At 45.7% G+C, this 72,089-nt stretch overlaps 3 protein-coding genes across 3 annotated transcripts in view; 1 reads left to right on the plus strand and 2 right to left on the minus strand.

Moving 5' to 3' along the window:
* LOC142432372 (N-formyl peptide receptor 2-like) overlaps window positions 1–505 on the minus strand; it is a 1,050-nt gene extending 545 nt beyond the window's left edge. Inside the window, exon 1 of the mRNA XM_075537536.1 lies at window positions 1–505. This exon is cut by the window's left edge and continues 545 nt beyond it. Within this exon, the coding sequence (XP_075393651.1) occupies window positions 1–505 (505 nt within the window).
* A 16,487-nt stretch (window positions 506–16,992) lies between these two features.
* Window positions 16,993–18,842, minus strand: LOC142432373 (N-formyl peptide receptor 2-like). Its single transcript, XM_075537537.1, has one exon. It carries the CDS (start codon window positions 18,840–18,842, stop codon window positions 17,802–17,804), a length of 1,041 nt encoding a protein of 346 aa, XP_075393652.1. The 3' UTR covers window positions 16,993–17,801.
* Window positions 18,843–37,677: 18,835 nt separating this feature from the next.
* On the plus strand, window positions 37,678–38,724 carry LOC142432631 (fMet-Leu-Phe receptor-like). Its single transcript, XM_075537853.1, has one exon. It carries the CDS (start codon window positions 37,678–37,680, stop codon window positions 38,722–38,724), a length of 1,047 nt encoding a protein of 348 aa, XP_075393968.1.
* The last annotated feature ends 33,365 nt before the right edge of the window (window positions 38,725–72,089 follow it).

Below are 72,089 nucleotides of genomic sequence, written 5' to 3' on the forward strand. Positions count from 1 at the left end.
GCTTATCATTCACTGACGTCATGAATATACCTGGCAATGTAAAGACTAAGGCAAGAATCCACAGTCCAATGATCACTCTCTTGGCCAGACCTACAGTGCGGTGGTTCCGGGCCCAGATGGGATGCAGAACACAAATACAGCGGTCCAGAGCGATAGCAGTGATCAGAAAGATACTTCCATACAGATTTATACTCGACACAATGTGAACTAACTTGAATAGAAGCCAACCAAAAGGCCACTGCTTCTTGATCATCCAGACAATTTGGAATGGCAGGGTGGCGGTGAAAGAGAAGTCGGCCAGGGCCAGGTTCAGGTAGGAGATGGTGGTGACTGTGCGTGCCATCCGGAAGCCGGCCACCCAGATCACAAGGCCGTTTCCCAGCATGCCGAGGACAAAGGTGATCCCAAGCATCAGCAATGAGAGTGTATACAGAATGGTGTGATTGTGTAACACAAAGTATATATCTTGATAGTCATCCTGAGCAATGGAGAAGTTGGTTTTCATCTTTCCCATACCTGAAATATTTGGCCAATGGTTATTTCGCAGCCATGAAATAACCTTCTAGCATCTCTATCCATAGCACCCTTCAGCTTCCTCTCTAGTTCTTACTCCAGCCAGGATGCTCACTTTACCTAACTTTGTGGTTGTTCATGGGAGAAAGACAAGGCTTTCTACTCCCATAAAGAGTTACCTGCCCTATAGGGCCACTATGGGTTGGAATTGACTCAATGGAAGTGAGGGTTTTTTTTGAGTAGCAATTCATACTGTACAATCAGAAACCTCTTGGACATACCTTTGGGGACGGATGGTCTCTGTGTTCCCATAACTCTCAGTATGCATGCCACCTGATGACTGAGAGAGGAAATATTGAGCCAAGGACGTAAGTACAGACAACAGAACAGATGGGAGGCAACTGCAGTAGTGTGAGGGAAGCACAGGATGGTGAATCAAGCAGATGCAGTTTCGGATCTGCTTTCCCATCTTCTGACTATCTTTATGAGTCTCTTCCACTGGGGTCTTCTTTGGGACTTCTCTGAACAGAGTGCAGGTTTTTCAGCGAAAGACACAGGGGTATTCTTTGTGAGGCGGGTTGACTAGCAGCACCCCTGGCCTCTATTCACTAAGTGTAAATAACACTCCCTCATAATTGTGGTCCCCCCCCAACATCTATAGACATTGCCAAGTGTTTGGGGCGCGGGGGAGGGACACAATCACTCTTGGTTGAGGATCACTCTTAAAGTGGGAAGAGTGTTGGGCTGTAGATTCACTCGACTCTGTGTTCCCATGCCACTTTGGACACCTACCCACGGTCTGTTCTTGCACGGCGATAGTTCTTCAGCCCCTGCTTTCCATCTCTGGGGACAACTGTGTGAAGACTCGTTTCAGGTCAGGATAAGATGCAAACAGACAGGAGATAATTCTAGAATGGACCCAGTGAGTCTTCAGTCAAAGGGGAAGCCTTCGTCTTCACCAGGCTCTGCGCTTAGCGCTTGTACCACAAGCCCACACTCTGCTTTGTCGAGCTATGGGAAACAGAAAGATTTCTCCCAAGTTGTCTCCCCCAAATATATCCCAAACTTAGCTGCTTGCTACACATGGTGAATGACTATACACTGGGAGGTCAACAGAAATAGGTCAGGGGTTATTCTCCCTAAGGGTTATCAGCCATCCAGAGCAAGCAGTCACTACTGTTTATCCCACAACAAGTAGGGCCCACTCTTCTGAGAAGGATGGTAGTAGATTGTTTCCCTGAAGGAGAGCCCAGGAAGGTCAAGCCCACTCAAGGGTGACCAAGGTTAGGCCGCCATCATGAATCTAGGGTCCGCCCTTCTTGTCACATGTACACCCCTAGCTCATCTCCTTCCTGTTGTGCCTATGCCTATTGTACAGCCCCTTCCTGTGACATGTGGTTACCTGGAATTACACCCCCTAAAGAGATCTAAGCCTTTGCGAATGATGATGGCAACAAATGTACATATGTTCTTGACACAATGGATATATGTATGGACTGTGATAAGAATTGTATGAGCTCCCAATAAAATGATTTAAAAAAAAGAGATATAAGCCTTTGTTAGCAATAAACAGGGGTCTCTGCCCCACCTTACCTGGACCCATGCTGTGCAAGGACCTGGTTGATAAGATCATGACCTCCCAGGAGGTGCGCTCCCTAACATGAAATGTGTCTGAGAGGGAGGGAGTGGGGAAAAAGGAAAACGAGGAGCTGATTCCAGGAACCCAAGCAGAAAGCAAGTTTTGAGAATGATGAGGACAATGAATGTATGTGCTTTACACAATTGATGTATGTGTGGATTGTGATAAGAGTTGTATGAGCCCCAATAAAATGATTTTAAGTATATATATATAAATGAAGAAAATGTTCTAAAATTGATTGTGGTTATGATTTTGCAACTCTTTGTAATATATTCAAACCATTAAATTGCATGTGAATTGTATGTGAAAACAAACAAAAACAAATATACAAATGTTCTTGGCACCATGTATGTATCTATTGTGATAAGAGCTGTATGAGCCCCCAATAAAATTATTAAAAATAAATTTTAAAAATAAAGCAAAAGGTTTTAAATAATAAAAAAAGAAATAAATGAGTCTGATTTCTTTATTTTACTCTCTCTCCTATCTCTCTCATTCTCTATGACTTTATTATAATCTTTATATTTTTCAACCATAAAATTGCGCCTATCGAACCCGCGATTAGTTGTGGGGGACTGGCCCCCTTCCCTCACAGTTGAGCTAAAAAACGGTTCAATTGCCTGGTTCAATTGCTCCAGGGCAAGATTCCAATATTTGTGGTCAACAAAGCCAAGAGCAAATAGCAAAAACAAACAAACAAACAAACAAAAATCGTATCCTTCCCTGAAAGGAGCCTTCACCACACAATTGTCCCCATTCTGCAGGGAAGGAAGAGGGGACTTGACGAGCTGTCACAGGTCAAACAGCCAAACCAAACCAAAAGTCCGACCCCATTACCGTTGCACTGGTTTCCACTCATACTGACCTTCTAGAACAGCGTAGAACGGCTGCACAGGGCTTCCCAGGCTCTGACTCTTCGCAGACGTCGATCACCACCTCTTTCTCCTGTGGAGGAGCCAACAGGCTTGAACCACTGACCTTTGGCCACATACCCGAGCGTTCAAACACTGAGCCACTAGAGCTCCTGCTCAGCAGACAGAAGCCAAACGAGTGTGAGAAGACACAAATCAGATCATGACATTTGATAAACCATTTTAATCCTCCTGGCAACTAGATTGACGAGCCTGGCATTGGGCTGACCTGCCCAACTGGTTTGCTTCTAGATGTCACTTAGACATCTTCCTGGGGTCACCTTCAAGGCAAACAATAGTTCTGTAAACAGCCAAGACCCATTTTGCTTACGCATTGGGCTCTTTAGGAGAATCACATACAGCCAGTGATGAGAAACAGAGACCCCAGGGTCTGACAGGAAGTTGTGCTTTACGATACATGTTGTAGTCAAGTCAGTTATGACTCAGGACTAATTTGGGGAGTCCTGATTGTGAACTATTTTGGCTACAGCGTTATGTGCCTTGAGCTTCCTTTAAAATGGTCAGTTCCATCTCCTTTCTCCCTCTTGACCAAGGTGCTTTCTGTGAGGTCAACTGGAGAAACCTGAACAGCCACTACATTAATTCTTTACCCAAGAAACCCTGATCTTTGTCTTTATTTTTTTTTGATTGTTTGTTTCTCAAAGTGGAAAACTTGGACCCAAAGACTGCATTGTTTTAAAGAAAGGCAGCAATTAAAAATCTTAGTTCCATTCAAAACAGAGTTTTGAGTTCGATCTGAAGCCTTGCCAGGCAGACATAGTAGCACCTTGATTCCCTTGATACTTAGGACACAACAAGCACATTAGTTTGCTCAACACCTTCCAGTGGCTTCCAAGTCCCTAACCTGGGATCAGCAAGCCCCCTCCTCTCATAGCCCTGCCTGTCCTTAGGCTTCACACATCCACTCTCCTCTCAAATGACACACATTAGCTTCTTTGGATCCCTTGAGCAGGTCAAACTCAATGCTATACCATGAAGTTGGCATTCTTCATTTTGGTCTACTACACTCCTCCTCCTTTCTGGCTCTCCAAGCCTGGCATTTCTGAACATTCAGATCTCAGCTTACATACCTCAGAGAGGTCTTCTCTGACCCTCAATCCAAAGCAGTTGCCCCAGGTGCAGCCTGTTTCATCAGATATCCTCCTGGCTTCGTTGGCTAGTCATTTACGTTCTACTGCAAACACCCTCCATACTGGTGTACAAGCTCTGCAAGACTAGCAAACTCACTCAGTGCTCTGTCTGTCCAGTGCTGCCGCCCGATGGAAGCACAATGGAAAACTCTAACTGGGAGTCACACAGATACCTTAAAAAATCTCCTGTAACAGGAACCCAGGTGGGTTACAAGTTGGGCTGCTAACCACAAGGTCGGCAATTCAAAACCACCAGCCGCTCCGAGAGAAAAAGAGGAGGTTTTCTACTCTCTTAAAGAGTTACAGTCTCCAAAACCCACAGGGGGCAGTTCTGCCCTATTCCACCAGAGTCGACTTGATGGCTGTGAGTTTGGTTTTTCGGAGTAGCATTTAACTCACTATACCAAAATGTGTGTAATTTCAACAAGTAAGCAATAGAAAAATTATGGACATATATTTTATAGTCTCTGTCTCATATTAAGTCACTGAACCTACTAAGTGCATATTACATCTACCACAAATCTTAGATTGGACCGGCCACATGTGAGGAACCCAAGAACCACATGTGATGAGCAGATGGCATTTAAGATTAAAAAAATGTTATACCATATATACTTGAGTATAAGCCAACCCGAATATCAGCCAAGACACCTAATTTTTTTTTTTTTTTAACCACAGAAACTGCATTTAAAATGTGCTGGAAAAACTCAGCTTTCCACGAATATATATGGTGTTTCTGTGAATGTGCTATGGATGGTGGTCTGAGGAAAGGAATGCTTCCCATCTGGTGTTATAAAACAACCCTGAATGGAGGATGGAGATGAATATGGCTTATTAGAAACTCACCATAACACTTCAGATGATTTGTCTGGATATGCCACAAGAGAAACTAAGATTTTTTTTTCCCCCAGGAACACAAAACCCAAATGGCAGGCTGTTCATTTCCATACAGTGGTCCCGTCCTGTGAGTGGAGTGGTGTGGGGTAGGGGGAAACACTAAGCCCTACGCTGAACATTTGAAAGCCCTAATTTGCATTTGAAAGCCCTGTGCACCACCTAGAGCTGCAGGACAGCCTGGGGCTTTGCATCTGAAGGCTCAAAAGAGAAAGAGGCCTCTCTTATTGGTCCAGATGGAGAGCAAGTGGTTTGCTGTCTGGGTTCTTGCTTGTGGCCAGGGGCCTGGGCAACGAGAAATACAACCCACATTCCAAACTCACCGAGGAACATAACATTGTGAAAATGACAGAGGTGCTTCCTGATAGGAAATGCCGGAAGGAGCCCTTTCCAACGTGGGAAGTTAGTGGAGGCCAGCCAGCACGCCTCAAACAGGTGTGGATGTTTGAGGTGAGCCCTGGCTACCCATGAGGAGTGGAAGAGGTGCAGCAATCAAGAGGTACGCTGAGTTTGGATGAATTCTGGCCCCACCCATTGACTTCATCCTAGTCCGAATGGCAGGAAGTTGAGTGGAGAAGCATACTTATGGTTGGTCCTCAATTCTGGGCAGCTAATGATGAGATGATCTGGCCATGAGCAAATTCAGGGAGGAGGGTGGAGGTTCGAGAGGGAGAGAGACAGAGAGAGGTCTTGGCTACCACAAAGTTGTCATAGACAGCAGAATTCTCTGCAATTTGGTGGTTTGTCCCATATCGGTCTTTGTTTATGAAGGCAGATGCTCAGAATTGTAACAGGAACAGAAGAGTCTTCAGATGGAGGCACATGCTTGGTTCCTTACAGTACTGGTTTGATAGGGTTGGGCGATTTAAACTCTGTCTAGAACAGAGGGGAAGATGCTCGCCACAAGATCATCAAGGGACCTAGGTGTGAGGGGAGACCACTGTCTGGATCCCACACCTATGGCAAGACACTGAAAAGGGAGAAAATAAACAGTACCCTGGAGCAGACGGAAAACAAGCCTCCTCCTAAAGCCGGCACCCTGAATTTGAATTTCCATCTTCCAAAACAATGACAAAGTAATTTTCTCTTCATTAAAGCACCCCATTTGTGGTATTTCTCTTAGAGAAGCACTAAATAAAGGTGGAATTTAGATAGCCCAGCGCTGGGGCTTAGGAAGTATATGCTACGTAGTAAGTGTTCTACCAATAATTGTAGGTTCTCTGATCCCCCAACTCACCACAAGCTGAGGTCTAGGTCCTGTGTACAGATCCTGTGTTCCTGCGGTGCATCCTGTACCCCAAAGACTTGGGCAGAGGCTTTATGGAAGGGACAGGGGGAGGGACAATGGAGCCAGAACCAATTGGGAGATGGAACCCAGTTCTACTCATAATTTCCAGAAGGCACTGCAGCTGTGTTGTCACTGGGCCGCTGCAGAAACTCGGATGTCAGAATGTTCCCAGCTCCTCGAATTCTCTTCAGGAGTTCCAACCTTGCAACACTTCTGTGTCGAGAAATCTTTGTCTTTGGGCCCCTTATCTTTTAGAGATTCAGGAGAATGAGTGAAGCAGTTCTTGAGGTGAGAAGGTTTATGTTTGGGCCGGGTCTGCACTAGGCAGCTCCCATCTCCTCTCTGGCTCCTCAGGAAGATAAAACTTTTACCCCAACATTCCAAGGAGCTTATCTCTGCAGACCAAGGTTGTGCAGCCCCTTCCCCAGTACCCCAGGAAGCAACTTATCTTCCCAGGCCTTTGTGCAGCCCCTGTCCCAATACTCTGGGGTGTAGGTTGGAAAACAGCAAAGGCATTTACCACAGGTTGCATCCTGACTCAAGGTCCTGCAGTTGCAAGCAAAAAAAAAAAAATCCCTTCCTGTTGTCAATGTATACTTCCTTAGCTTGAGACCTGTATATCTCCGACCACCTTACTGACAAGCTGCAATTTCCCTGACCTAACTCACTGGGTCTCAGAACCCGCCCAGGAGCTCAAGATGCTACTGTCCCTTTCTCTGCTCTCCCTTCCCTTCCGGAAGCTCTTTCCCAACCCTAGTAAAGCCGCTCTTAACCTCACATTCTTTGTCTCAATTCTATCTCCATTCCATGTCTCAGGGTTGACCGCTCAGTTTAGAGAACAGAAAACAAACAAACAAACAAAACAGTAGAGGATTGTACTAAAGGAATTGGAAACCGGAAATTAGAGAGAGCGGTGAGGGATGAGTGTGAGAGAAAACTCCCAACCTATCATTATCACGGAGATGAATGCGCCAACCTTCTCCTAAAGAAGCTGATTGTGGGCTGCAGACAAGAAGAGATGGGTCCTTTCTGCATTTCTAAGTGCCAGCAGGACACACCAGAGCATGATCATTAAATCCAAGAGGCGAAAGGCAGAAAGACAGATACAGAGCTCATGTACCAATAGAGTGTGTCAGAAAGACGTTAGAGTAAACCCAGCTGAGTTACCACATCCTGAGGAAAGTAGGATTTTAGTCAAAATAAGAATTGTGTTTAATTTGATCTGTCCTCTCCGCCACCCCCTCTCCCCCACCCCCATCTGTTTATTTCCAGGGCTTCTTGACATATGACCCCAAGATGGTTGCCCCAGTTACAGACATCACATCTGCATCATCTCCTTCGATGTGGTGAGTTACTTCCTAAGGCCCTTCTAGCTATAGCTTTTGTCACTCTCACCAAAGAGCTGGGCAAACCAAATGGAAAAAACCAAACCCATTGCCATGGCGTCAATTCCAATGGTATCGCTATGAAAGCAGACAGTTTCACTTTTCCGGCAGAACGGCTGGTTGGTTTAAGCCACCGACCTGGTGGGTAGCAATCCAACCCTTAAATGTGAGGCGCTCACGAAAGGATTGCATAACATAAAATAAGTAATGTACCTTGGATAATTTGAATAATGCAAATAAGTGGCATAGGGCCGTGTGGGGTAAGATCATGCAAATAAGGTATATGGTATCCGAACACAGTAATTGATCAGCTTTGCCACTGTGCTATACTTAAAATGAGTCCTTCTAGAGGTATTCAAGGTGATTTCACTGTCATCAAGAAACGAGAGGTAGGATTGGAGTGTGTCTTTCAAACCTCAGATTCCTGCGCTGAACCCCCGTCCTCCCAGATACCAAGAGCTGTGATACCAGAGAAGGCAAGGAGCAGTGGCAGATAAATAGTTGCACAGAAAAGGCCACAGCAGCAGCAGTAGAACCAGGACACTGGTAGGTGACAGAGTGGGGGGCTTCCCAGCCCACACAGAGGGAAAGTTGAGTGTTTGGGGGCAGTAGGCTTGCAGGTAGAGTAGTTTGCCTGGGGCATTTTATCAAGGGGATAGGGCGTTTGGTTTGCCAACCAAGGGAGCTTGGAGCCTTCAGGCTGACACTTACTGGTGGAGTGGTATGCCCTTGGACACATAGTTGGCAAAACTCAAAGAGCTCAGTCACACTTGCCTGAGTAAGGCAGAGGCCGACTATTGAGTTCTGTTTCTTTGGGATGAGTGCATATTTGAATCTCTTCCAGTAGGCTGGGTGGGTAGCTCTCTTTACATTTCTTTCTTTCTTTTTTTTTTTTTTGGTAGTTCATCTTTATTTATTTATTTTTACATTTTATTAGGGGCTCATACAACTCTTATCACAATCCATACATACACATACATCAATTGTATAAAGCACATCTGTACATTCTTTGCCCTCATCATTTTCAAAGCATTTGCTCTCCACTCTACATTTCTTGAAAGAGTTGATGGGAGCACTTTCACTACCTCATTGGTTTGCTGCAACATTTCGATTGATGTTCCATCAGTTCCTGGAGCCTGCTTTTTCGGCAACGTCTCCACTGCACCTCGGACTTCTTCCTTCAATAAAAGCGGTTCTTCATCGTGTGTCACCAGCAGCCGTACCTACATAATGAAACCCTAATAAAAACTCAGGAGGGTGAATGCCTCCCTAACAACATGGAAGCTCTCCTTGGGGAACCCTTTCACACCGCATGCCTCTTTGTGTGCATCATTTTTGCTATGTTGTTGTTAGGTGGCTTTGCGTCAGTTCTGACCCATAGCGACCCTATGCACAACAGAACAAAACACTGCACGGTCCTGCACCGTCCTCCCAATGATTCCTACACCTGAGCTCAGTGTCGCAGCCACCGCATCGATCCATCTTCTTGAGGACCTTCCTCTTTTTTGTTGGGAGCCGATGGCCATTTAGGCCCCAGTTTCAGCCACGTAGCAGAAACTTGGCTGCTTCCTAACAGCAAGGTTTTGTTTCCTGCCCAATTCCGCCCCCACATCCCAAGCTACGTGCTCAGTAGCACGGGTGGTTGTGATAGCTGACCTTGCTGCCATTGGTCAAAGTACCGAACACCCATTGGACTACAGACATACCATATTAGTAACATAACGAAATTGGTGGTTCATCTGGTAAGCATACAAACGTCATCACGGATGTCTTAATTAGCATACAAACGTCATCACGGATGTCTTTGAGAACTGTTGCGCGCCCTTTTTACCTTATTAGGAACATGTAGCCAATTGGTTGTTACACAGTATGCTTCATTAGAATATGTGCCTCCCACTTCCTACCTGCAGCTGATTGGCTAACGTTGTTATGCTTCATTGTAATACACATATTGTATTGAATGCTATGCAGTATGCCTTACTAGAATATACACCTCCCAGTTCCTCTTTATTGTAGATATATACCCCAAGTTTTGGCAAAATAAACGGTCTTGATCAGCACTTGTCTTGCTCCATGTCTCTGTGTCTTTCTTCCATCTAGGTTGGTCGCCCCTCTAGGTCACCGCGTGAGGGTCTCGCTGGACGAAACCCCCACACTTTTTCACTGCCCCTCTATTTTACCAAACACGATGTCCTTCTCCAGGGTCTGGTCTCTCCTGAAAACATGTCCAAAGTAGATAAGATGAAGTCTTACCATCCTTGACTCTGAGACACACTCCGGCCGTACTTCATCAATGCCAGACGTGTTTGTCCTTTTAGCAGTCTATGGTACTTTCAGTATTCTTCTCCAGCACCACCATTTCAAGTGCATCGATTTTTCTTCCGTCTGTCTTATTCAAGGGCCACTTCCACATGCACTCGAGGCAATGGGAACATGCCATGGCTTGGGTCAGGTGTACCTCCAAGTTAGCATCCTGGCTTTTCAATCCTCTACAGAGGTCTTGTGCAGGAAATTTACCCAATGCAATGTGTCATTCGATCTCTTGACCTGGTGCTTCCAGGAGTATCGATTGTGGAGCCAAGCAACAAGACAAAGTCCTCAACAACTTCACCCTTTTCTCTACTTAGCATGTTACTTATTTTTTGCTCGGCTGAAACTAGAACAGTAAGCACAGGACTTTCCTGAGTTCTGTGAGTCATTCTAGTGAGTTATGGAACCCAAGCAGTGAAGTCAGGACTCCCAAGTCCACAGCCAGCAGGCCACAAGTGATAAGGCCATCGGGGCCCCGAAGCTGGTGGCTCACATCTGAAATCCTGGGCAGAATTGGAAGCCTGGAGGAGTGGGTTCCTTTAACTTGAGGTCAAGCTCCAGGTGGTTCAACTCAACTCAACTCACTGCCAAGGAGTCAATGCTGACTCATAGAAACCATATAGGACAGGGTAGAACTGCCCCTGTGAGTTTCTGAGACTGTAATTCTTTAGGGGAGTGGAAAGCCTCCACAGGACTAGAAAGCCCAGTTTTTCTCCCACAGAGCAGTTGGTGATTTCGAATGGCAGACCTTGTGGATCACAGCCCAACGTGTAGCCACTACGACGCCAGGGCTCCTCCAGGTGGTTAGGGTCAGTTGGTATTAGAAAGGACATTTAGAGAAGGCCCACATACAGATAATTTAAATAACAAATGATTACTTTTGCTGTGAGCCACTAACAGTTTGGCGTGATTTGCTATGCAGCCATTGGTAACCACTAATGCTCACATCATCTAATGGAATATTAGACCAGTCTTAGATGTAGGTCAAACGTGTATTGCAAGGGATTTTTTTTGTCAACCAGCAGGTCTTCTAGCTACACTTGAATATGTAATTACTTGAGTAATTTTGTAACTGTGTCTTTCATAACTTACATGGAGAGTGTTGCTTTAACTAGAAGAGAACACATTGCTATGTTTCTCAAGAGTAAACATTTCCCAGCTATTTCCCTACAAACAGGGTTAGGGTATCAGAACTTATGAAGAAACATAGGGGACCAGCCTCCCCAAAATTGAATGGGTCTGAGGGGCAGTTGTATAATTGAAGGGTAAATTAAAGGAACAAGAGACAAGACATTCAAGTGCTCACCTCTCCCATGGTGACTGGAGAGAAAGAGAGAGAGAGAGAGAGAATGTATTCTTACATCAACTTATAGAGTCTTGGAACTTGCAAGCCTCCTTAATTGAAGGTAACCAGACATCCCGCTTTTGGCAGGACAGTCCCGATTTTTAACAATTTTTTCTGCGTCACGTGGCGTTTTAAAAAAGTCCAGATATTTGGAAAGAATGCATGACAAGCTAGAGTATATGGTTTCCGGCTGCCATGTGGCTATGTCGCCAGGACATGAGTTTTATCAATAGTGTCCCGCTTTACCAATGTTAAAATCTGGTCACCTTACCTTAATTACAAGTAATCATCAAAGGTAAAGTGGGCAGTACCTTAACCCTAAAGTACCTTAACCCTAAAGTACCTGAGCTCATCAGAGGAGTAACCTAACACCAGTGCTGGGGGCAGGTAAAGGGGAAGTAAGTGACTGTCCCCTGAGCAGGGACAGCAATAGCAACATGTCTGTGCCTATAGATAAAGCTCTCCCCCCCCCCCCCCCCCGCGTCCCTCCACTAAAAAGCTCTTTTAGGAAGTTTCCCATCCTCCTTTCTCTGCTTCTTTTTGTTTCTCTTGCTTTTTCTCCTTTCTGCTTCTTCCTGAAACCTCTGTGGGGTTTGCTGTACATATTAGAAAACTTTTTGTCAGTTTCAACATATGGCCCTCCCACCAGGGCCATGAACTGACCAATCCCCTCTCAGAAGGCCGCAATAATTTCCTTTGCATGGTAGGCTATAATCCCTTCATTTATGTGGGGAGAGGAGGCCCCCCAAAAAAAATCATCACAGGTCTGATAAGCGCAATTGTACAGCGAAAAGTAAAGATTATAGTAAAGTCATAGAGAGCATGCAAGATAGAAGAGAGATTGGAATAATTGAGTCAGACACATTCCATAGTAGCATGCTCACTGCAGCCCTGCTTGGTGGTCCTCGTGGGGGGAGCCCAGGCACCAGAGCAGGAGAAAGCCCCCACTTTATTGCTAACCAAAGGTTATGTCTCCTTCAGGGGGACATGTTTACAGGTAACCACACATCACAGGAAGGGGCTGGACAATAGGCATACACATCATAGGAAGGGGATGTATGATAGGCATAAGCGTGACAGGAAGGGGATGAGCTAGGGGTGTGCCCATAGGAATGGGAAGGACTAGAGGTACACATGTGACAAGATGGGAGGACCCTAGATTCATGATGGCGGCCTTACCGTGGCCATCCTTGGGTGGGTTTGACCTCTCTGGGGTCTCCTACAAGGAAACAGACAACTACTATCCTTATCAGAAGGGAGTGGGCCCTACTTGTTGTGGGATAAACAGTGGTGACTGCTTGGTCTAGATGGCTGATAGCCCTTAGGGAGAATAACCCTGACCTACTTCTGATGACTTCCAAGTGTACAGTCATTCATAAGCAGCTGCTTGGCATATATTTGGGGGAGACAACTTGGGAGGAATCCTTCTGTTTCCCATACATTTACATAGTATATTGACCAATCCCTGCAAGTTCCTTGCCAAGCACAGGGTAAGGTGCAACCCAGGACCAGATGCCCGCCTCCAAAAACCAAAAAAAACAAAAAAATCAAGCCATCAAGTTAATTACAGTTTTTCAAGGAAATCCCAATCAACCTGGACAAAGTAATAGTTCTGGGGTAGGTTAATTTCTCAGAACTTAGTGGGGCAAAGTCCTTAGTTTTTCCAAAGAACCAGGACAGGCTCATTTGACCATCAGACTAAATCAGGTCTAAAAGTGGGGTGTGTGTGTGTGTGTGTGTGTGTGTGTGTGTGTGTGTGTGTTAGTCTGGGTTGACTAGAGAAACATAGACACTCATATGTGTATCCGAAAGAGCTCTATTGGAAAAAATAATCTATAACTTATCAAGGGTTCCTGAGGGAGGGTGGGCGGGGGAGGGAGCGGGAGGAAATGGGGAGCTGTTATCAGGGGCTCAAGTGGGAAGAGAATGCTTTGAAAATGATGATGGCAGCATATGTGCAAATGTCTTGACACATTGATGTGGGATAGAAAGACTTTTTCCAAGTTTTGTCTTCCCCAAAGATATGCCAAACATTAGAGGCTGTTTGCCAGCACATGGTGGGAAGTCAGATGCTTAAGAGATATCCTCCCTGAGGGGCATTCAGCCATCAGACTACTGTCTGGTCCCACCACAGGTGGGGCTCACTCCCTGCTGTTAAGGACAATGGATTACTTCCCCTGAAAGCTTAGGCTAACTCAAGTCTCCAGCTCAAGGGCAATCAAGGTGGGGCCACCATCATGAATCTAGGATCTGCCCATTTTGTCACATGTGTACCCCCAATCCTTCACCTTCTTATTGTATGTACACCCCTAGATCACCCTCCTCCCATTACTGTAGTACCTGTAGTACAACCCCTGCCTGAGATGTATGTCTTGACCTGTAATTAGGGGTCTTGCACGCCCCCAAAAGATATATAAGCCTTGGTTAGTAATAAACCTTTTCCGCTCGCACCTGCAATTGCCACCTTCCACATCCTCACGTGAACCACCAAGCAGAGTTGAGGTGAGCATGCTACTATGAAATGTGTCTAACTCCTTTAATTCATTCTGTCTTCTATCTCTCTTATTCTCTATGACTTTACTGTAATCTTTACTTACTATCGCTGTACAATTGTGCCTGTGGGGCCTGTGATGATTTGTTAGGGGCTGGCTCCCCTGACACATTGGAGGAACGTATGGACTGTGATAAGAGATTTAAGAGCCCCTATAGTATTTACAAAGAAAGAAAGAGCTTTATATACAATAGCAATTGAGTGTTGAGAAAACATCCCAGCCTAGACCAGATCAAGTTCTTAAGTCTGATATTAGCCCAATGTCCGATACCAGTCTATAATTTCCTCTTCAGACCCATGCAACACATACGATGATGCCGAATGCAGGAAGATCACAGGTCAGTGGGTGGAAAGTCTTGTGGACCCAGTGGTGGTGGAAGCATCTCAGCACTGGCAGAGGCCTTTATGGGGCTCCTTCAGCTCCAGGGCTCTAGTGTAACTCCATGTGGCTTGTCTTCAGGAATACAAAGCAGAGAGAAAGTGTATCTGGCTTCCAGTGAGTTATTTATCACCTTAGTGCCTCCAAATGAGGTCATCAAGCTGCGACCCGATTGAAAGGCTAAGTTCTACCCCTTCCCTCTTAATTAGCTCAAATTGGCAGCAGATTATGTAACTGCCACTGTGTGTATCACGGCATTAAAAGAATCCCCAGCTTCAAAAGACACCAATATGCAATGGTAGAATGTCAACTGAGCGTAAGCAAGGAGAACTCTAAATGAGGAAACAATACTGGCTAGGAAGTCATAGTTACTATTCCATCGCAATTAACTAAGATCCGTGCACAAGTATCGTAAGCATTCTGTGTTCTACCTTCTTAATTGGCTGCTTTGGAAGCTCGGTTTTCTAATCTAGAGATTGACTCTTCTCCTTGATGGCCCCTAGCTTTGTCCTCTTGCATCTCTTCCTTGCTCCTGATTCTCTATGGCCACACATCATTACTTGGGCACTTGCAAGAATGTACTTCTCAAGATGCAAGATTTCCTAGAAGGTACGTATGCAAACGCAGTAGGCAAACTATTCTGCATTGGCAATGGCAAGGACTTGGGAGGAGGTAGCATACAAAGGAGAAGACTGAGTCAGTGACGGGAGTGGTTAAAGAACGTGTGGCCCGGTTGTCATCGTTAGGTGCTGTCCAGTTGGTTTCAACTCACAACAGCCCATGTACAATAGAGTGGCCCTACACCATCTTCCAAATTGTTAAGTTTGAGGCTATTGTTACAGCCACTGTCTCGATTCCCTTGCTGGAAGGTCTCCTTTTTTGCGGCTCCTCTCCTTCACCCAGAAGGATGTGCTTTTCCAGGGACTGGTCTCTCCTGATAAATATGTGCCAGGTATGTGGTATTGATAACAGGACTGCTTAAATTTTATTTGAAGTTCTTTCTCTTGCCAGTGCATAAGGAAAGTATGTTACCCGATGAAGAGGCATTGAAGAGTGGTTGTTTACAGAAAGCAAAATAAGGAGTACCTAACTCCAACTGTCTCCTGAGCCATGAGAGCAATAGCACATGTCTGTGCCTCTAGTTAAAGCTGCCAGTCAGACAGCAATCAGCCATGTGCTTGTAAGCGGTAACTTTAAGGCAGCACTGTTAAGGAAGGATATTGTGGGGATCAATATTGATTATGAGAATGTGATTGGGACTCCTCTCTAACTCACAGGAGGGAAGGCCTCCCTCCTCCCAGAATCTTGGCCTCCCAGGCTTCTTAAAATATAAGAATAAAGGATGTGCTCCAATACACTCTCTTCCCAGTCCTCTGTGTCCCCCAATGTGACTCCTCTGAATTGTGCATCTCAGTTTCAAAGTGTGTCTATCTGTCTATCTATCTATCATCTGTCTTCTCTACGTATTCCAATAACAAATGAGACCCCATTGAGACAGCCTGTGTGGCTAGTGGATTCCCTTCTAATAATGTCACCTTCTAATAATACTTCTCTTTTGCTCTCTAATGTGCTGTTAATGATTTTGGCTCTGCTGCTCCAGTGCCTGAGCCTTAGCAGAGGTATAATCTACTGGGAGCAGCCCCTGAAAACCAAAGGTATTCATGAGCATGGAATTCACAGGGGAATTCAGAGAAACTCTTATTATGGAGTGGAAGTTGACTGAACATGATCCCATTCGTGCTCTGAGGACCAGCGGTAGTTTAATGAGATATTCATGTTTTCACTTGACATCTGCATATCCTATTGCTTATCTTCTGCAGAGATATTCTGTATTCTGTTATCCTCTCTTTCTAAAATGTCTATACTGATGTCTACTTATCTATGTCTCTATCTTTATCAGACTATATAGAGACCTTATAGAGCATAGTAGAACTGCTTCCCAGAGTTTATGAGGCTGCACATTTTCATGGAAGTAAATTGCTTCATCTTTCTTCTGGTGGGTTTGAATCAGTGATCTTTGGGTTAGTAAACTAATGCTTAACCCACTGTGCTTGCTATGAGTCAGACCGACTCAGTGCTCACGGGTTTAGGAATTTGTATCTATGTCCAATACATCACAATCAAATGTAGTTTCTTCTAGGAATGCAAGGGTATTTTATCATTCAACAAATTAATCAATGTAATTTATGATGATATAACTTAAAGGATGAATATATGATCATTTATGCACAAAACATTTGATGAAATTAAACAGCCATGCATATTTTATTTTTTGATGTTGTATTTATTTATTTGGCATTATGATGACTTTTATTTTTTATAATTTTATTGGGAGCTCTTACAGACATCATAACATTCCATAGTTCAATCACATCCAGCAGTATTCTACAATTGTCACTACAGTCAATTTCAAAACATTTTCTTTCTTCTTGAACTCCTTGATATCAACTCCCTTTTATCCCCTCCCTCCCCTCCAGGAAGTCTTATTTATTTTTTAATTTTTGCTGCATCTTACACCATGCAATATATCCATTTATGTACAATTCTGTTATTCATTCCCCTTGAGTGGGGTTATACAGTCATCAGTACTACAAGCTGCTCCCTTTTACCCTTCCTTCCCCCCCTTTCCCACGCCCTCAAGGAACCATTACTCCTGTTACTGTTTCTGAGGGGTTATCTCTCTTGGCTTTCATGTATTGAACTATCTTAATTATACAAATAAACATATACAAGTCTAACATGATTAATGAGGTAAAACAGATAAAAACCATAATCAGAAGGGGAGGAAATAGTAAAGAACTAGAGGATATTTATGTGCTTCATCAGTGCTATACTGCTGCACCCTGGAATTATCATCCCTTCTCTGTGGCTCTTCTGAGAGGGACTATCCAATTAACTTGCATGTGGGTTATGGGTCTCCACTACATCCCCACCCCTTCACATTGATTTGGTGGCTTGTTTTTGAACTTCTGATACCTTTTTCTGTCAACACCTCATGATCACACAGACAGGCTGGGCATGATATTTTAAAAAAGAAGAAATTTCTAGCAAACCAAGAATAGAAGCACATTTCTATATCGGGTTAAAAGTAGACACACACGCAAAACACATAACAAAAATATGGCCTTGTGGTGAAATACTAATGTTTCCCCTTAGTGGATTCTCTCATCTAAGCCTTACAAAGTCGCTGTAAAGTTGTCTCTTACTTTCTCCTGGGCTCTTTTCTTGTCTTCTCTCCACCACTTACCCCAGGTTATAGGTTGAAGTCCCCACACTCAAATAGGTGATAGTAACTTAACTTCTATATTTATTCCCCGAAATCCAATGTCTAACTCTAAGATCAGACTGTAGCTGTGATGACCCCAGGTGAGATGAAGCTAGTTTGGTAGCAGGGCAAGAGAAGGCAGATCTCAAAAGGGCTCCCCAGCACCTTCCTCACCTTGCCTGTAACTCAACATCTAAAGGGGGTGGCATGGAAGTGGAAGCTGTGTCACCAGTCTGGTCTGGGTCCTCCTGCAGGGCTTTCTCCAGACTGGCAGGCAGGGATTGGATCAGTCTCTTTTGGAAGTCTTGGCCCATGAAGACATAGAGCACCGGGTTGAGGCAGCTGTTGAAGAAGGCCAGGTGTTTTGTTAGGTCAAGTAGTATTACAAGGGTCTCACTGAACTGAATCTTAGACCAGAATGCAATTAACAAGGACACCAGTTGAAAAGGGAACCAGCAGAGGAAAAAGGCAACCCCGATGGCAGTGAGGATCCTTAAGGGACGGCTAGATTTAATCAGACCTCTTTTGTGTATGTTGGTAGCAACAAGCCCATAGCAGACAGTGATGATGGCCACTGGGATATTGAAGGCAAAGATGAACCGAATGGTCACAAGGGCTATTGACAGTGGGATGACCACCTTCTCTATCTCTTCCATGGTGTCACCCAATAACGATCCAGGGTGGATGCCACAATATGTATACCCTTGTTCATTGGTCAGTGTATTCGTGAAGATGATAACTGGCAAGGAAAAGAAGATGGCAAGAAACCAGATTCCAGTAATCACCTTCTTGGCCAGACCCACAGTGCGGTGGTTCTGGCTCCAGACAGGATGCAGGACACAGCTACAGCGATCCAGAGCAATGAGCGTGATCAGAAAGATACTTTCATACACGTTGATCTCTGCCACAATCATAATGAATTTGCATAAGAACCAACCAAATGGCCAATGTTCCTTGATTATCCAGGCAATTTGGAATGGCAAGGTGGCATTAAAAGAGAAGTCAGCGAGGGCCAGGTTCAGGTAAGTGATGGTGGTGACTGTGCGTGCCATCCGGAAGCCAGCCACCCAGATCACAAGGCCGTTTCCCAGGATGCCGAGGACAAAGGTGATCCCGAGCATCACCACGGAGACTGTGTGAAGAGCGGCGTAGTCAGCAGGCTCATCTATCTCAGCAGACTGACTCAGAGTGGTGGAGAAGTTGGTTTCCATCTTGCTCACACCTAAAACATTGCAACCAGGGTCATTCCAAAGGTGTACAACCATCTTCCACCATCCTTATTCATAACACACCCTACTCCTGACTCAACCAAGATGCTCACTTTGCTGAGCCTTGAGGCTGTTCACAACACTGGAAAACTCTGGAATATTCCTTTGGGGAGGGACAGTGTTGCAGATTCCCTTAATGAACCAATATGCCAATAGTCTCCCTATCAGGCGGATGACTTGGCCAAGAGGAGGCAAGGTTTCTGTCTACCAGCAGCAATACTGAACCAAGGCTGTATTAAAAAAAACAACCCCAAACCAAACCAACTGCCATCAGGTAAATTCTGATTCATAGTGATCCTATAAGGCTAAATGGAACTGGTCCCTCGAGTTTCCAAGGCTATAAATCTATAAGGCGGTCACAGCCTTGTCTTTCTCCCAAAGAGCGGCTGATGGAGTCAAACTGCTGGCCTGGTGGTTAGAAGCCCACCGTGCAACCCACGATGCCAGCAGAGCTCCGCAAGGATGTAGAGGCAACAGGTAATACACAGAAGGAAGGTTCACTCTATTGAGAAGATGCTGTGAACTTAAATCAGACAGATCTAGGTTCACATTTGCTTCGAGTTCTTCTGTCTTACTGAGTTAGTTTCACTGAGGTCTCCTGTGGACACTTTAATGTACTGCTCAGCTGGGCATTAATGACATTGGGATAATTCTTTGTGCTAGGGGCTGTTTAGTAGCATCCCTTCCCTCTAGCCACAACATGTAAATAGCAGTCCCGTCTAGTTGTGACACCCCAAATATATATACAAATCTCAAACTCATCACCATCAAGTAGATTCCAACCCATAGCGACCCTATAGGGCAGACGGGAACTGCTTCATGAATTTCAGAGACTCTTTACTAGAGTAGAAAGCCTCATCTTCTCCCTGCAGAGCAGCTGGTGGTTTCGAACTAGTGGCCTTGTGGTTGGCAGCCCAGTGTGCAACAACTACGCCACCACAGCTCTGATCAACATCTATAGACACTATCGAATGTCCCTTGGAGGGGAGGGGGGCGGGAAGTTATCCCCCTTTGAGCATCACTGCTATCGTGCAAAGAATGCTGAGCTGTGGAGTCAGATGTGTCTGTATTCTCATCCCTCCTCGGACATCTCACTGTTCTTGACCGGTCATCTCTCTTCAAGCCTCAGCTTCCTCCCTGGCAGGATGGGGACAGTTTTGTGGTGAAGACTAATTTCAGGTAAGAATTCAAAGCAAACAGATAGAGAAAGATTCTAGGATGGGCTTAGTGACCCTTGGTCTTTAATAAACAGCATCCAAATGGGGCACAGGCTTCCCTGCCCACAGAGTGAAAACTGCGTGTCTTCAGGGCAGGAAGTTGGCTGGCAGAGTGAGGTGCCTTCAGGTACCTGGTGGAACTGGACTCATTACCCCCTGGAGTTGGAGTTGTGTACCTTTGGGCCAAGGCATTCTGGAAGAGTAGTGTGACTAAGGGCACTTATTGGCAGAGTTGAAAGAACTTTGTAACTCTTGTCTGAGTGGGGCATGGGCCAGGCTGAGGATGAGAGAGAGAGGTGGGGGGGGAGGGCTATCTGTATCAGTGTACATCCTATGGTCTAGCCAGACTTGAAAGGTAGAATTGGGATCATGATAGTTGGGGTGGGGGGGAGCAGTGAGGAAGCATTTAGGAACTAGAGGAAAGTTGTATGTTTCATTGTTGCTATATCGCACCCTGACTGGCTCATCTCCTCCCTGCTGTCAGCTCCATTTTTATCTACTGCCATACTCACCTTTTCAAGCTCTCCATATCTGTTTTTCCCCCTGAATATTCAGAGCTCAGTTTAAATACCATGTCCACAGAGAGGTCATCCCTGCCCCTTGCTCCAAAGCAGCTTCCCCAGGTGCAGTCTAGTTCATCAGATTTCTTTCTTGCTTAGCTGTCTGTTCATTTTCTTTCCCTCCTCAACGCCCTCCACACTAGTGTATAAACTCCACGCTCACTCAGGGCTCTATCTCTAGAGTCCAATGGAACACAATGCAAGCCCTAACTGAGCACACAGGTAACCTGAATTTTCTCCAGTAGCATGTAAAAAAAAAGGGGGGGTGAAATTATTTCAGTGAAATTAATTTCAATACTAGATTTGATTTAACCCAACAGATCAAAAAAGAGAGAGAGCACCAACACGCAATCAATATAAAAAGAATTGAGAAGGTTTACAGTCTACATCTCAAACTAAGTCTCTGAGCAGACTAAACGCACTTGATTTCTACAGCACATCATAGTTTGAACCAGCCATGTATGAAAAGCCCAGTAACCCCAGGTGGGGAGTAGATGCAGTCAGAATGGTCAAATTGCTGTGTGTTCCTAGGAATTATGGACGGTGGTCTGACTGAAGGAGGGGATTGTCAAACTGACCTGACTAGATGATGGAAATGAATAATAGTTATTGTAAAGAAAACCACACGTGGGAGCCAGGGCACAACTGGATGGGCCCTAAGGGATGGATGGGTCATTGAAGGGAAGAAAAAAAAGACAAAAGGTTTTGGGTTCCCCCCCAACTATCATGATCCGAATTCTACCTTGCAAGTCTGGATAGAGTAGAGGTTGTACACTGGTGCAGATAGGAGCTGGAGGCACAGGGAATCCAGGGTGGATGATCCCTTCAGGACCAGGGGTGTGAGGGGCGATACTGGGAGAGTAGAGGGAGAGTGGGTTGGAAAGAGGGAACCGATTACAAGGATCTACATGTGACCTCTCCTCCCTGGGGGATGGACAACAGAAAAGGGGGTGAAGGGAGACGTCGGACAGGGCAAGATATGACAAATAATAATTTATAAATTATCAAGGGCTCATGAGGGAGGGGGGAGCGGGGTGGGAGGGGAAAAAAGAGGACTTGATGCAAAGGGCTAAGTGGAGAGCAAATGCTTTGAAAATGATGAGGGCAAAGAATGTACAGATGTGCTTTACACAATTGATGTATGTCTGGATTGTGATAAGAGTTGTATGAGTCCCTAATAAAATGTTTTAAAAAGATAAAAATACATAAAACAAAAGCACATAAACAAAAAACAACAACAAAAAAGTTCTTGGGTACTCACCTCCTCCAGGAAGCCAGGAACAAAGTCCAAGGGGAGTGGGGGAGTGGGGGAGGGTAATAATATATTCTTTCACCAACTTATATGGTTTCTGGGGGTATGCAAGCCCCGCCCCTCTCCAACCACAGACATCTACCTACAAAACAAGATGGGTAGTATCTTATCTTAGGGGTCCCTGAGCTCACTGGAGGAGTAAACTAACACCAGTGCTGAGGGCAGGCAGAGGGGAGTGACTGCTCGGGGAGATTAAGGACAACATGTCTGCTTCTACAGATAAAGCTGCAGGCCAGATAGCAATCAGCCCTGTGCCTGCAAGAGAGGTCATGCAGGGAGCACTGCCATGGCAAGAGAGGGTGGGGAGGATTTTTAACTAGAAGAATGTGACTGGGATTCCTCTCCCAATTACCCAGGTGAAGGCCTCCCTCCACCCGGAGTCCTGACCTTCCAGGCTTCCTGAGTGATGAGCAGAGAGAATTTGCATACTCTCTCTTCCCCTTCCTCAGTTTCACTCACACACACACACACACACACACACACACACACACACACACACACACCAACACATCAGGCAATATTTGATTGGCTATTATAAAAAGAGCACTAAGATTTGTGCTCTAAGAAACCAAACAGATGGCTTCAACACAGTACCCCTGCGCCTCGTGTATTGGGAGGTAGGTGGGTACCAGCCCTGCCCAGAAAATTTGGAGCAAAAAAATATATGAATTTCAAAGACACCTAAGATTGTTGGGAAAGTCTTTTTTTTGCTTTTCATGAACTATGACCTGTGGGAGGGCAGGGAAAAAATGAAGAGCTGATCCCAAAGGCTCAAGTCCAAGGAAAATGTTTCGGAAATGATGATGGCAACCTGTGTACAAACGTGCTCGATACACGGATGTCTGGAGTGTGGTAAGTGTTGTAAGAGCCCCCACTAAGATGATTTATTACAATTAAAAATCAGTCGATCAATGAAAGTGTTTTTAAAAAGGTAGTGTTGGGTGGGGAAGGTGTTTGGAGGGGACCATTTGGGATTTTTTGAGCCGAGGCTAATGAGCTGTTGTTTTTAAGCCGATGGGTTTGACTCTGGTGGCATCGGAGGGTACATACTGAGAGGCGCTTGGAATCAACCAGTCGTTCAGGTGGAAGGAGAGCAGCTCCAGCCCCCATAGGCCACTCCATCCCGTAGGGTTGGTACGAGTTGGAATCCACTGGATAACAGTGGGTTGGTGTTTTTTTTGGGGGGGTGGGAGAAACATATGAAAATAGCAGGGGTGCTTTGAAGCAGGAAATGTCAGGGTCCCTCAGAAGAATCCGCTTCTAAATGGTAGGTTAATGCACCCCCCTTTTCCCCCTCTGGCCCCACAAGCTTAACGCAATTGTGAGGGTGGTACCCAAGAGCCAGTCCTTTGCTCTGTCGCGCGCAGGGTCTCTATCATAAGTCAGAGCCAATTCGACAGCAAGAAAGGAACCTGGTAAGCTCATGAGTGGGGATTCGTGGGTCCGGGAAATGGGCAGCAGAAGTGAGAAAGGCACAGCAGCGAAGAGATGGAATGAGTTTCAGGATGTTCCCCTGGCCTCACGGGCCTAGCCCAGCGGGGTATACATGGAGTCAGGGAGTAGGGGCAGCTGGGCTGAAGAGCAAGAAATTGCATGGGTGATTGTGACTGGAGAGAGAGAGAGAGAGAGAGAGAGAGAGAGAGAGAGAGAGAGATTGGCAATAGGATTCTCTGCAATTTGGTGGTTTCCCCTGAAGTGGACTTTGCTTCTGGTGGCAGATGCTCAGAGTTGTAAAAGGAACAGAAGAGTCTTTAGATCAAGGGACAAGCGTGTCTCCTTACAGTACTGGCTTGATAGGGTTGGGCGATTTAAACTCTTGTCTAAAACAGAGGGGAAGATGCTCGCCACAAGAGCATCAAGCAACCTAAGAATAGAAACTGAAAGGGGAGAAGACATGATCCCTTAGGACAGACAGACAGAACGAGCCTTCTCCTAGAACCGGTACCCTGAATTTTGACTCCCAGTCTCCAAGAAAATAATTTTCTCTTCATTAAAACACCCCCCGCTCCTTGTGGTATTTCTCTTAGAGAAGCACTAGATAACTAAAGGCAGAATTTAGACAGTCCAACTATGGGGCTTAGGAAGTATATGCTATGTAGTAAGTGTTCTACCAATAAATTTAGATTCTCTGCTCTCCTTCCCGCCCAACTCACCACACACCGAGGTCTATGTCCTGTGTCCAGATCCTGGGTTCCTGCAGAGCCTCCCATTCCCCAAAGACTTTGGCAGAGGCTTTATGGAAGGGACAGGGGGAGGGACCATGGAACCAGAACCAATTGGGAGACGGAACCCCATTCTACTCATCATTTCCAGAAGGCACTGCAGCTATGTTATCACCAGAAACTCACATGAATGACTGTTCCCTTCCACTGTCTGCAGAAGATGGGAGTCCCACCTTTTCAGTGACAAATGAGCTTGGTGTTCAGGTTCCTTACCTCTCTGATATTCAGAAGACTTAAAGAAGCCATTACTGGGGTGAGAAGAATTAGAGACAAAAATAAAGCAAAACAGACATTATTGTGCTTAAGGAAACAGCAACCAGACACACACAGAGAGAGGTATGTGAGAGAAACCCTTTGTGAGGTGCTAAGCATCGTCAGAATGCACCAGAACATTACGCTCAAATCCAAGAGGCAAAACATGAAGAAAGATGAAAAGACAGAAATAGAGTCCGAGAAAAAGAGATCAAAACAACTCTTCTCTCGTCTGGTCCCAAATCCCTGTCCCAAGAGAACGTTTTCAGAGGCAAGTATATTAGACCATCACTTAAACAGTGAGCAACTTCAGAATAATTAAGCATTTGGGAAGGAAGTGAGCAAAAGGTGGTTTTTTAAAATTCTGCACAAGAACCTGGTTGATTTAAAAAAATAATTTTAAAATCATTTTATTGGGGTCTCGTACAATTCTTATCACAATCCATTCATCCATTGTGTCGAGTGCATTTGTACATTTGTTGCCATCGTCATTTTCAAAACATTTTCTTTCTATGTGAGCCCTTGGTATCAGCTCTTAATTTCCCCCCTCCTTCCCTCATGAACCCTTGATCATTTAGAAATTATTTTAATTTTTTCATGTCTTACACTGATCGATATCTCCCTTCACCCCCTTTTCTGTTGTCCATCCCCCTGGGAGGGGTTATATGTAGATCACTGTGATCAGTTCCTCCATCACCCACCTCTCCAAACCGGGTTTTCTTTAATCAGTCATGTCCACCATCCTCCTCGTCTGTCGGATTTCCTATCAGGGACTTCTTGGCTGCCACTTAGTATAGACATCCCAGCCATATAACGTCCCAAACCAGGATGGGAGTGTGCAGAAAAATAAGCTTCAATTACTCGCCCCTCTTATTGGATTGAGGAGATTGCTTCCCAGAGTTGCCTCAGAACCTCCCCTTGACTTTCATTGGCAGAGGTCAGTCGCACCAACACGGTGGTTTGGTAAATCGCATAACATTGCCCTTTCAGCCTTTGTAACACCCACTAACTCAGCAGTTCTCAACCTGTGGGTCGCAACCCCTTTGGGGGTCGCACGATCCTTTCACAGGGTCACACCTAAGACCATCGGAAAACACAATTTTCTGATGGTCTTAGGAACTGAGACACCGCTCCTCTATCTGTTGCCAGGCAGGCCCGCCCACATGCAGAAAGGTCTCCACGGCATGAAGACTGTGACTCATGCTACATCATGCTTCAAGACAAAATTTCATTGATTTGTCATTAGTAATAAATATTTCACAATATATAATTACATATTGTTTGGTGATAAATCACTATGCTTTAATTATGTTCAATTTGTAACAATGAAAATACATCTTGCCTATCAGTTATTTACATGAAGATTTATAACAGTAGCAAAATGACAGTTATGAAGTAGCAGCGAAAATAATTTGATGGTTGGGGGGTCCCCACCACATGAGGAACTGTATTAATGGGTCGCGGCATTACAAGGTGGAGAACCACTGCACTAAATGATCATGTGGGACTATGCAAATGATGTGTATGCTTCCCCCCAAAAAAGGGGGTTTGCTATTTCGCTAATAATTGAAATAAGAGGGAGGACGGGCGGATGAGGGAGGGGGAAGAAATGGGGAGCTGATATTAGGGTCTCAAGTGGGAAGAGAATGCTTTGAAAAGCATGATGGCAGCATATATGCAAATGTGCTTGACACTGGATGAATGGATGGGTTCTGATAAGAGATATAAGAGCCCCCAATAAAAGTAAGGAAAAAAATGGAAATAGAGTAGACGGTATGATTTTGTGGGCAGGGTCAGGCCAAAAAAAAAAAAACGGTACAAAATCTTGGTGAGGGAATTAGTCATTTTGGTCACCCTGCTAGGCTCATCAGAGCCTGTGCACTCCCATCCTGGTTTGGGACAGTGGGGAAAGGGAGGATATCACTACCAGTCCCTCCACCACCAGGAAGCATCCTTTGGACCAGGGGACCCTGCACCAAGAACCTCCTAGACCTGTGGGAAAGAGAGGGCGTGTTGCAACACTAGAGATGCCGTAAGACCAGGAGAAGCAGCCGCAGAGAAGCAACAGCAGCAGAATCAGGAGACCAGCGCGAGGCGGTGTGGCCGGACTCCTGGGACGAGGAGTAAGGTGTGACAACAGTGAGTGTGCCAGCCCATGGGGGGAGAGAGTCGAGTGCTGCTGTGCTGAGGATTACTGGCAGAGTGGGTCCCCCCAGGCGTCCATCAGTGGAACTAAAGAACACCGTAACGAAACGTTATTGAAATTGCCTTGGATCTCACCTCGCTCGGCTCCACAATCAATGCTTATAGGAGCAGCAGTCAAGAGATCAAGTGACACATTACACTGGGTCAATCTGCCGCACAAGACCTCTTTAAAGCGTTGGAGAGCGAGGTTGTTAGTTTGGGGACTAAGGTGCACCTGACTCAAGTTGTGGTATTTTCAACCACCACGTATGTATGTATGTGAAAATTGGACACGGATTAAGGAAGACATTAAATATTTAAATAGATAAATAAAAGAACCATGGAACTGCAAAAAGCACAAACAAATCTGTCTTGGAAGAAATACAACCCTAATGCTCCTTCGAAGTGATGATGGCAAGACTTCCTTTCGTGTATTTCGGACATGTTATCAGGAGAGACCAGCCTGGGAAAAGGATATCATGCTTGGCAACATAGAAGGGCAGCAAAAAAATAAAGAGAGAAAACTCCCAATATGGTGGATTAACACAATGCCTGCAACAATGTTGTGGTAGTTACATAATCTGGTGTCAATTTAAGACTATCAAGAGTGAATGGAGTGTAATGTAGCCTGTCAATCAGGTCACAGCTTGATGACCTGATTTGGAGGCACAAGGAAGCTGCATAGCTCACTGGAGGCCAGACACATTCTCTCTCTGCTTCGTCTTCCTGCTAATAAGCCACATGGAACTACACTGATGGAGCCAGACCCTGAAGCTTGGAGGAGCCATGTGGAGACCCACACCAGAGCTGAGATGCTTCCACTGCCACTGGATCCACAAGATTTTCCACCCACTCACCTGTGATCTTCCTGCACTCAGTGTCATTGCATGTGTTGCGTGAATCTGAAGAGGAATTTATAGACTGGCATTGGACATAAGGGTAACATCGGACTCATGGACTTGATCTGGACTGGGCTGGGATGTTTTCTTATGGTACTTTTACTCTTTGTAAAAAGCTCTTCTTTATACGCATATGAGTGTCTATGAATTTGTTTCTCTAGTCCACCCGGACTAACACAATGGGCTCAAACAGAAGGACAATTGTGAGGATGGCCCAGGTTCAGGCAGTGTTTCCTTCTGCTGCACTTTATGTCGCTATGAGTTGGAACTGTCTAGATGGGCCCTAACAACAACCAACATTGGTTGTTGGTCCCTGGCTGAGAATTCTCATTTTCTTTACATAGAGTTGTAATCCATTCTAAAAGTTATATTCTTTGATCTTCATCAACAGGTGCTTCAGGTCCTCTTCACGCTCAGGAAACAAGGTCATCTCGTGCCATCAGCAGATTGAGCCATCCTGATGCCACCTTCTTCTTCACATAGGCCAGCCCCTCTGAGCATATGCTCTGCATACAGATCGAATAACTGTAGTCAAAGAATACGATGCCCACACACAACTTTCCCGATGGCTGCCTTTTGGTCTGTGTACAGGTTCTGCATGAGCACAATGAAATGTTCTAGAATTCCAGTGTCCTCTACACTTTGCTGTGATCCACGTGGTCGAACGTCTTTGCATAGTCAGGAAACCACAAGGAAGCATCTTGCTGGCCTTCTCTGCCTTCAGCCAAGGTCCATCTGACGTCGGCAATGATATCTCTCCTTCCACGTCCTCTTCTGAACCCAGTTTGAATTTCTGGCAACTTCCTGTGGTTGTGCCCCTGCAGCCAGTTTGGAAACATCTTTCGTAAAAATTGACTCGCGTGTGACATGATTGAGATTGTTTGCTAATTTCCATATCCTGCTGCATCGCCTTGCATAAGAATGGGCACAAACATGCACCTCTTCTAGTCTATTGCACAGGTAGGTGTTGTCCAAATTCTTTGGGTTCGATTGTCCAGACAGTGGCTGAATCAGAGTCCAATTCAGGCACCAAACAACAAAAAGGCTTACCATTATGTTTTCCACTTCATCTTTGACAACTTCCGACTTCCTTGATTCATATTTTGTATATTCCATATTTCATCTGGTATTGAGCCATGCCCCATCAGCAAACAAAGGTCCTTAAAACTTTGCTCCGGAGGGCAATGAATGCACCAATGTGCTTTATACAATTGATGTATGTGTGGACTGTGATAAGAGTAGTATGAGCCCCCAATAAAATAATTTTAAAACCCTTTTGCTCCCTTCACATCACTATGGTCAACTCTACTGGAAGGGGCAGCTCCTCCCATTTCTAATTTGAGTGATTTCCTTCCCGAGGGAGTCATTTGCTAGATCAGACCATGTTCCACTGTTGTTCACAAGGTTTTTTAGCAGCTAATCCCTCAGAATCGGACTGCCTCTTCCTTTCTTCATAGTCTGTTCTGGGTCTAGAAGCTCCGCTGAAACCTGTTCACCAGGGTGGCCCCGCTGGTATTTGAAACACCAGTGGTATCGCTTTGAGTATCAGAACAACATGTACTGTGCTTTATGTTCCAGGGTCACAGCAACATGCACCGCAGCACAGCAAACGGATAGATGAGCGGGGAACTCATTGGGGAGAATTGTGCATAGCAGCCACCCCAGTAGGTTAGGGGAGGAGAGGAGAGAGAAGGGAGAGGAGGTGTGTAGAGAAAAATGGGGAAAGGAGAGACAGATGCAGCAAGTATGCTGTACGGCTTTGCCCCATTATTCATCTTGGAGGAAAAACCCAGGCTCTCGATTTCTTGACCCTTGATGCTGAGAAGATTGAACTTCTGTAACACACAGAGGATTAAGGATGAGGAAAAGAGTCAGCTACTTAAATTTCTACAAGGAACCAACTTATTGCACCAATGCTGTCCAGACCTGCCCCACACTTGTTTGTTTCATTAGCCCTCACTGGTCTCTTCTGCTTATATTTCTGCTGGACTCATCAGAGGCAAAGGCACTCTCTCCAGGAGACCCAGACTTAGACCTGCCCCAAGAGGAGCCAATTCCAGGTGAGAAATGGGTCCCTAGAGGTTGGGTTCCTCCACAAGGGCGTATTTGGTGGAGCGGCAGAGACAGAATGCCCTTTAGAATGAGCTGTAGAGAAAGGAAGTGAATCTAGCAACCACACACCATGGTTTCGGGGTGTTTCACTGTGAAAGAGAGCCAAAGAACTGGTGGGAAACTGGAAGGGTGCCTAGTCAAAAGACACATGGGTTGTTGCTTTTAAAGTAGTCAGTGCTGGAGCATGTTGGTATGTGGTGGAAATGAGGAAGTCGAGGGAAAGTACTTGACCGTACAGAAGAGATAGGGTACCTGTGAAGGAAGAATGTTTTCTTGAGAAAGTGAAGGGGGTGAGATTTGGAGTCCAAGTCAAGGTCTTGGGCAGGGGTGCTTCTTTCTTAGTCAAGGAAGGGAAAGCAGAGGACAATTGAGCAGCATCAGTCAGGAGAGTGAATTTGGTGGCGTATAAGGCGAGGGCATTAGCTGGAAGTGGGGAAAGAAGCTTGGAGCTTTGGAGAAGGACCAAGGTCATTGTTATACATCGTGGGGAAACAATGCTGTGGGAGAGTAGTTACCTTCCAGATCAGTGTGTATCTCCATGTGAATAGATTGGTCCTGGAGGTATCATGAATCCAGTCAGGAGACCTCAAGTTCTAGACTCTCAAGGATGACTTCCCTTCTCAGAGTCCAAGTTTCTGTCTTTCTTTTGGTAAAAATTATTGTATTGGGGCTCTTCCGGCTCCTATCCATCCATCCATCCATCCATCCATTGTGTCGAGCACTTTTGGACATAGGGTGCCATCATCTTTTTCCAAAGATTTTCTTTCTACTTGAGCCCTGGTATCAGCTCCTCATTTGATCCTTCCCTCCCTCCCTCTAGACAAGTAGAAGCTGTTGAATTGGAGGAGGTTTTGTTGTGTATATCTTTGCCACGATTAAAAAAAAGTAACACACATAACAGTGAGTACCAGGAAGAAGAAAATGTTCTAAAATTGTGGTCGTAATTGTACAATTCTTCTCGATTTGATGGAATTATTGAGTTATATAAAATGTGGGTGAAGTGCCAATAAAACTGTGAGATAGTTAATGTTTATTGTGCCAACCTGGCTGATAAACACATGTGGGGTTAATTGAAGGGCGGAGAGAGAAATGGCCTGGTGACCCTCGCCTTTTGAATTCTCGGGTCTCTTGCTTTGTGTTGGTCAGAAGAGGGTACAGATGCCTTAGCTAGTTCCTTGCTTCAGCTGGCAAGGCTCACTTCCTGCAAGACATCCCCAAGGATAAGCCACATGGACCTACCCCGATGCAGCCCTGGGTGCTGGAGCAGCCACGTGGAGACCCCTGCCAGCACTGAGATGCATACATGCTCACTGATTCGGCTTTCCTCCTGCAGTCAGCATTATTGCGTGTCTTTTGTGAGATGGAGGAGGACTTTGTGGATTGGTGTCAGACATATGGGCTAATGTTGGACTTGTGGACTTGGGCAGCACTGGGTTGGGAAGTTTTTTTATGTGCACTTACCCCCTTTATATAAAACTCTCTCTTATACATATGCATTTCTGTGTATTTGTTTCTCTAAAGTACCCAGATTACACAAACTGTTGAAAAATTACACTAATTAAAAATTTTTTAAATGTTATCATTTATTTTGAAATACTAATTGCCCTCAAGGCAATTCCAATGCATAGCAAATTTCTCCAAAACTTCAAACACTGCCATCGAGTCTACGCCGACTCATAATGACTCTACGGTATAGGGTAGAAGTGCTCCTGTGAGTTTCCGTCTTACTTAACTCGAGAGAGCCAGCATCTTATTATTTCAACCTACAATCAATGTAAAATCTGCTGAAGGTCTAGTTGACACTCTTCTTTGCATGCTAATCATTGACATCTGGTGAGCGGCTTCCCTTTACCATCCATTGTTTCAGGGGCTCAAGAGTTAAGGACGATAAGTGGTTACTGCATTAGAAGGCTCGGCTCCACAGGCAGCGCACAGAGACAGGAAGAAACTTTTGCTGGATGCTGACAGCACACGTGCAAACCCTGGCTTCATCCCTTACCACTTGGGAGACTTTACGCCAGCGGTTCTCAACCTGTGGGTCGTGACCGCTTTGGGGGGGGTTCAACGACCCTTTCACAGGGGTCTCCTGATTCATCACAGTAGCAAAATGACAGTGATGAAGTAGCAATGAAAACAAATTTATGGTTGGGGGTCACCACCACATAAAGAACTGTCTTAAAGGGTCTCGGCATTAGGAAGGTTGAGAACCACTGCTTCAAGCAATTAAATGCTGTCATTCTCAATTAACTCGCTGGCAAAATGCATATGTGAGGTCTCTGGAGTGGATAATATCTCGTTCTTAGTTTCCCACGAGAAAGAATTCACGCCAAAGCCCGGTTTTCATCCAAGTGTGTTTTTTTTTTCCCTTTCCAAGTGAGTTTTTATGAAGGATGGGAGAAGTTTCAGGCTTTACAGTCTCAAAAAGAGTACACGCTATTCTGGGAAGCGGGCCAAACCGCACGGAAGCCTCGCTGGGGCCCACAACTGGTCACGAGCAACCTCGTGGAACAGCACACCCCCAAGTGCAGAACGGCGGTCAGAGAGAGTTGCAAGGCAGGAGCCGGCCCTGGGGCAGGGTAACAGGAGAGAATAGGCCCTGCGGGGGTGCATGGGGGTACTAAGCAGGCTAGAGCGGGCTCTGAGGGGGTCTAACCAGAAGCCACATGTGTAGTTCCTACCTCCACCTGCCTCTGACCAGGAGCAGGGTAAAAAGAGACCGGCTTACCTGCCACCAGGATATTTCACCTCTGGCTGGGGAGACTTGATTGAAGGTATTGGTTGACCCCATTGGCGGAATTAAGCCCACCTGGGTGAGGTCATGAGCCTGGGCCTAGTTTGGGCCGCCCAGGTGTAACACCCCCCTGGCTTGGGACCTGAATCGAAGCATGCCCATTTCAGGGGTCTTTATGGGTGACTAATGCTTGCCTGATTCCCTTCCAAGCTCCTCTAGGGGGCCTGCACAGGCATGAGAGGGACAACTCCCGTCTCTAGCTACCTAACACATATACTGACCAAAACCCAACCCAAAATCTAGTGTACTATATGCTAAGTACTGGCTCATACTTTGTGATGTTATCCCATTTCATCCTTACAACAATGATGAGGCTGCCTGCTAATTTACAGTCTTGGAAATGCTAAGGAACAGTTCTGCTCTGTCCTGGTGGGTTGCTATGAGTCAGGACAGACTTGACGGCAGTGGGTTTGGTGATAATGGTTAGAAAAAGTGGGGGGACCTCAAAACTCTTCAAAAGGGACTGGGGCATGTCTTGCATACACCATCTTATTCAATCCTCCTTCTCAAACAATCTCACCACAAAGCCACTGTAGTAGAAAGCTTCGTCTTTCTCCCACAGAGTGGCTGGCGGTTTTGAACTGCTGACCTTTTGGTGAGTGGCCCAACTTGTAACTCACAATGCCACCAGGGCCCAGGAAAATTTGAGGTGAGAGACACTAAGTTGAAAGACTTGCTCTGCATGATCGTGGGCAGAAAACATGGTTTCTTTGCATCTCCATTCCCTCTTAGGCCAAATGGAAATGCTTTCTTTTATACCCAATGATGAAATAAATACTATAAGTAAAATAATTAAAATAAAGAGTTAAGAAGCTCTGAAGAACCAAATAGATGGTCAGCACATACTTGGAACTGTATCCTATCATATTCTTCATCATCTCTCTGCCCATGAACATCCTTTGCATCTGCCCCAGATAATCTGCGGCCCAGAGGACAGAAGGGGCCTCCTGGGTTACTTCCTGAACCACAGACTCCACGAGACACAACACTAGATTTGCACATCTTCGATTGTCACTCACTGATCTTTGAACACTCACCAGATGCCATGCTTGGTCCCCCATCATGGCCGAGCAAGCAGGGCATTCTTGCCTTCGAAGAAAAACATGGCAACCCAACAAAGGAAAAGCTGTGTCCCCTTGTTGCCCGCAGGCAAAGAATAATGGGTGGAAGAGTCTGACATGTGTGCCCTTGTCTTCTTAAGTGAACCACCGGAGTTGCCCACCCACAAATTTTCTCAGTTCCATGTACTTTTTGTTTTCTTTCCTTCTCTCTCTTATTGCCTTTTTTAATGGTGGTAAAATGCATATAAATAAATAAATGGATGAATAAAATGCATATCACATAAAATTTACCTGCTTAACCACTTCTAGGTGTAGAACAGTGGCATTAAAGTACACTCCCAATCTTGTGCAATTGACCATAACCACCATCTAGTTCAGTAACTTTGTTTTTTTATTGTTCTAATGGGAACTCTGTAACCAGGAAGTAACAACTTCCCATTTTCTGCTTGCCACTTCCCCTGGTGAACTCTCATCTGATTTGCATCTCTCTGCATTTGCCTATTGTAGATTTATTTGTTTGTTGGAGATGAACATTCTTATGTCCTTGAAGACTCCCCTTCCAGTTTACGCTTCCTCCTTTTTTTTAGCCTTTCAGACCAACGTTTTGATCAGAGGAGTAAGAAAATCTGGAAGTTTCTGCCCCCACCCCGGCCCCTCTTCCCATGAAGCAATTTTTATTTTATGTATTTATTATTTATTTTTGTGTGTGTTAAACTCCCCCCCTGGTCCCTGGCCTCTTTGAAGTCCTCCAAGTCTTCTCTATTGGTATGTAAACCGTGTTTTATCTTCTTGGTTCTTTCGGTATAACAATGACGATATTCACTGTGTATCTCTGAAAGAGTGACTACGCTTGCTAAACATAATGTTCTCTAGTTGTGTCCCTGTTCTGTGCTGTTTTAAGAGCATTGTCGATGTTTTTTTGTTGATGTCTAAAATTCTGTAGTGTGATGTACCAGAGCTTGCTATCCATTCCGCTATAATGTTTTGTGGGTGGGTGTGGGTGGAGGCACCATAGAGTATTTGGATTTGCATTTGTTTAAGAAGATACCATATTGGTGCGATACTGGGAGGTGGAGGGAGGAGAGGGTAGAGAGGGAGAACTGATTATAAGGATCTACATATAACCTCCTCCCTGGGGGACGGACAACAGCAACATGGGTGAAGGGAGACGTCGGACAGTGCAAGATATGACAAAATAATAATTTATAAATATTAAGGGTTCTTGAGGGAGGGGGAGCGGGGAGGGAGGGTAAGAAGTGAGGAGCTCCAGCATCTCCTCCCTTGCTCTGTACCCAAGATGATGTTGAAGTGGCGGACTCTCCCCTCCAGATTCTGGCTGATACACCGTATTCCTTTGAAAAGCATATTAGAAGCATTTTACCATGCAGTGTGGCCAATCTGGCATTTTTGAAGTCACCTGAACAGGATGTGGCTCCTCCTCCTGAAGAATGTCTTCAGCTCATTAGCAGAGCACAGTACATCCTTAAACAAGACCTGGCAAAGGAGGAGATTCAGAGGAGAGTCAAATTAGCGTGTGACCAAAAAAAAAAAAAAAAAAAGAGAAACAGCTAGAAGATCTCAATGACTGCCGAGAGGAAAGAAAAAATCTTCGGGAAATGGCTGACAAATACGAGGAAGCTAAAGGGAAACAAGAAGATATCATGAACAGGGTGAAAAAAGTGCTGCACAGTTTTGACTCTCAGCTCCCAGTTCTTTCTGCTAGTGAGAGAGATATGAAGAAAGAGTTACAGTTAATACCTGATCAATGTAGACATTTGGGCAATGCCATCAAACAGGTCACTATGAAAAAGGACTATCAACAAGGGAAAATGGAAAAGATTCTGAGTCCTCAAAAACCCACCATTACTCTCAGTGCCTATCAGGGAAAGTGCATCCAGTCCATCCTGAAGGAAGAGGTTGAACACATACGGGAGATGGTGAAGCAAATCAATGATATCCGAAATCACGTAAACTTCTGATACTCCCATGATGACATATGTAACATCTAATTTATAAAGCAGCAGCAGTTTGAGTGAATGTTGGGGTGGTCACTCATCTTTATAATTTGTTTTATCATTTTTCTTTATACTTGTCTTTAGTCATTGGACTTAAGAATTGGAATGTGCTGTACAGTGCAAGCCTACGATTATTCTCAGAAAGGTCTGCTTAAAAAGAAAAAAAAAGAAATGAGGAGCTGATGCCAGGGGCTTACGTGGAGAGCAAATGTTTTGAGAATGATGAGGGTAACGAATGTACAAATGTGCCTTATACAATTGATGTATGTATGGATTGAGATAAGAGTTGAATGAGCCCCCAATAAAACGATTAATAATAATAAAAAATGCCACATTGGTTTCCCTAATGGTTGTGCAATACTCCAGTGCCCCCAGCAAAGTGAAAGCATTTCTGTCTCTCCCCATCCTCTCCAGCATTTGTTATTTTCTGTTTTATTGAATGTTGTCAAAAGTGTCAAGGTAAGGTGATATCTAGTTGTTCTCCTTTGTATTTCTCTTATTGCTGATGATCATGAGCATGTCTTCCCATGGCTATTAGCCGCCTGTGTGCCATCTTTGGTCAAATGCCTCTTCTTGTCTTATATCTATTATGGATTTAAAAATATATAAATGGAATTCTACAATGCTTGGCCCATTCACTGAACGTACTGTGTCTAACATTCATCCATGTTGTAGCATCAATCACTACTTTATTCCTTTTCTTGACGGAGTAATATTCAATCAGAGGAAGAAGCCACCTCTCGTGCATTCATCCGTTGGTGGTGGACTCTTGTTATTGTTTCCTCCTGTCAGCTATTGGACTAATTCTGCAAAGAGTGTCAATGTGCCCATTTCTGTTTGAGTATCTATTCTCTCCACGTGCCCTTTGCTAAATAATTTTCTCTTGGGGAGCAAGGACCTTCTGCGAAGTAGGTTGCTGTGATGCTGACAATTGTGGAGATATGTTGTAATATGCAATCTTGCCCAAAGGACCTGGGTGCCAATTGACAGGTGTGAGCAGGCACACTGGGTAGTGGCGAGGATTTTCTGGCTTCGAATCGGACTGGGGGTGGGTAGTGGAGTAGGGTGCGGAGAAGAGCAAGGTACGCATGGGCAAGTCAACAAGTCACCAAGCCCCGAGGATGATATTCCTGCTCAGATAACCCAATGCACAGAGAGGACCATATGGCCGGTCCCATCACGAGACAGGACATCCCTCAGTGACCCATTTTGCAACAAGGGACAACACTGGCAGCACAGTGTGGGAATTGTGCCCGATTTGACCACACCACACTGGGAACACAGGGAATCCAGGACAAATAAACCCCTCAGCACCAATAATGAGAGTAGCGATACCAGGAGGATAAGGGAAAGTGGGGGTAGGAGGGGAACACCGATCACAATGATCTACTTATAATCCCCTCCCTGGGGGACGGACAACAGAAAAATGGGTGAAGGGAGACATTGGTCAGTGTAAGACATGAAAAAATAATCATCATTTAAAATAAATGATCAAGAGTTCGTGAGGGAGGGAGGTGGGTGAAAAAATGAGAAGCTGACACCAAAGGCTAGGATAGAAAGCAAATGTTTTGAAAATGACGATGGAAACAAATGTACAAATGTGCTTGACACAATGGATGGATGGATGGATTGTGATAAGAACTGTAGGAGTCCCCAATAAGTGATTTAAAAAAAGAAAGACACGGGGGGGAAAAAAAGGGAAACCGAGCTGATTCCAGGAACCCAAGTGGAAGGTGAATTATGAGAATGATGAGTGCAACGAATGTATAAGGGTGCTTTGGTCAACTGATGTATGTACAGACTGTGATAAGAGCCTTATGAGCCCCAATAAAAAGATTTAAAAAAATAAGTTCTAAATTATCGAGGGTTCATGGGGGGAGGGGAAAATGAGGGGCTGTAAGAGCCCCCAATAAAATAATTTTTTAAAAGATTCACAGTCTAAAAAAACCAATAAATAAAAAAATTTAAAAAGAAAGACAATGGGTATGGAAATGAAGGCCTAGAGAAACTAGACGAAGGCTCCTAGCTAAGAACTAACCATCAAAAAAAATGTATAAGCTCATAAACCCCAAATAAAGTCACTTTGAGTTGGAAAAACCAAAAAAAGAAAAAAAAAAAAGAACTAACCATCACTGAACTGTTGCAGGAGCTCGATGGAGTCCAATTCCTCTCTTTCCCTGAATGTGACTCGAGAGATGTCGCTGAAATTCCCAGCCCCCAACGCTGTAAGTATCATCTCCCTGGTGATTTTAGGAATCACCTTTGTCCTCGGCATGCTGGGAAACGGCCTTGTGATCTGGGTGGCCGGCTTCCGGATGAAACACACAGTCACCACCATCTCGTACCTGAACCTGGCCCTGGCCGACTTCTCTTTCACTGCCACCCTGCCGTTCACCATGACCACTCAGATCATGGGGAATCACTGGCCTTTCGGTTGGTTCTTGTGCAAGTTAATTTCAACGGTGATAGACATCAACCTGTTCGGAAGCGTCTTTCTCATCGCTGTCATTGCTCTGGACCGCTGCATTTGTGTCCTGCATCCGGTCTGGGTGCAGAACCACCGCACCGTGCGTCTGGCCAAGAAGGTGATCATCGGACCGTGGCTCCTTGCCCTGATCTTCACGTTGCCCGTTATCATCCGGATGACGACGAAACCGTTTCTAGGAAGGACCGTCTGCACGTTGGACTTCGCACCCTGGACCAATAACCCCCTGGAGAAGCTGAGGGTGAACATCAACATGTTTCTGGTCCGAGGTATCATCCGGTTCATCATCGGCTTCAGCATGCCGATGCTCACGGTCGCCATCTGCTACGGTCTCGTCGCCACCAAGATCCACCAGCAGGGCCTGATCAATTCCAGCCGCCCGTTACGGGTCCTCTCCTCCGTCGTGTTGGCTTTTTTCCTCTGCTGGACCCCTTTCCAGCTGATGGCCCTCATCTACACAGTCAGAATCGGAAATGGCTGGCTGGTAACAAGCAAAGAATTCCAAGTCGCGCTTGATATGGTCAAAGCGCTGGCCTTCTTCAACAGCTGCCTCAACCCCATGCTGTACGTCTTCATGGGCCAGGACTTCCGAGAGAGGCTGCTCCAGACCCTGCCTGCCAGTCTGGAGAGGGCCCTCACTGAGGACCCAGGCCAGAGCACTTCTACGGTGACGTCAAATCAACCTCCTTCAGAGGCTGAGCTCCAGGGCTTTTGAAGAGGAGGGTCCGAGCCACGTCTGAACTCTGTCTTCTCCGACCCTACTGCGAGCTTGCCTTCCTCTGGCCTTATGCATTAGCCATGATGCTTAGTCCTAAGCATTTCCTGCTGACCTTAGGGTGAACCAACTCAAGAAAAACATTTTCATGCCTCGGATTTGGGGCCGGGGGGTGGGGATGGAAGAGGCATGAAGATACTGTTTGATGTTTGGACCTAACAAGTCAACTCCAGCTCAGGGCAGCCTGGTGTGTAACTGAATTAACGGGGCGATTCAGCCCCGTTACATCCTCACAATCATTGCTGGGTTTGAGCCCACGGTTATAGCCACTGAGGGCATCCTTCTCATTGAGGGTCTCCCTCCACTTTGGCTCCCCCTTTACTTGACCCTGGTAGCATCGTGGTTACCCACTGGGCTGCGATCTGAAAGGTCAGCAGTTCGAAACCACCAGCTCCTCCTGTGGAGAATGGTGGGACTTTCTACTCCCGTCAAGAGTTAAGGTCTAAAAAGCTCACAAGGGCAGTTCTAACCTGTCTTCTAGGGTCTCTATGAACCAGAATCAGCTCGATGGCAGTTTGTTTGTGGTTGTCATGACCTGGCATGATGTCCTTCTCCTGTGATTGGTTCCTCCTGATGGCATGCCCAAAGAGTGAGACAACGCTTCATCATCCCCACATTTAAGGCATGAGGAGACCATACCTCCTAGATTCTTGAATGATACTTACCATGCTGTAATCATTACCCATCGTGTCCACCTCCATTCTCAAAAGTACTCTGCTGTGGACAGTAAGTTATTGGTCACCTGAGGAAAGAGAACAAGCGGGGAAACATGTGAAAGAATAAAGTTGTAATGAGACAAGATATAAAGAGGGATGCTTTTCTGTAAAGTCCTTGGCTTTGACTGATGGATGAGAAAATATCATTATTTAGCTGTTGAAAGGAGAGCTCCCATCTCCCTGAGATCTAGGTAACACGGCCGCTAGCCATCAAATCATAAAAGGTGAGCAATTATTGTCCTTCGCCCCCCAACTCCGGGGGCGGGGGCATATGTTTTTCACTTGTGGCTTTGAGTTTTGCCTCTCCTGACTCAATTGAGCTCACTACAGAACCTAGGGTTTGCTTTTCACAGTGGCATTCCGGTTATTCCCACATAAGACATAAAGTTTCTGTGTGCAACATACTTTTCCACCGGTTGACACACTGGGATAGTCCCTGATCAACAACGGAAACAAGGGTAGACGCATCCAGTTGGACTTAAAGACTCCCTTGTTCTGAAAAGCCTGTCTTCGTCTTCCCGCTATTGTGTTGCTCTGCCATCCCTCCAACTCTAACCTCCAGTTAGATCTGGGTCCCTGTATCCTACCTCTTCTTCCGTGTTGAACAATTTACCCAGCATGCCCTTGACTCTTCAGATCTATGTGTGTTGGGTCTCTCTTCCCAAAGCAGTCTACTTATCAATGACAGCATCCCCACCTCCTACGAGGATTTCTGGGGCCAGCTCTTGAAGGACTCATGTGAAGACCACCTCAAGGCTCTTCATTTGGTGATAAGTCATAAAAATGAGTGGCGGGGGGCTGGGAATGAGAGGAAGGAAGAGGCTGGAGGAGGAGCCTCAGAGTGTCCTGAGGCGCTACACAGCAGAACGAGTAGGTGCATGAAGTACCGAGTGACGTTGGCTTATTTCACTCCAGTTCACTGGCAGATTCTTGGGCTTTCAATGCATAGTGTGCCCCTCAGAGAATGACCCTCATCTGGACACCCCCACTTTTCTGTGCAGCCCCTAAAGGTTCTCTGAGATCTGTATTTTAATCATTGTATTGGGGACTCATGCAGCTCTCATCACAATCCAGACATCCATCCGTTGGGTCAGGCACATATGCACATATGCTGCCATCACCGTTTTCAAAACATTTTCGTTCTACTTGCGGCCTATGGCAGTTTCCTGAGTTGTGTGTTGCAGCATCCAGCACGTTCGCCTAATCTGTCCCACCAATCTCTGAGCACCTGGAAAGGCCTCTCGGATCCTTTCCTCCCTCCTGCATACAAAAGGCTCCAATAAATGCTCCTGAATGAAATATTTTGCCTCTGCAATTCTTTTATAATGACTCAGACGACTCGTGTATCCAGCAGCAAGGTTTTTTTTTCTTCCTTTTATCTCTTTGTTTGCGGTGAAAATATACACAACAAAATGTGGGAAACTGAGAACTGGGAAGAGAATATATGCATCAAACTTATTTATTTTCATATTTAAGAAACCTGGGAGGCCAGGATTCTGGGTGGAGGGAGGCCTTAACACTCATGAGTTAGAGAAGAGTCCCAATCACATCCTCCTAATTAAAGATAATTCCCACAATATCCGCCCATCATAGTGCTGCCTAAAAGTGACCTCTTACAAGCACATGGCTGATTGCTATCTAGTTGGCAGTTTTATCTACAGGAGCAGACACATTGCAATTGCTCTCCCTGCTCAGGGGACAGTCACTCCCCCCTTACCTGCCCCCCAACACTGTCCCCAATGAACTCGGGGACCTCCAGGGTAAAGACACTGCCCACTTTGTCATGTATGTGGTTGCCTGTCATTAGGGAGCTCGCATGTCTGAAGACTATATAATTTGGTGTAAGAATACATTCTCTCTCTCTCCTGGCCCTGGTTCCTGATACCATGGAGGAGGTGAGCACCCCAAAACTTTTGTCTGCCTCTTAATTTCTTCTCTTCAATGGCACAACTATCCCTTAGGACCCATCTGGATGTGGGCTGGATCCCACAACAAAACATACACTAATTCAACCAACCAGTCAAGCCGTGCGACCATTCTCCAAATCCTTTTCCAAATCAGTCCACCCCCATGAGCCTAAACTCTAAACAAACAAGCAAAAAAAATCCCCAATCCCTCCCTCCCGTACCTCTGGCTTCTGTATATCCATTTATTTCCTATAAGTGAGATCATGCAGTATTTGTCCTTTTATGACCGACTTAGTTCACTCAGCATGACATTTTCGAGGCTTGGCCATGCTGTAGTCTGCACCAGGCCTATATTTTTCTTTATGGCTGAGCAATATACCATTGTATGTACAGACCACATTTCGTCTATTCATCCATCTGTTGATGGTCATTGATGTTGTTTCCACCTTTTCTGTATTAACTCTTGAGATCACCAATGCCACCTCTTTCGGTGTCAGTCCCATAATATCATGTCAACTTGAGGAGACATAATCATGTAGGGGGTGGAGTTCAGCCTGTCAGTCAGGTCATAGCCTGATGGTGCCTCCTTGTGGGAGTGGCCTTCTCATACAGAGAGCTCTGGGAACCTTCCCCTTGCTCTCTGCCTTCACCTTCCTGCTCTCAAATCCCTCAGAGAGCTGCCAGAGCCACCACCATTGGATCCGCATGACTGTATCTACCGGCCTGTGATCTCCCTGCATTCTGCATCATGGCATGTGGCTGCATGAGTCTGAAGAGGGACTTAGGGACTTGTATCAGACTTATGGACTAGTATTGGATGTATAGCCTTGAGTTGGACTGGGCTGGGAGGTTATTTCAATATACAATTACTTCTTGATATAAAGCTCTTTGTCGTACATATATGAGTATCTCTTGGTTTGTTTCTCTGGTCAACCCAGCCTAACACACTTTCCAAACCAATCCACTTATCAACAAATAGCACCCTTCCTAAAAGGAGGTCTCGTGCCAACTCTTGGGGATATTATTAAAAGATAACCAGGGAACTTTTCCTTTGATCCTAAATCATAAGAAAGAATGGTTGGAAACAGATTGTGGTAGCAGTTGTACAATTCTTCTTGATGTGATTAAACTATGGAAGGATAGGTTATATGCATTATTAAACCCCAACTAATAAAATAAATATGTAAATGAATACAGAGTGGTGGAGAAAGGGACAATGAGAGGGTGGAAGAGGGCCGGCTGGGGGAGTGTCCAGGATAGCTCAACAGCCAAGCACATACTTGGACAAGGAAGAAACTTCGGCACAGCAAAAAGGGTTTTTCCCATTGAGTGAAACCCGTGGTTGTGGGGAAAGAATCATCTTTGGAACAGAAAGGTCATGAGAACAAGCGTTGGTGAAATCTGAGCTTTAGTAGCTAGCAGTGGATCCTTTAACAAAAAAAGAAAGTCACAACTCAGAGCCTCGGTTTCCATCTCTTCAAAGTGGGGAGATAAGACCCATCTGCTCACAAGTCCTTTGTGAATGAAACACCCAGGACAGCTGTAGCACGCAATGTGTGCTCAATAACACTTACATCCCTTTCCATGCTCTTTACAAGGCTCAACATACCCCTTCTGTGGCCAAGTCAAGCTAATGACCCTTCTGGATATTTGGCCAGCTGTGGCAGACATGCCTATCCCATACCTATGTTTCCACCTCATTGACTCCTCCCGCCTGTCCCAGATTTATCATATATCCATGTACCCTTCTCGAGCTCAGCCACACATGACCTTACCCCAGGAAGAGATAAACCCAGTTGGTGCAGAGCCATCTGGTGTCCAGTCAGTGTTTCCCATTAGAATCTGATGTGAAAGACAGAGCCTACAACAAGGCAGACTGCATTAAGCATGGAAGTTGGGCAGAGATTGGTGTCATGGCGGTCTAAGGCATTATTGACAGTTGTAGAGAGAACAGAGTTCAAAAGAAGCCCCCCAGAGGTGTCTAAAGTTTGGCCCAAAGGGGATCCGTGGGCATCTTACATGTTCGGTCAGGTAATGAGGAAATGAGACTCAAACAGGAAAGCGAGGAAGCAAGTTGGGTTTCACACTCACAGGTCACAGAGAGAAAACGACAGCACACTGTAATGCAGGGCTACATGGGGTTGCACCTGGAGCCAAGGCAACAAGTTGGAACTGTCAAAGAGAGCCCATGTGTGTGTTGAAGTCTTATTGGTAGGTTAAAGGATTCTAGGGCATTTGGGAGTTAGACGAGATGGACAGGACATGGCAGGGAGGGACAAAGGATAGCTATGGTTGTTAATAGACTGAGTGACATACACTATTTCTCTGGTTCCTTGAGGCTTCCTCACCCCCCACTATCATGACAGCAACACTGCCTTTCACTGCTGGTTCCATCAGAGCATGTGCACAGGTACAAATAAGAAATCAGGGCTCACGACACACAGAATCCAGGAACAGGAATGGGAATAGTGATACCAGAAGGGTAAAGGAAAGGTGGGGAGAGGCGGGGAGGAAGGGGGGACTGATCGCAATGATGCAATGATTAACACATAACCACACGCTCCCCCTCCAGGGGAACAAACAACAGAAACCATGGGGGAAGGGAGACAGGGGTAGGTATAAGACATGAATATAAAAATAATGTACAATCTATCAAGGGGTCATGAGAGACAGGGGGAAGAGGAGCTGATACCAATGACTCAATAGAAAGTAAATGTCGCAGGGAACCAGTAGAGAGGTCTGACGGGCCGGCCCCAATCCCAACTATGTGGACAGCTGCCCCTCCCTCCCCTCACCCAGAAGAATTTACTTCAGAGTACAGCACTGAAGCTGCAGCTCCAGGGAGAGGTACATGTCTGATCAGAACACATGGGAGCAAATGAAGGGGAAGGAAGAGAGAGTGGAGCATATCCTGGTCCACTGAGCCTTGAGGATGATATCCCTGCTCAGAGCAGCCAATGCACAGAGAGAACCATATGGCCAGCCCCACTAAGAGACACGACGTCCCTCACTGACCCATATCACTACAGGGTACAACACTGGAGACACAGTGTGGGAATTGCACCCCAAAATACTAAGGGTGTGCAACAGAACAACAAGGGGAGCAGAGCAAAGAAGTCCCGAGAGAATACCAAAAATAGACTTTGAGGCCAGGGTGTGGCACCCCATTAGATTCAACCAGAACACACTCCTAAAGGTCAAGAAACAGACCTTGAACTGTTTACAAGCTTTTTTGGGTCACTTTTTGTTGTTGTTTTGTTTTCTTTTGTTGCTTTATTTTGCACTGTCTTGTTTTGTGCATATTATTATCTCTGCAGGTCTATCTAGATAAGATAGGTTGGATAAACAATCTGGAGAAGAAAACAATGGGACAACAGTTGGGGGGTAGCCTGGAAGAAGGGGAGGAGGGGAAAAGGAAGTGGGTGTAACAAACCCAAGGACAAACACAACAAGTGATCCAAAATTGGTGGCAAGGAGGAGGTAGGAGGCCTGGTAGGGCTTGATCAAGGGCAATGTAACAGAAATGAATTACTGAAACCTGAATGAAAGCTGCGCATGATAGTGGGACAAAAGGAAATAGAGGAAAGAACTAGGAGGCAACCGGTATTTATAGAGGTCTAAATACAGGCATGAACATATGTAAATATATTTATATATGATGATGGGGAAATAGATCTATGTGCACATATTTATAAGTTTAGTATTAAGGCAACAGATGGACATTGGGCCTCCACTAAAGTACTCCCTCAATGCAAGAATAATTTGTTCTATTAAACTGGCATTCCAGGAAGCTCACCTTCCCAACAAGATCATTGAAGATGAAGTGGGTACATAAGCAAAGGTAGTGAAGAAAGTTGATGATGCCAGGCTATCAAAAGATATAGTGTCTGGGGTCTTAAAGGCTTAGAGATAAACAAGTGGCCCTCTAGCTCAGAAGCAACAAAGCCCACGTGGAAGAAGCACACCAGCCTGTGTGATCACGAGGTATCATTGTGATCAAGTATCAGGCATCAAAGACATAGAACAAAAAATCATATCATTGTAAATGAGGGGGAGTGCAGAGTGGGGACCCAAAGCCCATCTGTAGGCAACTGGACATCCCCTTACAGAAGGGTTGCAGGGAGGAGATGAGCCAGTCAAGATGCAGTGTAGCAACAATGAAACATATAATGTTCCTCTAGTTCTTAAATACTTCCTCATCCCCACTATCATGATCCAAATTCTACCTTACAAATCCAGCTAGACCAGAGGAGGTACACTGGTACAGATAGGAACTGGAAACACAGGGAATCCAGGACAGATGATCCCCTCAGGACCAGTGCTGAGAGTGGCAATACTAGGAAGATGGAGGGAAGGTGGGGTAGAAAGGGGGAACCGATTACAAGGATCTACATTAACCCCCTCCCTGGGGGACAGACAACAGAAAAGTGGGTGAAGGGAGACGTCAGACAGTGTAAGATATGACAAAATAATAATAATTTATAAATTATCAAGGGTTCACGAGGGAGGGGGAAAATGAGGAGCTGATCCCAAGGACTCAAGTAGAAAGCAAATGGTTTGAGAATGATGATGGCAACAAATGTACAAATGTGCTTGACACAATGGATTGATGCATGGGTTGTGATAAGCGTTGTAGGAGCCCCCAATAATGTGATTTAAAAAAAGAAAAAGACAGAAAGTAAACGTCTGGAAAAAAGAATGATGCCAACATATGTACAAATATGCCTGATACAGTTGCTGTATGGATTGTTATAAGATTTGTACAAGCCCCAAATAAAATGATCTTTTAATAGAGAGAGAGAAAGAGAGAGAGAGAGAGAAAGAGAAAGAGACAGACAGACAGAGAGAGAGAGAGAGAGAGAGAGAGAGAGAGAGAGAGAGAGAGAGAGAGAGAGAGAGAGTGACTGAGTGGCAAGATAACAATGGGTTCTTGTCACAGGAAATCTTATGGGTCATGACCAGAAGGGCCAGGCAGAGCCCACAACTATTGAGAGACTGAATTGACAAGATAGGAATAGGTTCTTATCACAGAAACCATATGGGAGGTAGATGGTGAAACTCATCAGCACATACTTTGGACATATTATCAGGAGAGACCAGTCCCTAGAAAAGAACACCTTGCTCGAGAAAGTAGAAGGTCGGTGAAAATGGTAATGACTCTCCGGGGGATGGAGCAACACCTGGCAGCAACAATGGGCTCAAACAGAACAACAGTTGTGAGGCAGACCCAGACCCAGGCAGTGTTCTGTTCCGTTATACAACTTAACTGAGTAGGAACCAACTTGACTAATGGCGGCCAATGCTTGTCTTTGGAGAAGGGGGTGAAGCAGAAGCTTAGATTAAATCTTAAATAAGAGCTGGTGAAGCCCCAGAAAGCTAGGGGCAGAGAACCTGGATTTGAAGTTGGTTTGGCTTCTGTTTGACCTGTGGCTGAGAAGATGCATTTCTAACAAGATTTGAATGACAAGCAAATGCTGCTCGTTAAGACTCATTGGTTTCCAAGAAGCACCAGTAGTGCCTTGGCTCTCAGCATTCATTCAACACAAGAATCACTGGGGAATCAAGTGAAAACTGGATTTGGTACATCTGGGATGGAAATGGTCATTCTCGGCAGGGGGCTCAAACCAGAACCAATGGGTTTGAAACCCTGATGAGAAGGCATACGGCAATTGACCAGTTTCTCTGGGTTCTGGATATAGTTCCTTCCGTCCATTTCCTTTAAATCCCACTCTATGCTTCCAATAAAAAGCTGGAGTGGAGTAATGGTAGTCACCTAATTTAGCATGAAGAGCTCCATTGTGTTTGAAAGTGCCTGCAATCCCTGATAGCAATCCACTGCCTCCTTTCCCTCCTTCCCCCTCCCTATTCTCCTCTCAGAGCTTGATTTTCCCGGAGATGTCTCCATGATCTGCCTGCCCAACTAGCAAGAAATGTATACTATCTTGTTAAACCTTGGGTTATTACCGCAGCTGAGCTGTTCCCCCAGCCCCACCTTTACCCTGCCAACCTGATAAGAACGAGACTGTTTGAATGTCCCTCCCCTGAAGCCAGACCATTACTTGGAACTCTAAAAGCCCTGGACTTCTTTGTCCTGTATGGAGAGCGGTTTCAGGCGATACATAATCTGTTGTCAATTTGAGACTAGTAAGAGTGAAAGGATGGAGTTTAGCCTGTCCACCAGGTTGCAACTTGATGACCTCATTTGGAAGTGCTAAGGAAATAAATAGCTTGCTCACTCCCTGGGAGTGAGACGCTAGGGACACATGCTCACTTCCTGGGAGACACTACTGACAGCAAGACTCATGGAGCCATGCTGATGCAGCCAGAGCCCTGGAGCTGGAGGAGCCACATGGAGACCACGCCAGCGCTGAGAGGCTTCCACCGCCACTGGATCCACAAGACTTTCCACCCACTGGCCTGTAATCTTCCTTCCAGGATTCAGCATCATTGCACATGCTGTGTGAGTTTGAAGAAGAATTTATAGACTGGCAATGTACATGTGGGCTAATATTGGATTTATGGGCTTGACTTGGGCTGGGTGGGGATGCTTTCTCAAAGTACAATTGTTCTTTGATATAAAGTTCTCTCTTATAGACATATGAGCATTTATGAATTTGTTTCTCTCATCAACCCAGACTCCCACAAACCCCCTTTCGAATCAGCTGTTTAATAAAGGCTTTAATTATTCATAGAGTGGTGTGGTTGATCTTGCCCAGGAAAGCAGTAACTATAGGTGCTTAGCTGCTAACTGAAAAGTTGATGGTTCAAATCCACCCATCAGCTCTCTGTAGGAAAAAGTACCTGGGTGTTTATTTCTGCAGGGATGACAGCCAAGAAAACCCTGTGTAGCAGCTCTGCTCTACCACATGGGGTCTCTATGAGTCAGAATTGACTCAATGGCACCCAACAACAACGTAGCCTTCCTATAAGCAGATTTGACTTAAGCCAGTGTGCATGAGTTTCTGTCACATGCAACTGCATCGATCCATTCTTAGGATACCAAAGATGCGTGCTACAAGTGACACAAGTGGGTGTTCACATGAGACAGCCATGATGAAATGAAGAAGGGACATGGTTGACAGGGGCTCATAAAAGTAGACACATACAATATTGGTCCTTTTGTGACTGACGAATTTCCTTCAGCAAACTGTTTTCAAGGCTCATCCATGTTGTGGCAGGCATAAGAACTTCACTTCTCTTTGTGGGAGAGTAACATTGGATTGTAGCTGCAGGGAAACCTTCAAAAATTTTAAACAGTAATATTGGCACTTCATCCACATATCATACAATGCAATAGTTAAGATATATCAAGAACAGTTGTCTAATCATTACCACCAGCAATTTTAAAGTGTTTTCAAGAGGGAGAGGGGAAAATGAGGAGCTGATGCCAGGGGCTTATGTGGAGAGCAAATGTTTTGAGAATGCTGAGGGTAACGAATGTACAAATGTACTTTATACAATTGACGTATGTATGGATTTTGATAAGAGTTGTATGAGCCCCCAGAGTAAAATGATTTTTTAAAAGAGAAGAATGTTTTTCTTCCTTGTACTCATGAGTGTAATTTTTTTAATTGTCACAGAAATATATGAAACGAAACATTCTCCAATTCAACAGCTTCTACATGGAGGGAAGCCAGGGCCCCAGTCATGGCCGATGAGCCTGAAGCGCAGTCACCTTTCATCCATCAGTGAACCTTTCTACGCTCTTTGATTTACACCATGTCAAAACAGCAGTTTGGGCATCCCAGAGGGATTCAAATAAGGCTCTTCCTCCAGCGGAATTGCTGCGTGAGTTCAAACCACCGATCCTCAGGTTGTAGATTAGAGTTCAAATTCGCAAAAAGGGTATGAATGACAGTGACCACCCAAAGTTTATTTTCAGAGTCTGTCTACAGATTAAGTCCTATCATTCTTGCCCTGAATGTCTTGGTTGGAAGGTCCTGGACCAATTTTGTGAACTCTTCTATCTAACAGTGTACTGTCCTGGTCCTGCTTCCATAGTCCCACCTGTAACCGTGATGTATGGATCTACCAACTATCACGCTTTTGTGACAGCTTTTCTTTGCTCACCCGTGCCCTTTCTAAAGCCTGGTATCTCAATGAACCCCTTAGATGTCATTTCATCCTCATGTGGTGGCCTCCCCTCCTACAAATGATGTCTCTGTGTCTTTGGGTTGCCTTAGTCTCTTTAAAGACTTAGTAAATATTCTCTTTAAATTACATTTGAGATGGGGTCTCTTTTGGACCCTAAAACAGTTGTCAGCTGAGCACTTAACCATTGCACCACTAGGGCTCCTTTGGTATTTATTCGCTATAAGGAAGCGATTCTTAACCTGTGGGTCGTGACCCCTTTGGGGGTCGAAGGACCCTTTCACAGGGGTCACCTAAGACCACAGGAAAACACATAAATATTTCACAATATATAATTACATATTGTTTTGTGATTAATCACTATGCTGTAATGATGCTCCATTTGTAACAATGAAAATATATTCTACATATCAGCTATTTACACGATGATTCAATACAGCAGCAAAATTACAGTGATGAATAGCAATGAAAATAATTTTATGGTTGGGGGTCACCACCACATGAGGAACTGTATGAAAGGGTCACAGCATTAGGAAGGTTGAGAAGCACTGGTCTAAGGAAAAGATCTGGTTCTGATAGTTATTATAACCTCCTTGGTAAAAGGAGAGACAGCATTTCAACATATCTCTTACCGAATCCAAACCATATGTGAAGACACAGAGCGGGTACTGGGGTAACCCCAGCACTGGAGACAGAAGCAGCTGAGGTGCAAGCATAGCTGTTCCAATGACTAATACAGAGAAGTTGCCACCGACACTGACAACTTTCCTCTGTTGTCCCCATGGTTGGGGACAGCCTCGGCCTATCATGCTCTAGAGCAGCCCTGGTCGTGTAGCAGTGGGTTATGAGTTCAGCTTCAAAATACAGAGCCAGCAATTAGAACCAGCAGCTGCACCTTGGGAGAAAGTCAACTACTGTCAAGATTTCATTTCAGAAACTCAAAGGGCAGGTCTACTTCAGCCTTCAGGGTGGTTATGAGCTGAATCTACTCTATGGCAGTGAGTGGGTGGGTGAACATGGTGGAGAACCTATGTCTCCCCACTACCACCATATGTTAGACCGGTTAACTAGAGAAACAAATTCGGTGGCAAATATACTTGTATATGGATAGGAAAGAGCTTTATCAAGAAGTAATTCTATATGAAGAAAAAAGCCCAGATAAGTCCATAAGTCCAATACCAGTCTATAAGTTGATACTAGTGCATACATCCCTCTTCAGAATCATGCAGCTACAAGCAATGATGGAGAATTCAGGAAGATCACAGGCTGGTGGGTGCAGAGTCTTGTGGATCCAATGGCAATGTAAGCACCACAAGGCTCCGGCAGGTCTTAGCCTTAGGGCTCGCCAACAGGAAGGTGAAACAGAGAGAGAGTGTGTGGCCCACATCCAGGAAGACAGAGAGAGAGAGGCTGGCCTCAAGGAGCCATTTATCTTAGTGGCCCTCCAATCAAGCTGTGACATTATTGGCAGGCTAATATCCACCCATATATTCATATGGGAGCCATGTTGGCACAAACAACCTGACTATCACACACCACCACATATTTGTGAATGTGGAGTCAAGGTGTGGTAGTTACAAAATCTGGTGTCAACTTGTGGAGGGATGGAGTTTAGTCTGTCAATCAGGTCACAGCTTGATGACCTCATTTTGAAGCCACCAATGAGATAAATAGCTCACTCCCTGGGAGACATTCCTGCTGACAAGGCACATGGAGCTATGCTAGTGCCCTGAAGCTGGAGGAGCCAGCTCTTGCATATAAAGCTCTTTCTTATACGCAAATAATACATATATACTCATATGGGTATAAGAAAGAGGTTTATGTACAAGAGCAGCTGAATATTGAGAAAACATCTTAGCCCAGTCCAGAGAAGTCCTTCAGTCTTATATTAGCCCATATGTCTGATACCAATCTATGAAGTCCTCTCCAGACTCACGAAATACATGCAATGATGCTGAATACAGGATGATCACAGGCCAGTGGGTACAGTCTTTTGGGTCCAGTGGCGGTAGAAGCATCTCAGCGTTGGCAGGCCTGTCCACATGGCTCCTCCAGCTCCAGAAGTCATTGGCTATATCATGGACCATGTGTCTTGTTAGTAGGGCATCTTTCAGGAAGTGAGCAGAGAGAGAGACTGTCTCCCACCTCAAGGAGGAAATACAGGAATTCTCAGAATCTTCAGGGGAAAGCCATGCCCATACAGAGGCCTCATTGGCTATAACCTGATTGACAAACTAGATTCCACCCCTTCACTCTTAATCCTCTCAAGTCCCAAATTGACACTAGATTATGTAACTACGACAAAAGGCATAGATCCAAGAATGGGTTTGGGGCTTGCACTAAATCCTAGCCCCAACTTATGAACATTCAGTTCTGACATCATGGCCCTGCTGGATACTCATCTTCATGAAGTGTTCGCTGAAGATAAAGAAGCCACGCAAAGTGTGGTGAAGAAAGCAGATGGTGCCCAGCTATCGATCTGAATAGTGTCTGGGGTCTTAACAGCTTGCATTCAAACAAGCAGCCATCTAAGCGAGGAGCCAACTAAGTTCACACGGAAGAAGCACATCAGCCTGTGTGACACAAAGATGACAACTGCAAAACTCGAATACGGCGAGGAGAAAAGCATCAAAGCAAATATTATGAACACCCAATTTGTGGAGCGCTATGGGAGACGTTGAGAACCCAAAACCCATCTGCAGCACATGTGGTCAGACTGAGCCACTGGCAGATCCGCTCTAGCCACATCAGGAGTCTCCATCAGCTTTACTATCAGACAGAGACCATTGCCATCTTGATGATACTGGATCGAACTCAGCACTTGGCCAGTTGACCACCCTATAGACGCGACCTGAATTTGTTCTTGGTGCAAGTATCTCTTACAGGGTACATGATAGAAATGTCCTCCCTGGCTATTTGATTATTGTTGGGGAGTGGGGGGAGTGGTCTTTTCCTTCTTATGCATCATTAATATCTTTGCCTGTACACTATTGTTTTTGCCCCTGGCATCTTAGCACAATTTTGTTTTTTATTGGTTTCTGTTGGGTCTCCCAGCTGTGAGGCACAGGAGGAGTGGATGCATAATGATAATGGGCGATATAGGGAATACAGGGGGGCAGGGCATGGAGACAGGAAGTGAAAGGGGATCTGGGGAGTAACAAATGAAGATGGGAGCAGGGAGGGAGCACTACAATGGATTGTGATTGCACGAATCATCTTAAAGGTGATTTAACCATGGGGTGTGTGTGTGTGTGTGTGTGTGTGTGTGTGCTCAAATGGATGTGGGGGTGATTGTACAAGTCTTCGTGATATGATTGAATGATTGAACGATTGAATTATGTGCTATGTGAATGTGGGAACAAAAAAGAGTGTCAAGTCCTGTTAAGGTTTCGATCTCTTTGCACTTGATGTGTGTGTCCTTCAGAATATTTCAAGATGATGACATAACTGTAGCAGCACAGTTTTATTTAAAATTTGTTGTTATTACTGTTATTTGTAACCTATTATCAAAATTGCTTTTTCCAGCATGTCCATTTCTGGGGTCCACTGTAAAGACTTATGCATAATGTTGTGCACCAAATACTGCAAGTTTAGCAAGCATAAATTCTCCCATCTTGCCTCTGTTGGACCATCGTGGAAAAACCCTCCAGAAATCCACTGTGATGAACTGCACCTGTCTGACCTCAGAGAAAACCAATGTCGTACACTCTTAGGCCCTAAGGTTTAGGGGGTGTGGTTAGGTCAATATCCACATGAGAAGGGATGCAGTTAGAAAGAAACACAACTTTACAATTCAATATGGGCTGCTCTTTGGGATGGCAAAGTGAGTGCTGTTTCTTCGTAGGTGTTAGTCTGGGTACATTAGAGAAACAAATCCACAGAAACTCATGTATAAGAGAAAGTTTTATATAAAGGGAAAGTGCACTTCAAGAAAACATCCCAACCCAATGCTGCCCAAGCCCCAAAGTCCAACATTAGCCCTTAGGTCCAACACCAATCCACAAAGTCCTCCTCCATCTCACAAAAGACACGCAATGATGCTGACTGCAGGAGGAAAGCCGAATCAGTGAGTATGTAAGCATCTCAGCGCTGGCAGGGGTCTCCACACAGCTGCTCCAGCACCCAAGGCTGCATCGGGATAGGTCCATGTGGCTTCTCCTTGGAGATGTCTTGCAGGAAGTGAGCCTTGGCAGCTGAAGCAGGGAACTGGCTAAGGCAGCTGCACGCTGGTCTGACCAACACAAGAGACCCGAGAACTAAAAAGGTGGAGGTCACCAAGCCATTTATCTCTGCCCTTCAATTAACCCCACATTTGTTTATCGGCCAGGTTGGCACAATAAACTTTAAATATCACAATAGGGATTCATTAACAAGGGACCCCCCCCCAAGGAGAACGAGGTACAACCCCCAACCCAGCAGCAAAGGATATCTATCTGCAGAGAAAGTAACACAGAAAAATGAAATAAAATATAGGGATTTAATCAGATGCAGCGAAGGTGGATGAAGAATAATGTATATTAAAAAAAAGACTACAAGATTGGCAGTTCTGGATGTTTGATGAAGCGTGAATTCAAAGAACATCTTCACAAGTTGGATTTACTATGCTGCTTCATTTACACTTTCAGATAATGCACTTTGAATTTAATGGTATACATATGGTCTCATTTAGTTTTCAAAACCATATTGTAGTTCCATATTATACATTAGTACATTGTATAAATAAATTATAACTCATTCAAAAAAAATTCAACATAGATTCCAGACTCATTCAAGACTTTCAAACAGAGTCAAGGCTTTGCTTTCAAATTACTCTGTGTACACACACCAAGTGCCTCGGATTTCCAATTCTCAAACAATACCCATAAGGAAATATTATTTGGAAAAGTGAAGTCCTGATACATGGCCTAATGTGGTAGTGACATAGTCTGTTGTCAACCTGAGACTATTAAAAAGTGGAGTTTAGATTGTCAGTCAGGTCACAACTTGATGACCTCATTTGGAGGCACTCAGGAGATAAGTAGCTCGCTGGAGGTGGGACACAAACACTCTTCCTGCAAGATATCCTGTTCACAAGCCACACAGAGCTATGCTGATGGCAGCCAAAGCCCTGGAGCTGGAGGAGCCACGTGGGGACCCTCACCAGCCCTGAGATGTTTCCACCACCACTGGATCCATATGACTTTCCACCCACTGGTCTGTGATCTTCCTGCCTTTGGCATCATTGCATGTGCTGCATGAGTCTGAAGAGGAATTTATAGATTGGTATCAGACATATGGGCCAAATATTGAACTTATGGACTTGATCTGGACTTGGCTGGGATGTTTTCTTAATATATAACTACTCTTTTATATAAAGCTTTTTCTTACACACATATGAGTGTCTATGAATTTGTTTCTCTAGTCAACCCAGACTAACACAGATAACATGGATGAAATTTGAGCAACATGAGTCCATTTCAGAAAGACAATTGCTGTTTGAACTTAGTATATAAAATAAGTCTACACAGAAAACCAAAGATAACGAAGTTGCCAGGGGTGGGAGGCTTGTATCAGGACTTTCTGATACAATATATCCAATTGGATATATTGGATAAATTGGATTGAAAAATAATCCAATTTGAGTAAAATACCACATTTTCTTGCTCCATTCTTCTGTTGCCTGATGTCTTGGGCATACATGTGCATATTTATTATCACATTTAAACTATGGACTTCATGATCTTTATAATCAGCATTTATCGCAAACATATATACTAAAATGTAAGCATACTTTCGTTAGTCTTAAAAAAAGAAGAAGGAAAACAAATAGTTAACTTACCAGCACACCCCTGGACAGTAGAAATCATCTACGTATGCTTTGTGTTGTGTAAGATCTATGCTCAAATCTTGACCATCAGTGCTTTTGCAAATTTATACAAGCAACTTCCTACTTTCAACCTCAGTGTTTTCACTTTTTTTTTTTAAGCAAGGCATGATGATAACTCTCTGAAGCAACTATTTGGGTGAGAACTAATGGGTATAAAGTGGGCAGCCCAGGGTTGGGCCTATCTCATAGTTTCTATCAAAGGTCACCATCAGCACCATGGAGTTGCTAGGTGGTGCCGCTAGTCAACAGCTTGGCTAACAGATCGGAGGCCTGAGTCTATTCAGAGGCACCTTGGGAAAAAAAGGCCTGGGAAATCTACTTGTGGAAAAGCAGCCCGAGGGTTCCTGCACTAGTGACTTCCTTCACCTCACCCAGAAGACACGCACACAAGGCTGTGACTAACACTTTGCTGAGATGACAAGAAAGAGTAGCAGAGAAACCACAGCAGCAGAACCAGACCAGCCACAGAGATTGTGGGTGGGCTTCTCGGTTCATGAAATGTGAAAGCTGACTGCCTGCAGGCCAGAGGCTTTTTGGTGGAGTGAGGTGCCTTGTGGAGCTGGATTTACTCATCCTGGGAATTAAAGTGAATGCTTTGAACTGAGCATTCGGCTGAGACTTAGTGGTAGACTGGGGTGTCTCTGGACATTTATCGGCAGTTAAAAGAACTTTGTAACACTTGCCTCAGAAGGCAGAGGGATTGAGAGGCTGTGGGTTAGAGACCTACCTATAAGCACAGTTGAGAGGAGGCTCTCTTTTTGGGAACTGTATCCCGGTCATTTCTGAACCTGAATTGTAACTTGTTACTTCCCTAATAAGCCCTCTAACTGTGAGTATGGCCTGTGAGTCCTGGATGCCCACTGTAATCTAACCCAGCAGTGAAGTAGAGAATGAGTGCCACGGAGTGATGGTCAAACACATCATCCAGCCAAAAGTTGGAAGGTGGAGGTTTACATGTCCTCCACTTCATAAGAATCCGTCTTGGCTGTTGTTCTTGATCTGCCTGCCTTTACGGAGCACAGTTCTACTCTGACACGATAGAGTCCCCATGAGTTGGGGTCCATTTGCTGGCAACTTGGGGGTGGGGGTGAGGGATAGTTAAGTCAACGTGATGGCTATTTCCACATGTTGGGGACTGGCTTGATCTTTCACAGCTTTCTCTACCTTTGGAGATCCAGACCCGAAGGACAGTGTACCTTCCTCTGAGTCTGGTTCTCTCTTCCTCAGAGAGCTTCTTCTTTCTTCATTGCACTTCCTCTCCCTTTGGCAATTACAGAGTGTGGAGTAATTCACCACAGTCTGTTCTTTGGGCCTGGTCTTCAAGAAGAGGAAACATCTTTCTTTTCTTAAAAAAAAAATTGTGCCTGGATGCTTCCTCCCCCAACTACCATGATCCGAATTCTACCTTGCAGGCCTGGATAGGACAGAGGCTGTACACTGGTACATATGAGGGCTGGAGGTACAGGGAATCCAGGGTGGATGATACCTTCAGGACCAAGGGTGTGAGGGACGATGCTGGGAGAGTGGAGGGTGAGTGGGTTGGAAAGGGGGAACTGATTACAAGGATCCACATGTGACCTCTTCCCTGGGAGAGGGACAGCAGAGAAGGGGGGGAAGGGAGACTCCGGATAGGGCAAGATATGACAAAATAACGAGGTATAAATTACCAAAGGCACATGAGGGAGGAGGGAAAGGGGAGGGAGGGGGAAAAAAAAAAGAGGACCTGATGCAAGGGGCTTAAGTGGAGAAAAAATGCCTTGAGACTGATTGGGGCAGGGAATGTATGGATGTGCTTTATACAATTGATGTATGTATATGTATGGATGGTGATAAGAGTTGTATGAGTCCCTAATAAAATGTAAAAAAAGAAAAGAGGAGAAAAAAATGATTAGAGCAAAGACTGTACAGATGTGCTTTATACAATTGATGTATGTATATGTATGAACTGTGATAAGAATTGTATGAGCCCCTAATAAATTGTTAAAATTAAAAAAAAACAAAAAAATAAAAGATTAACAAAAAAAATTGTGATTGTACATTAGTTTGGGGGTTGACCTACCAGATCATCACTTTTGTATTCAATGACAACTTATTCAAATAATTAACAACCGGTTTGCTGCCCTAATTTTACATATATATATATATATAAAGTTAAAGTTATCTGGAAATGTAGTCTATTACTTCATACAGTTAATATTTTTAAAAGAACTATTTGATACACAAAATGAGATGTTATGAGTTTTAAAATATTAATGAAAAATATTAAATAATACCTGACCAAGCAAACAATAAAACTGTTATTTAAGCAATTTCCATATTCCTTCTTGGCGTCCTCACTTGCAACATTCTTCACTTGCCTCTGAGCATCATGGGCTGGGTGTTTTATCCTTAACCATCTTTTCTCTGCAGGAGGAGGATCCCATTCCTGTAGAGGTAAGCCAATCAGACAACAGTTTTACCCAGTCAGGTGGTTCCCACTATACTGTATAAGAACCCCCCTGAGACACTTACTCACACTACTTCTCAGCCCCTGAACTTGCTTGAGTCAGAATAGATGGGAATGAGACTCACTCATCTGCATTTTAATTGAAAGTTTAAGCGACATTCACAGAACATAAAATCAATCAAGTGAAAGCGTACCATTCAGTGGCAATGAAATGAACTCTAGCTTGTGTAGCTCCGGGGGGCCCTGATGCCTTGGCAACCTGCCTGTGGTAAAAAGCGGACACAATGCTGCCCACCCACCACCTTATCTAGTTCCAGAACATTTTCATGACCAAGAAAGGAAATCACATACCCATTAGGCAGACAGGGGATGTCCCATTATCCAACCCCCGTCATTTACATCAAAATAATTGTCTGTTTTGGATCTTTTGTTACTGATACCTGATCCTGTTGACACTTCATGATCACACAGGCTAGATTGCTTCTTCTATGTGGGCTTATTTGCATCACTGCTAGATGGCTGCCTGTTTAACTTCAAGCCGTTGAGACCTCAGAAGCTATATCTTTCTTTTTTAATCATTTTATTTGGGGCTTATACAACTCTTATCACAATCCATACATACATCAATTGTATAAAGCACATTTGTACATTTGTTACCCTCATCATTCCCAAAACATTTGATCTCCACGTAACTATATCTTTCAATAGTTGGGCACTATCCACCCTCTTCACCACATTTGCTTATGCACCCATTTTGTCTTCAGCGATCATGTCGGGAAGGTGAATATTAAAGAGTGCCAGGTTATTAGGACAAAGTATTCTTGGTTTTAGGGAGCCCTTAAATAGAGGCCCAAATTCTGTCTGCAATCTTAATACTTTAACATATAAATATATGCACATTGACCTCTATTCCTTTCCTTATAAATTAATATATTTACATACATACATGCCTATCATTATACCTCTATAAATAACTTTTGCTTCCTACTTCTTTCCTCTATTTCCTTTGACCTTCTTCCTGTCCCACTACCAGGCTCACCCTCCACCCGGCTCTCAGTAACTCCTTTTGAATACATTGCACTTGATCAAACTCCACCAAGCCTCTTTGCCATCATTTTTAGATCTCTTATTATTCCCTCGCCCCTGACTTTGCTGGTCCTGAGCAATTTTCCATGTGACACCTGTCTTCCCTCATTTGTACTTGTTTGTCTCTGTGTATGCAACTCCTTAGAACTCTGAATGATTAGGGTCCGGACACAAGCAACACTGACAAGGCCTTAAAAACGTAACAAAGAAAACCAACATGTGACAACCAAAGTGCAGAGTGAAGGGTCTTCACCTGACATCTGAGACGAAATTAGATGAGATAGGATGAGGAAGCTGGGCCTTGGGTATTAAGCCAATTCCCAGCATAGTTAGGTTCCCTCACATCAAAGTGGTGATGGGCACTCTGTCTGCAGGTGGTCCAAGTAGACAAGTAGATTCAGGGAGTGGAGAAGGCTTGCCCTAGACCATCATCTAGGGTGATCACAGCTATATTGGAACAGGAGTGTTTGATTCCCAAGCATTGACTTTTTCAAGCCTTCACCTGGTTGACTCCCCAGATGAGAGCTAGGGGAGCCAGGGAGGGAAAAGGGTCCCCCAATTGCCACTTGAACAAGGCATGGGGACCCTCAACCACTACTGGTTCAAGAACAAATTCACCCCATATTCTGGTGTCTCAATAGATCCTAATGGTCAATCTCATTGCCATCCCGAACTTGGAATCTGGGGTCCCTATGTTGAGGCCCTCCTAGACTCAGAAAAGAGAGTGGTAACCCTGGAAACTAACCTGGCAAGGTAACAGTGGGTTTCCCAGCCCGTGGACCAAGTTGGCTGCAGTAGGTTTGCCAGCCCATAAAGCAATAGCACGGAGTGCCTTCAGGCAGGAGGCTTCCCTGTCAGAGTGAGGAGCCTCTGAGCATGTGTTGGCAGAGCTAGCACGAGAGCCTGCGGTGGGTACAGCTGAGAACGAGGAGTAAAGCTGGAAGCTTCCCTGACTGAAGGACTGCATTCTGCCTCTTGAGTGGTGCTTGCTACCTCTACGTTGAGTCTGCTCCCTGGGTTAGAACCTGCTACTTGCGCCAATAAACCCCATAATTGTGAGTATGGTCTGTCAGTTCTGTGCGGCCACCACAATGAATTAATGAACTTAATAAAGAAGCAAAGAGAGCCATGGGAGGGACAACTAATGTCAGCATTGGTAAAAAGGTTGGAAGGTAGAAACATGACAGATTTCAAAAGGAAGATGAGGAGCAGGAGGAGGAGTAACCTTGGGTTAATTCTGATGCTGATTCTCTCAACTCCTCCTGTAACTAGATGAGGAGACCTGATAGACCACTTTAGAACAAGCAACCAGCTCCTTCCGGGAGGCCCCAGAGCTGTCTTCCATGGTCCGGCCCTCCAGTTCCTCATCCCAGAGTTTCTTCTGATCCAGACTGATGCATTCCCTGTGTGCAGGCCCTCAGGTCCTGCTCTTGAGTGAGGGTGGGCCCTGGACTAGGGTGGACAATGGGAACTCTGGGAAGGGAAGCACTGCGAGTGGAGAGCTAAAGCCATGTGTGCAGAGCAACCCCGGACTTGCAAACTTTTCTGCCAGAACTCAGGGACAGACTCAGGAGTCCAGGTTCCCAAGCCTCCTTTCTCAGGGCCTAGAATGACAGAGGACAGGCTCCTCCTCCCTAAGACCCTCCTCCCAATCTTCCCTCAGATCAGGAGTCTCTCCCTCTCAACCCTTTCTTCACTCAAACCCAGGAGTTCAAGTCCCTCTGCTCCCCCTCCCTCACACCCCAGAATCCAGGCCCACGACCCTTCCTCCCTCAGACCCAGGCCCCCAGCTCCCTCCTCTTCAGGACCGGGAACCCAGCCCTCCTCCCTCAGACCAGGAGTCCTGACCCCTAGTCCTCCTCTTCCCTCAGACCAGGAGTCCTGACCCCCAGTCCTCCTCCCTCAGACCAGGAGTCCTTACTCCCCAGCCCTCCTCCCTCAGACCAGGAGTCCTGACCCCCAGTCCTCCTCCCTCAGACCAGGAGTCCTGACCCCCAGCCCTCCTCCCTCAGACCAGGAGTCCTGACCCCCAGGCCCTCCTCCCTCAGACCAGGAGTCCTGACCCCCAGCCCCTCCTCCCTCAGACCAGGAGTCCTGACCCCCAGCCCTCCTCCTCCCTCAGACCAGGAGTCCTGACCCCCAGCCCTCCTCTCTCAGACCAGGAGTCCTGACCCCCAGCCCTCCTCCCTCAGACCAGGAGTCCTGACCCCCAGCCCTCCTCCCTCAGACCAGGAGTCCTGACCCCCAGCCCTCCTCCCTCAGACCAGGGATCCTGAACCCCAGCCCTCCTCCCTCAGACCAGGAGTCCTGACCCCCAGCCCTCCTCCCTCAGACCAGGAGTCCTGACCCCCAGCCCTCCTCCCTCAGACCAGGAGTCCTGACCCCCAACCCTCCTCCCTCAAACCAGGAGTCCTGACCCCCAGCCCTCCTCCCTCAGACCAGGAGTCCTGACCCCGGGAACTCTTCACAGTAACCTCAGTAGACAGCATGATTTACACACACTGCCCCCATCTGGCCGACGCCTTCTCTTCGGGGGCCTCAGTGTCCCCACTCTGGAAGACAGGACGTCTCCCCCCTCACTTCCCTGGGAGAGCGCCGAGAGCTGCCGCAGGAGCGAGTCTCTCCCCCTCTCTCTTCCCGTTCCTCTGGCTCTCCAGGGAGAGGGGCTGGAGAAGGGGAGGACGCCTCCGCTCAGTGGGTTGGCGGCCCCACCGGATGAGGCGCCCGACGGCGCGCCCCCTAGCGGCGCGGAGGACCGGCCGCCGCGTGCCCCTGGCGGAGACGCGGTCCGCGAACGTCCAGTCCTCGCAGCCGCCGCCCGCCCGTCCTCCTCCCTCCTCCCGGGGTTGCTGCCAACACCGAGCGGCCAAGGTGTTTCCCGGAATCCGAGCGCGTGGGAGGGACGGCCATCCCTGCTCCGCTGGGAGCGCTGTGACCCAAACCCCCGGAATTCCTGGAAATCCCGCGGCTTGGAGGTTTGGGGATTTTGCTGTAATGGTAGGGTGGGGGCAGGGGTGGGGATCCCTGCTCAAGGGTCTCACCGCTCTGGGAAGTCCTTGTAACCAACCCAGGACTTGATGGGAGCAGGCTGAGAAACAAAGACAGAAACTGGATGCAAGGGAACAAAAGAACCGTTATTTTGGTGGATGATGCCAGGACTAGGGTAGCCAAGGTCAGTTCCCCTAAAAAGGTGGTTGACCGTTTTCCACGTGTGTGGGAAACAGAGGGCCGGGAAGAGCGTGTATGCGGATGCATTCTTTAGTCGCATCTTTTGAGAAGCCTGGCAGGCGAGGATTTTGGGGGTGGAGGGAGGCCTTCACACTTGTGGGTTAGGGAGGAGTCCCAATCACTCTCATAATAATATTGATCCCCACACTATCCTCCCATCATAGTGCTACTTTAAAGTGACCTCTTACAAGCACGTGGCTGAGTGCGAGCTGGCCGGCAGCTTTAAGTATAGGAACAGACATGTTGCTATTGCTCTCCCTGCTCAGGGGACTGTCACACCCCCTTACCTGCCCCCAGCACTGGTGTTAGGTTCCTCCCCCAGTGAGCTCAGGGACCTTTGGGTTAGGGTACAACCCACTTTAAGATGAGGATGAGAATGCAATCTCTCTCTCTCTGAGCAGACCTGGCTCCTGAAGTCATGGCAGAGGTGAGCCCTTGCATGCTCTGTCTTGTCTGATGGCTCTTTAATTTCCTCTTCAATTGCACAACCGCCCCTCTGGGACCCATTCGGTGGGGCTGGTACCCCACACACATGTGCACCAGGAAGTAGGTGGAGGAGGTATGAACATGTAACAACGTGTTCCGGAACAACCATGAAGACACATTAGGGCGATATTCTTTGTGTTCATCCGGGTTGACTAGGGAAATGAATTCATAGACACTCATACGTGTGTAAGAGAGTGTGAGGGAACATTTGTCCATTAATCTGTACAGCACATTTGTCCATTCATCGCCCTTATCATTCTCAAAACACATGTACTTTACACAATTGATGTATGTATGGATTGCGATAAGGGTTGTATGAGCCCCTAATAAAACGATTAAAAGAAAGATATGAAGAAAATATCTATATAATTTATCAAAGGTTGATGAGGGTGTGAGGTTGGCAGAGGGAAGGATAAAAGAGGAGCTGATACTAAGGGCTCAAGTAGAAAGTGGATGTTTTGAAAATGACAATGGCAAATTATGTACACGTTTGCTTGACATAACTGATTTATGGATTGTTATAATATCTGTAGGAAGTCCCAATAAATTGATTTAAATTTTAAAAATAGAGTGTGAGGGAAAGGCCATCCCACCCCCCAACTAATCTCAGGTTCAGTAAGCCCAATTATACAGTTAATATATATAAAGATTATAATAAAGTCATAGAGAATAATAGAGAGTAAAATAAAGAGGTCAGACATATTTCATGGTAGCACGCTCACCTCAGCTCCTCTTGGTGGTACAGGGCAGGAGAGAACTAGAGAAGGCAGGGGAGAGAGCCGGAGATGAGAGACGTGTATTGCTAACCAAGGCTTATGTCTACTTAGTGGGGCATGATTTACAGGTAAACACACATCATTACAGGAATAGGTTGAGCTAGGGGTGTACATATGATAGGAAGGAGAGGGACTAGATGCAGGGGTTCTCAAACTAAGGCCCGAGGGCCACATGCAGCCCCCCGGGTGTTTTTGCCGCCTCTGCCTGACCTGCTTAGCAGCCGGCTCATTCAGTGTGCATATGAATTTGTTCACAGTTTTTTTTTTAATATAGTATGGCCCTCCAATGGTCTGAGGGACAGTGAACTGGTCCCCTGTTTTAAAAGTTTGAGGACCCTTGGACTAGAGGTATACATGTGACAAGAAGGGTGGCCTAACCTTGGTCACCCTTCCTTCAGTGGGCTTGACCTCCCTGGGGTCTCCTACAAGAAAACAATCTACTACTGTCCTTATCAAAGGGAGTGGGTCCTACTTGTTGTGGGATAAAGAGTGGTGTCTGCTTGCTCTAAATGGCTGATAACCTTTAGGGAGAATGATCCCTGACCTACTTCTGTTGACCTCCAAGTGTATAGTCGTTCATCATGTGTAGCAAGCAGCTAAGTTTTGCTTATATTTGGGGGAGACAACTTGGGAGAAATCTTTCTGTTTCCCATAAGAGAGTGCTTGATATAAAAGAGTAACTGTATATTAAGAAAACATCCTAGCCCAGTCCCGATAAAATCCGTAATTCTGATATTAGTCCATATGTCTGATACCAGTTTATAAATTCCTCTTCAGACTCACACAACACATGCAATGATGCCAAATGCAGGAAGATCACAGGCCACTGGGTGGAAAGTCATGTGGACCTAGCGGCAGTGGAAGCATCTCAGTGATGGCGTGGGTCTCCACGTGGCCCCTCCTGCTCCAGGGCTCTGGCTCCAACAGTGTAGCTCCATGTGGCTTGTCAACACGAATGTTAAGCAGAGAGAGTGTGTCCTGCCTCCAGGGAATAAGACAGGAGTTCCCAGAATCCTCAGGTGAAGACCATGCCTACACAGGGGCCTCATTGACTATGGTCTGATTGATGGGCTAGACTCCACTCCTTAGCAAGTTGACAGATTATGCAATCACCACATTCTTCATAGGATATGGCTTATGGACCTCTTTCTTTTTTATAAATCATTTCATTGGGCCTCATACAACTCTTATCACAATCCATACATACATCAATTGAGTAAAGCACCCTTATAGATTTGTTGCCCTCATCATTCTCAAAATTTGCCTTCCACTTGGGTTCCTGGAATCAGCTCATTTTCCTTTTTTCCCTCCCCCTCCCTCATGAACCCTTAATAATTTATAAATTATTATTTTATCTTACACTGCCCAAGTCTCCCCTCACCCAGTTTCCTGTTGCCCATTCCCCAGAGAGGAGGTTACATGTGGACCCCCGAGATCGGTTCCCCCTTTCTACGCCCCCTTCCCTCCCGGTGTTGCCACTCTCACCGCTGGTCCTGAGAGGTTCATCTGTTCTAGATTCCCTGTGTTTCCAGATCCCTAATGCACCACTGTGCATCCTCTGATCTAACCAGGCCCGCAAGGCAGAATTGGGATCATGACAATTGGTGGGGGAGGAAGCGTTCAAGAACTAGAGGAAGGTTGTGAGTTTCATTGTTGCTACCCTGAACCCTGAGTGACTCATCTCCTCCCCACTACCCCTCTGCCAGGGATGTCCAGCTGTCTACAGATGGGCATTGGGTCCCCATCACGCACTCCCATCATTCACGGTGATATGATTCCTCACCCCCACCCTCGCCTTTGTTGTTTGAAACCTGGTCCCTTGGTCCTTCATGATCACACATGTTGGTGTGCTGCTTCCATGTGGGCTTTGTTGCTTCTGGGCTGGATGGCCACTTGTTTACTTTCAAGCTTTTAAGTCCCCAGACGCTGTATCTCTCAATACCCTCCTCACCACACTAACTTATGCACATCAACCGTCCTCACCATACTAACTTATGCACACATTTGTCTTCAGAGTTTATGTGGGGAAGGTGATCACACAACGATGGTTTTTGTTCTTTGGTGTCTGCTACCTGATCCCTTCAACACCTTGTGTTCACTTAGGCTTGTGTGCTTTTTCTCTGTGGGCTTTGTTGCTTCTGAGCTAGATGGCTGCTTGTTTCCCGTCAAGCCTTTAAGACCCCAGACGCTACATCCTTTTGATAGCCGGGCACCATCAGCTTTCTTCACCATGTTTGCTTATGCACACGTCTGTCTTCAGCGATCATGTCGGGAAGGTGGGTATCATGGAATGACCGTTTAGCTGAGCAAGGTGCTATTGTATTGAGGGAGTGTGCGTGAGGAGGCCCAATTGAACCTTTCTTTATTAACAGTCTCATTGACATATAATTCATATATCCTATAATTCAATAGTCTGATCATAATAAAAAAAAGAATCGTACAATCATAGCCACAATCGATTTTTAAACATTCTTTTCTTTCTTGAACTCAATGTTATTATCTCCCCACTTCCCCCGCCCCAACTTCCCCTGCCATACCTCTAAGAAACCATTAATCCAATTACTGTCTCTGTAAATTTACCCATGCAGGATTTACCCATGCCCCAACCCTGCACCTCCACCCACCAAGTATAATGTAGAACAGAGAGTAAACTCAATAAAAGAGATAGCAGAAAATGTTGAAAACTATAACAAATTTAAAATGAGTCCAAATGCCAGTCCAATGATAAGGTTTTAATTTTAACCTCACTGCATCTGCAATAATCCACTTTCCAATGCACTCTGCTTGAGAGCAAGGTTATTCCCATCACTAGTCTGTGGTCAGAAGGAATCCATTGGGGGTTAATCCATGTGTCAACCCTGCGATTGGATTGGATTCCGGGCTTCTACTGGTAGCAGTAGCCCTCTGCAAACCGGGTGTTCACAGTTTAATCTCTGGTACCATTTCCTCTTTGGGATTTGGATTTTATAATTTACAATCCTTGGATCCATAGGCTGGCTGCTTCTTCCATGTGGACTTTGTTTCTTTGCCACACTTTGCTACAGCACCCTATCTTCAGTGACACTTTCATAAGGGAAGTATTAAGGAGGTCCATGCCATAAGAACTAGTTGCTCTCAGACTGTGGCTGAAATTAAGTGATTACCAAATCCATTTGTAACTCTATGGTTCACATAGGTCTCTCACTCACCTTAGAGATGTGATATCACTTTATGTTAGAGAACATTATCAATCATCACCCGGGGCATAAGGAAATTCTATTGATAGTGTCATCTACTTAGCCAATGCTGTAGAATTTTAAATCCAGTTGAGAAAAGGAAATTTTACAAATATAGGCCAACTATGAACTGAAATACATGAATGGCTAGCTTATACAGATTAAATTCATATGTGGCTGGGCACTATTTACATGAACAATGGTGCTTGGTGATTGGACCTCTAACTTTCAAATGTTTTTGGAGTTGGATTGGTGGCCAACATCATCTTCCCGATAACTTTTAGTACCTTGACCAAAGTACTTTGGCGCCAAGGTGACCTGAAGGTTGTGGCTGTCCTTTCTGCACGTGTTCCTCGGGCGAAATCTGGTCATAGCTGATTCTCATTTGCTGTGATAGGCTTCTTTCCTGGGAGGAAAGGGGCTCAAAAGAGGTTCTCAGGAAGGAACATACAGATTAATTAAGGGAAATATATGAGGCATATAATCCAATATCCTGTGACGACATCTCATATCCTAAGAGTAAGTGATGTGGGCAAGCTATGGAATTTGCAATGTTGTTGTTGTTAGGGACCGTGTGGGAAACTGAGACCAGGGAAGAGAGTATGTGGCCAAACTCTCCACATTCAGACATTAAGCAGCCTGGGAGGCCAAGACTCCTATGGAAGAATCCTTCCCATTAGTGTGTTGGAGTTGCGCCCCATTCACGGTCTCCTAAGTAAAAGTTATTCCCACGATGTCCCCCCATAATAAGGCCCAATCTAAGGTTCTGTTTGCAAACACATGCTCACTGCCTATACACTTGGAGGTCAACTGCTTGAAAGTTATCTGCCTGAAGGTTGTCAGCCATCCAAGTCAATCAGATCCTATTGTCTGTCCCACCCTAAGTGGGGCCCACTCTCCCTTCTGATAAGGATGATGGATGGTCCCCCTGAAGGAGAGCTCTAAGACATCTAAGGTCAAGCCAACTCTAGAACCCACCCATCTTGTTACATATGTACTTTCCTGTCACATGTATGCCTCTAGCACCTCCCCTTCCTATTTCGTGTGTACCCCTAGCTCATCCCCTTCCTGTTATGTGTATGTCTATTGTACAACCCCTTCCTGTTACACATGTGCTTACCATGGTCTGCGTGCCAAGATTATATAAGCTTGTGAGATTACATACTCTCTCTGCCTGGATCTGGCTCCTGAAGTCATGACTGAGAGGTAAGCCCTTGCATGCTGATGTCTCCATTTCATTTACCCCTTAATGACACAACCACCTCTTGGATCCATTTGGTTGTGGGGAGACTGGTCCCCTACAGTGCCATCTAGTTAGTTCCGACTCATAGTAACCCTATGGACATCAGAAAGAAGCACTGCCCAGTCCTACACCTCCCTCACACTCTTGGTCCTGTTTCAGCTCATTGTTGCAACCACTGTGTCAATCCATCCTGTCCAGGGTCTTCCTCTTTCTCACTGCCCCTCTGCTTTACCAAGCATGATGTCTTTCTGCAGGGACCGGCCTTGGATCCCATGCAACAACAAGCCTGAGTAAGTTGGAGAGTGGGCTCATGCTCATCCTACCCTTCTTGACTCTTGAGGAGAGCCACGAGGCTGGGGCGGGGGTGTGGGGTCCTCTCCATCCTCCTTATTCCTCCTCCTTCCTTGTCTCCATCTTTCCCGCTTCCCTCTTCCCCCTCCTCCTCCTCCTTCTCTACCTGCTCCCTTTTTTCCCTATCTCTCTCTCTTCTCCATTCATTTCTCTTTCATTCTTCCCTCCCCCTTCCATTCCTTCTTTTGTGTTTTTTCCTTCACTTTCCAACTACCATTCTGACTGTCCATCCCAACCCCATGCAATCATTCATTTGAAAAAGAGTTGTGGACTGCTTACTATATTCTAGGTCCTTCTCCGGGCCCTCCAGAAATACCCTTGTGAATTTAACAGGCAAATCCCTCTGGCCTCGGGGGGCTTACATCCTGCCAAGGATGCTGAGGCACCCCACACAAGGAATATCACGAACACTCCCCACACATTGGGGAAAGGCAATAGGTCTCTGCATAGAGCAAGCAGCTGACACCGGACTACACATCTCGTAAACAACATCATGAAAAGCTGAGGACATATTGAAGCCGCCAGGGATTTCGTTTTACTCAGATCCATAAAAGTGCCCACGGAGCAGCAGTCAACCAATGAAATGGCGCATTACATTGGACAAGTCTGCTACAAAAGACCTCTTTAGAATCTTGCCAAGTGGAGATGTCGCTTTGAGGATTGAGGTGCACCTGACCCAACCCACGATATTTTTAATCTCTTCCCTAGACGATGGAAGAAGAATTGAAGCATGGGAATGGTGGTGTTGGCAAAGGATATTGATTATACCGCAAACGGTCAGGAGAACAACCACAGTTGCCTTGGAGGAAATGTGAGTTTAATCAGAATGCCCCGTAGCCTCAAGGATGGAGAGACTTGATCTAGCTTCATTTGGACATGTTATCAGGAAGGACCATGTGGTAGTTACATAACCTGTTGTCAATTTGAGAGGATTAAGAGTGTAGGGGTAAAGTTTAGCCTGTCAGTCAGGTCTCACCTTGACATTGTTTGGAGGGCTAAGGAGATAAATGGCTCATTGGAGGTGGGATACAGGCTCACTCCCTGAGATGCTTACAATGCCACTGGATCCACAAGACTTCCCACCCACTGGCTTATGATCTTCCTGCATTTGGTGTCATTTCATGTGTGCTATGAGTGTGAAGAGGACTTTATAGATTGGTATCAGACATATGGGCTAATATCGGACTTACAGACTTGAACTGGACTGGGCTAGGATGTTTTCTCAGTATTCAATTGCTCTTGTATATAAAGCTCTGTCCTACACACATGTGAGTGCCCATGGACTTGCTTCTCTAGTTGACCCAGACCAACACAGACCAGTTCCTGGAGAAGGACATCATGTTTGGTCAGTAAAAAAGAGGAAGACTCACAAGATGAATCGACACTGGCTGCAACAATCGGCTCAAACACAGCAATGATGGTGAGGATGGGCCAGGACCATTCTTTCCTTTGTGCATGGACTCACTACAAGTCAGAACCAAGCCTAGCTACCACATGACCAGCAAGGATGTTCCAAGTCTTTGGAGAACACTGTAACTGTCCTCCACGGTGGTTGTACCATCTTCCGTTCCCGCCGGTGGTGGATGAGGATTCCAACCGGGCTGTTTCCTGCTTGGATGTCCACTCTCCTCTGCCTTCCAACCTCCAACTCCACCCAGTGAATTCATTGATAGGGCTCTTCTAGTCATAGAGCCTTGTAACTCCCACCAAATGATTCCGTTGCAACCATGCAAACAGTGGATGGAACGCTAACACCAGGATTAGTCAGTTTAGCCGTCTGGCTGGGTTTTAAATGAGCCATCTCAGAAGCAGGAATGGAGATCTCAACACCGGCGAGAGAGAAACACAGGAGCAGAGCATGTCATTTGGACCCTGAGATACCCGCACACTGAGTCTCCTTGATCCGGGAGGACAAGAAACCATGACACTGAGGAACAGCGAGGGATGGTAGAGACAGAACCAAGAGCACAAGGCAGCAGCGAGCTTCTGGCTTTAGGGTTTTTAGGAAGAAGGCTAGCTTGTGCCTTCAGACCCTTAGTAAGGGGAAAGAGGTTTGCTGGCCGACAGAGATAGAACTGAGCGCCTTTTGTCTGAGGCTTCTGGAGTGGGGTATCTTGGTCTTGGGCACTCATTGAAAGCACTAAAGTAACGTTGCTTCCTTGCCAGAGCAGGGCAGATGGCAAGGAGAGGCTGCTTAGCCGAAAGGCTGAAGAGCCGAGAGAGAGGCGTGCCTGGGGGAAATGGCTGAGAAGGGTTGTCCTGACATCAGAACTGTATCCTGAGAATTCCTGAATTCTAACCTGTTCACTTCCCTAATCAAACCCACAGTCAGTAGTAGGGTCTGTGAGTTCTGTGTGGCCATTTCAAGGTGTGTGAGACAGACAGATTTCTCCCCAGGTTGTCCCCCACCCCCACCCCCTATGATATGCCAAACCTAACACATTGCTTGCTAACATTTCTATGCACTTGGAGGTCAACTGCTTAGGTCATCTCCCTGGGGGTTATCAGCCATCTAGAACAATCTGACTCTATAGGTAGGGCCCACTCATTTCTGATAAGGATAGTGTAGTATTCCCCTGAAGGATTGCCCAAAGAAAGGTCAAGCCAACTCAAGGAGAGTCAAGGTGAGGCTGCCATCTTGACTTTAGAGTCCACGCATCTTGTCTCATGTGTACCCTTAGCATCTCCCCCTCCTATTGCAAGTGTATGTGGTACAACCCCTCCCTGTTATGATGTAATCAGGGGGGCTTGCACGTCCCCGACATGTGTAGATACCATGATTGGAAATATATTCACTCTCTGAGCAGATCTGGCTGCTGAGATCATGGCCCTCCGGGAGGTGAGAGACTGCATGCATCATCTTGTCTGATGTAGCTTTCATTTTCCCCTTCAATTGCACAACTGCCCCTTGGGCCCGTTTGATTGTGGGGTCTGGCACCCCACAGCAAGGGATGGCTGAACCCAGTAGAAAATATTGTGGGAGGGAAGATGGGTGTCATAATTGGTCAAGCAGGTGAGGGAGTAGAGGCGTGTCTGATCCCCATCTCATAGAAATCAGTCTTGGGTTGATGTGGAGTTTGAATCTCCTTCCCCCTGGAGGAGATGAGATGTGCCCCCTATGTCATTTTTATGTCCCGTAACCCCTCGCCCTTTAGGACTCATTTTTGTGGGACTCTGCCTCTTCCAGGAAGCATCCCCTCCTGCTATGCCTGGTCATCTCTCTCCGCAAGGGATTCTGGGAGACCAGTCATCTGAATCTGGGAGAAGTGGGTTGGGGAGCAGGACTCCTGGTTCTGGAGGAGGAAGGGTTTGAGAGATGGAATCTTGGGTCTGAGGGAGGCGGGGGCTGGGGACAGGACTCTTGAGTCTGAGAGGAGAAAGGGAAGATGGGGCTCTCAGAAATCCTGAGTTTTAAGGAAGAGGTGTCTGGCAGAGGGACTCAGGTCTGAAGGAAGCAGGAGTTGGGGGGCCAGGATTCCTAGGTCTGAGGCAGCAGGAGGCTATGGTTCTAGAACCCCAGTCTGAGGGAGGAAGGGGCTGGGAGTGTAGAGTTCAAGCCTCCACAATCGAACGGGTCCAAGGGGCAGTTGTGTCATTGAGGGGTAAAATTAAAGAGACATTAGACAAGATAAAGCATGCAGTTACTCACCTCTGGGACCTTCATGCCCTTAGGAGTCAGGTTTGAGCAGAGAGAGAATACATTTCCAACCAGCGCTTATATACACTCTAGGAGGCATGCCACGCCCCTAATTACAGGTAACCACATGCGGAACCGGAAGGGGTTGTACAATAGGCATACACGTAACAAGAGGGGGACGAGCTAGGGGTGTACATGCAATAGGAAGGGGCGGCACTAGGGACACACATGTGACAGGAAGGCACAATGTAACAAGA

The sequence above is a fragment of the Tenrec ecaudatus genome, chromosome 18 (assembly GCF_050624435.1).
Source record: "Tenrec ecaudatus isolate mTenEca1 chromosome 18, mTenEca1.hap1, whole genome shotgun sequence".
NCBI classification, from domain to species: domain Eukaryota; kingdom Metazoa; phylum Chordata; class Mammalia; order Afrosoricida; family Tenrecidae; genus Tenrec; species Tenrec ecaudatus.

Excerpts from the sequence above, each read along its gene's own strand:
- LOC142432373 (XM_075537537.1), bottom strand. The coding sequence starts at position 18,842 with ATGGAAACCAACTTCTCCACCACTCTGAGTCAGTCTGCTGAGATAGAT.
- LOC142432631 (XM_075537853.1), top strand. The coding sequence starts at position 37,678 with ATGGAGTCCAATTCCTCTCTTTCCCTGAATGTGACTCGAGAGATGTCG.